At 37.4% G+C, this 72,089-nt stretch overlaps 1 protein-coding gene and 1 long non-coding RNA gene across 5 annotated transcripts; both read left to right on the top strand.

Annotated features, from left to right (window-relative positions):
• Positions 1-45,590: 45,590 nt before the first annotated feature.
• On the top strand, positions 45,591-53,141 carry pcdh18a (protocadherin 18a). 4 transcript variants are annotated; one of them, XM_067403247.1, is made up of 4 exons: positions 45,591-48,497; positions 48,778-48,833; positions 49,708-49,877; positions 51,814-53,141. In XM_067403247.1, exons 1-4 carry the CDS (start codon positions 46,008-46,010, stop codon positions 52,464-52,466), a joined length of 3,369 nt encoding a protein of 1,122 aa, XP_067259348.1. In that variant the 5' UTR covers positions 45,591-46,007; the 3' UTR covers positions 52,467-53,141. The 4 variants fall into 4 exon arrangements, with proteins under 4 accessions (XP_067259348.1, XP_067259347.1, XP_067259346.1 ...); XM_067403246.1 differs by having other exon boundaries at positions 51,811-53,141; XM_067403245.1 differs by having other exon boundaries at positions 48,745-48,833.
• Positions 53,142-56,171: 3,030 nt separating this feature from the next.
• On the top strand, positions 56,172-58,655 carry LOC137033017 (uncharacterized). Its single transcript, XR_010896790.1, has 3 exons — positions 56,172-56,280; positions 57,273-57,349; positions 58,430-58,655. It is a non-coding gene; the product is annotated as an uncharacterized lncRNA (long non-coding RNA).
• The last annotated feature ends 13,434 nt before the right edge of the window (positions 58,656-72,089 follow it).

Here is a 72,089-nt window from a genome sequence, read left to right as displayed (position 1 = left end):
ATTGTTCAAGTTCCCAATCACTGCTATTATTTGACTGACAGACGGCAGCGGTTGCAGTTAAAAATCATAATTTGCGTTCGACTGAAGAAAAAAAGTCATCTACATCTTGGATGCCCTGGGGGTAAGCAGATAAACATCAAATTTTCATTTTTGGGTGAACTATCCCTTTAAAGATCTGGGCCCTCATTTTTCAACAGTGCGTACGGACAGATTTGTGTGTAATGAGTGTGTAAGAACAGTTTCGCGCAAAGTGTGCAATTCACCAACTTGTACTTATACTTAGAAATGTTTGTAAATATAAGCACACCTCTGGGCATGCTTATGCAGAGAATCTAGTGGTAGAATAGCGACACTACACAATAAAAAACATTTAAGTGTGTCACAGTATGAATTAAGAAACCCACATACTGTATGTCCTGTATTTCCTTTAATTATAAAACACTCAATTTATAATTTGTCTACTTTTAAACATGATACGTAATTGGTGTCAAGCCCTATACAAGACAGCTGTGAAAAATGTTCGTTTCAGTGCCAATGGCTTATCTTGCATTATTGGAAGACTTGGCAAACAATGCGCTCCGCAGAGAGCGCGTTTTCCAAGATTGCTCTCTTTGCCATTACTGCGGTAAGGAAAAAACTCAATCATGTGATTTTTAAAGGGAAGTGTTGCCACCATATATGGCGTTTCCGAATGCTAATGACCGTGAACATGAAGCATGGTACTTACACACATGTGGGATTTATCAACAATAATTGCTTACTCATGTGCGTGAGAACTGCATGCGCACGTTTGATAAATACAGATTTTCTTGTACTTCTACTGATTCTAAATTTCATTCATAGGACAAAATATAGAAACTTTTCTACGCACTGTTGATAAATGAGGGCCCTGGGCTGTGCGTTTGATCTCCACTCAGAAGACCAGGGAACAAATGTCACTTTTTCAGGTTACTTCAGGGGTATTTGTCTCTGGAATACGCTTACTGTTTATTTGCAAATAAAAATATCTGCTAAAAATGTCTGATTTGTTGATCAATTTTTTGGGGACCAGACATTGGTAGCCACAGTCTTTTTTGATCAGTAAAAGCAGTACAATTGTGAATTTCTATTTTATTTATTTATTTATTTATTTTTTTTATTGTAATTTATTCTTGTGATGTCAAAGCAATTTTTTTAGCAGCCATTACTCAGAAATCATTCTAATATATTGATGTGCGGCTCAAGAAGCATTTCTTATTATTATCAATGTTGGAAACAGTTGTGCTGCTTAATATTTTCATGGAAACCGTGAGATATATATACTGTTGAACGATATATATATCTTATTTGAAAAATCCCTACTGTCACTTTTGAAAAATGTAATGCATCCTTGCCTAATAAAAGAAAAGAAAAAATGTGTTTCAGGCAAAAATAATGAAATAAATGTTCATTTACACACCCTCGTCAAGAAAGATTCAGTAGTAATGAGGATTTTGATTCATACTAATTTGAATTCACAGCGACTCTTTGGAATCTGTTCACTAAAAAATTAATTCACTGATTCGTTCAGTGACGTATAGGCAGGTTACTTTATATCACCAGAAGGTGGCGATGAGTGAGTATATACTATATTCAAATCCTCATTTTCTTACCTTGTGTTTTATGACTACTGTAATTGAATACTACAATATGCAAATCTGAACATTGCTATTGCTTGGTCATGATTTCTATATAGTATAGGGAAGTACATGTTTGGCGGCATGGAGTTTGTGTTTGAGTTATTAGTGAGTCATTGAATCATCACTCAACTGATTTAAAACTTTCTTTAAAATAAAGAAACGCAGAAGCTAGACCTATTATCCTTTATTCAAATTTGCATTAATAACAGAAATGATTACTGAAGAAAAATTGGATTATCTAAAACCAATAACATTTTTATTGTAATTTTTATTGTTTTTATGTATATTTTCCACTTTTTTAATTCAACAAATAATGGTAATTTTTGTATTTCTATGGGCCTTAAAGTGTTAATTCACCCAAAAATTATGTCATTAATTACTCACCCTCATGTTGTTACAAACCCATAAGACCTTCGCTCATCTTCGAAACTTGTGTTTTGAAGATGAACAAAAAAAGTTCTGTCATCATTTTCCATCCTCACTTGAAGATAACACAAAAGACATAGTCCAGTTTTTTGTTTAGTTTAGTTTAGTTTAGTTTTGTTTTGTTTTGTTTTGTTTTGTTTTGTTTTGTTTTGTTTTGTTTTGTTTTGTTTTGTTTTGTTTTGTTTTGTTTTGTTTTATTTTATTTTATTTTTGTTTTATTTTTGTTTTATTTTTTTGTTTTTTGTTTTGTTTTGTTTTGTTTTGTTTTTTGTCCATACAATGAAAATCCACAAATAAATGTGGTCCAATCTTGTTTTGGGCCCAAATGACTATCATTTGAGAGACAAAAACTGTTCCACAGAATAAAGTAAAGGCACATTCACAACAAGGATAACTATAAAGTGATAAATATATAGTTCTAACAATCATTCTAAATATAACAGAGTAGCAGAGTCCACACAACAATTATAACAATAACAGCACAGAGAAATGGTATCATTAGAATCACTTTCAGAATGATTTTTTTTCCAGCTGATGAATGGTCTCTGGTCTCATTAGCCAATCAGAATCTATTCTGCTTTGAAAAGCTCGAGCATTTAAAGCAGCAGAGGACAAAACTGCAAAACGTGCTTATAATAAACAGAATGATATCATCCACTGGTGTGCTAATAAGTTATAGTTATTCTTCTTGGTGTGAACGGGCCTTAAGTCGTACAGGTTTGGAACAACATGAGGGTGAGAAAATGTTTTTGGCTGAACTATTCCTTTAGACACCCCAGGTGAATAGGGTAAAAAAAAAACAAAAAAAAAACTAATAGATATCACCTTACTACCCCAGGTGATTGATTACATTAAAAATTGCAAACTTTTTTTGTATTACAAGTTTTGTAAAATGTAATGTTTAAATATGCAAATGAGGCGGTATCTAATTAAATATGCACTAATTTGCATAAATTTCTATAACAAAAATCTGAATATTGGATGACATCAGGTTCACAGTTCTCATTAAATTTTTTGGACATATTCAATTCAAAGGTTTTTTTACAGAGGAAATTTTGGATATCTCTTTTTATCACTCCATAAATCAGAAAATACTATCAATTATTATTGTATTATATATTTTCACAATTTTTTTAGGAATAAAATGTTGTATAAAATCGAGAAAAATTATATATCAACAAATCGCTCTGTAAAAAACCTTCACAATATAGATAGGAATAAAACTGTGAAGTTTGGTGTATGTAAGTTCTGCTGAAGTGGAGATTTCTGACTCAAAGCAGGAGAAAAAACGTATTTTGAGAAAACGCCCTTAAAGATATTTACTGTAATTGAAATCTATAGATGCAAATAGATAAAGTGCTATAAACTTTACACTTAAAAGTGTATTTTGGATGTTTTCTTTCCACCGGTCTGAAAGTCAAAAAGTGCAAAATCTCAAAATTGACAGATGCCTGAAAAAACAGTGTTTTTGCCTGTAGTGTCTCCTATTAATTCTAATGAGGTGGTCCGGGATCCACTTAGTCCCCCTAAATTTTGAACACTGGACTACTAACTAATCCATTAGAGCTCTAACCATGATATGCTATCCAGATTCTGATAGCTAGAGGCTAACCATAGGCAGAAATCACAATGAAACATACCTTCACACACAAATCTATCACTATCACCAGTTTTCCCAGTCCTCTCCCAATTCATACAACCCCTGTACCAGTGACAAACCCCCTCAAGATCTGTTAGCCTTCGCTACAGACATGTAGTTTCTAATGCTATCTGATGGGCAAAGTCAGCCATGCGTAGCACAAATCAAATTAGCATAATGGTTCTGGAGTGCTGAGATGCTATCTGTCCACGTTGGGTTAATGTTCCACTACGAAGAGTGGCCGAGGGTTCTGGATCAGAGTGCTGATGTCCGGGCAGAGTAATAGCCAGCAGATGTGAGGAACCATTTTGGAGAAAGAATGAGTGAACTGGGGGATAAATAAACAATGCTAATGCCTCACTTCCTGTCACCCACAAATGCTTTCTGGGAGAAATGGAGGGGGAGAATTTGAAGAACAGCATTTTCTTACCTAATCATGTCCACTTACTGCTGCAGCAGCACATTTCTGGAGCAGAGGGAAGCACCTATTGCACATTTTTCACTGAAAGTTACTCAAAGCCAATGAAAGGTACACACGATTTATGACAGAGACAGAAATTATTGATTGTTTGCTTTGAATAAACCTCAAACACAGGGAAATAAAATAAGTTTAAAGTCATCGGATTGAATTAAATTAGATCCTGCTAACATTTGCAATGGCACTGGAATTTTATCGATGGCTAGCAGACTTGCTTTACTTTGAAAAGAATATAATCCGTGTAGAAGAACGAACCAGGAAAATGACCGTTTTGCTTTCCGTATATCCCCTAAGGCCTAGTTATTTATTTTTAGATATATTTTTTGCTTTAGAGATTTAACATATCCTATATATTAATCTTACTCCTGCCTGGACTGGAAAAAGCATAAAGCATGCTCTGAAGTGTTCACGTCTATCCCACACACTCTGTTGCCGTTCAGATGCTTTATGTCCACATTTGACCTAAAGGTCTGGCGGAGAAAGAGAGTCCGTTTGCTTGAATATACTGCTCGCAGGAACATACAGCCTGGGAATAGATGCTATACTTTCTGTGTTATTTTCTTTTATGCTTTCGCTGTTTGTTCCTTTGCAGGCTAGCTCTCACTTTTGTTTACTCGTTCAATCACTCTTTCTTTTGTTCTTTCATTACTTTGCTCTTTCTTTGTTTATTTAAGGGTTAATTTACCCAAAAATGAAATTTCTGTCATTAATTACTCACCCTCATGTCATTCCAAACCCAGACCTTTGTTCATCTATGAACACAAATTAAGATATTTTTTTTCTGAACCACACATCAATTAATCAAGGTATTAAAGACAAGTGATGAGAATAGTTTTTGTGCGCAAAAACACAACAAAAATAACAACTTTATTCAACAATTTCTTCTCTCCCCTGTCAGTCTCCTACGCTACTGATGTAGTGCAGTGCTTCGCTTCCATGTTTATGTCTGAACGCTGGCTCAGTATTGGCCGATGCTGACGCATACGTGTGATGCTGATGCAGGAGCTTACCAATAGACCTTTTTCACACTTCCATGTTTTTGGCTTCCAGAATGATCCACGCCAGGTAAAAGTTTTTCCGGTTACAGTGATAGATAGCCTCGATCAGAACCAGCTCGGGAATCAAAGTCGTTTTACGAATTAAATGTCATGAAACTGTTTGAACGTTCTTGGTGAATTATTGGTGAGACTACAGAGCTCTCATTAAGAGCTAAATTTAATTAATAATTCGAAGTGATGGTGGTTAAACTGGTCATATTCTTTGTGTCTGTTTTGGCACGGCTGTGCATTATTAAAGAAAGTGCCTGCGTCTAAACGTGCACACTATCCATCCTAAATCGTAGTCTATGTGACATTAATAATATTTAGTACTATTTAGATGAACAGGATATGCACATTGGGATGTATAGAGTATTTTTAGCGACGTGCTGGGGAAATGATTGGCAGCTCCCTTATCACGCAAGCCTGATCCTCTGATTCATAAAACAGGATCGCTCGCACCCTGGATGTTTCTGGATATATATAAACACTTCAGTCATCTCTCACTCATATTTTCCTGTCATCATCATCATAAAGTGTGTATTATGCACAGTATTATTGTGCTGTTGCAACATTAATGCAAAGACTGATAGTTGTGTACAGTGTGGTGTTGGAAATTAATTATGTCTTGCTAGTTTAATCATTTTAATCGATCAGGATATAACATATGCTTGTAATGCCATATGAGATTAATACATGCTATATATTTTTAAAACGTATTAAACTCACGTCAATATTGTGTATCTCACGACTTTATATCCCCTATTGAAGTATATATTGGGAGTTAATTTTTTTATGAATAAATTATATAAATAATGTGCATCGTATGTGATATGATCGGGAGAATTACTGAATGAGTAGCTGCGTAGCCTATACTGACTATAAAAGCACCTGCCGTAAATTCGAGCAACGGTTTGAGTGGCCATATAAGCTACAAACAAGTAGAAAATAATTTATTTGTAGATTATACAACAGCAACTTGGAAAACAGACAAAACAGAAAAGGTAAGAAGTGATATTTGAGAAAAGAGCCTGTCAATCTAATAGCCGTAGACGCATAGCGGAACTAACTTTACCCCGCGTCACGTGATTTCCGATTCTTGTGAAAAAGGTCTATTAGTCGCTGTTCTGACATAGAACAAGGAAGCACTGTGTTCACTACGTCAACAGCATAAAGGAATGATTGGAGAGAAGAAATTGTTGAATAAAGTAATTATTTTTGTTTTGTTTTTGCACACAAAAAGTATTCTTGTTGCTTCATAACATTAAAGGGTTAGTTCACCCAAAAATGAAAATTCTGTCATTTATTTCTTGCCCTCATGCCGTTCCACATCCGTAACACCTTCGTTAATCTTCGGAACACAAATTAAGATATTTTAGTTGAAATCCGATGGTTCCGTGAGGCCTGCATAGGGACCAATGATATTTCCTCTCTCAAGATCCATAAAGGTACTAAAAACATATTTAAATCAGCTCATGTGAGTACAGTGGTTCAATATTAATATTATAAAGTGATGAGAATATTTTTGGTCCACCAAAAATCACAAAATAACGACTTATTTAGTGATGGCCGATTTCAAAACACTGCTTCAGGAAGCTTCAGAGCATTATAAATCAGTGCATCGAATCATGATTCGGATCGCGTGTCAAACAACAAAACTGCTGAAATCACTAGACTTTGGCCCGAACAGCAGATTCGATACACTGATTCATTATGCTCCGATGCTTCCTGAAGCAGTGTTTTGAAATCGGCCATCACTGTATAAGTGATATGTCATTTTGTGGTTTATTTGGCGCACCAAAAATATTCTCGTCGCTTTATAATATTAATATTGAACCACTGCTCACATGAACTGATTTAAATGTGTTTTTAGTACCTTTATGGATCTTGAGTCCTCACGGAGCCATCAGATTTTAACTAAAATATCTTAATTTGTGTTCCGAAGATTAACAAAGGTCTTATGGGTGTCGAACGGCATGAGGGTAAGGAATAAATGACAGAATTTTCATTTTTGGGTGAACTAACCCTTTAAAACCCTGTAACCCTGTAAAAAATGACCGTGAACAGTAAAAGGCTGTAAAAATGCTGCGGTGAAAAACTGTCAATTGGTTTACAGAAAGTTTCCGTACTATATACGGTGAATAACTGTAATAGATCTAACGGTACATTTAATGTAATTTTACGGTAAAATACCGTAAAATTCACCGTTTTTAGAAGTGAAAAATAACAATTCATTGTAAAATTTACAGTGAAAAAACGTAAATTGACATTCCCACAATTCCCTGCGTGACACTTCACATTTGATATATTTTTGTTGAAATAACTCTGTTCTTAGTTTTTCTCATTTTTTTCTAATCAGTTATGTACATTAGGGTTTTATGTTACATCTAATGTTGTTAAATTAATGTTTATTGCATTTTTAAAATTCCATGCATGTTACCGTGATGGTGTTTAGTGTGTGTGTGAATGACAGTGTGTGCACCTTATGTATATTAGTGTTGTTCCTCTCAGCTTGTGGAAAAGCTGCTTGTGATGAACTTTGATTCATCGTGTGACTCTTATCACCACTGTGTTTGGTGACTGTCAGTGTATTATAAAGGAACAAAACAGATATTAGTACTTCATTAGGTTGGTAAATTAACATTATATCAGTTAATGAAATGCGTTATTTTACCGTAAATTTAACAGATTTTTTTTAACGTTGCTACTGTATTTTTTACGGTAAAATTCTGGTAACCACAGCTGCTGTTTTTTTACCGTAAATTTTACTGGGATTTTTTTTACAGTGTAGTCACATGGACTATTTTAACGATGTCTTTAATACCTTTCTGGACCTCAAAAGGTGCAATGACGTTGCTGCCTATGTGTGGATCAGAAACCCTCAAATTTCATCAAAAATATCTTAATTTATGTTCTGAAGATGAACAAAGGTTTTGCGGGTGCGGAACAACATGAGGGTGAGTATTTAATGACAGAAATTTCATTTTTGGGTTAACTGACTTTTTAAATCTTTCTTTTTTGCTTCCATACATTTGGTAGCTTTCTTTTTTCTTTTCTTTCGTTCACTGTTTACATTCTTTTTGTTCTTTTTTGTTAATCAATTAACTCTTTCTATATCTTTGTTCATTATCTCTTCTTCTAGGAAGAGTATAGTGAATATAGATGATTTGTGTATAATTTTATAATTTATCACCTTGTTCTTTTTGTTTGTGCACTGGCTCTTCTTTCATCTGTTTTTATTAACTTTATAAACTTCTTAACTTTTTTTGTTCTGTCTTTCTTCCATTTTTACTTTCTATCTTTTTAACTTGCTCATTTACTTGCTCTTTCCTTCAATTGTTTCTTACTTTTGTTTGTGAATTTGTTTGCTTTTTCTTCCATTTGTTCACTTGCTCTTTGTTTCATTCTCTTTCAGTGAGTAGAGATCATTTTTGTCTATACATAATTTTATCACCTCTGTGAATAAAGTTAGGAAACAGTTAAATAAGTAATATTAAGGAATGTTAAATGTATGTGTCAAATGTTTCATAGTTTCTTCATGCCATTTGTAGTTTACCGCAATAGTTAAACCACAACCTCAATTCATCATAATGTGTAAAGTCTATTATGAAAATCGTTTTTCTGCTGTTCTTTTATTTTTGGGTCCAAAAGAGGGTCCAGAGAGTTGCCGATTCAGTGGGGACACATATGAAGGTCGCACAGGTTTTGGTGGTGATAGATTGGATTAATCTAGCCTCTGGCACAGAATGATGAAAACACACACACACACACACACACACACTGTAGCCCACACAGTGAAATGCAGGCACAAAGACACACACGCACGTGATAAACAGCCCTGGAGTTGGTGACTTGATGAAATTGGGGAAGTGTCATTTTTAAGAGAGAGGCCATTAATAATAAACATGGGAAATTCTTGGCTGATGCATTCAAACCTCCCTCTCTTGCTCTCACATCTCTCTCTCTCTCTCTCAGTCCTCCACAGCCTGTCATACAGATTTATTTCCATATTTCTATTCATATGTGGGCCATTATAACCATTTTTGTGTTTAGTTTTAGGCTGTTGTCACACTTGATTTGATTGCTTGGTCTGAACTCTAGTTTAATTCCACCACCCAAATGAATCAACATGATTTGATGCCAGCTTCACTGTTTTTTCCCCTTCTTCTTTTATTGTTTTATTTTAGTCGCTTTAGCTTTACATGCACACTATTAGGACATTTACACTGAGTGTGTTTTTGATTTCCACTGTGTTTTTGCTTATCATTTTTTTTTCAATTTCAATTATTTTCTATGTAAACATGATGGCTGCATTTGACTGTTTTAAAAAATGCATCTCTAGACCTTTTAAAAAAATGCATCTCTAGACCTTGCGTTTTTTTTTTCCTATTCCACTGTGCAAATACGTTCTGTGTGAATAGCTCCTTACTATGGAAGCTTGTTTCCGCCACTAAATAAAACATAAAAAATGTGTAATTGTGACTTTTTATCTGACAATTTTTTCATCCCGCAATTCTGAATTCACTTTTTTTTTTTTCTCAGAATTGCGAGATATAAAGTGAGAATTGTGAGAGATAAACTTGCAATTCTGAGAAAAAAGTCAGTCTTTTTTCCCTCAGAACTGGACTGGATAACTCACCTTTGTGAGTTTATATCCCTCAATTTTGAGAAAAGAAGTCAGAATTGCGAGTTTACAGTATATCTTGCAATTGCGAGGAAAAACGCCAGAATTGAGTTATATAATATATAACTCGCAATTGTGAGTCCATAACTTGCAATTCTGACTTTATTTCTCTCAATTGTGAGTTTATATCTTGCAATTCTGAGAAAAGAAGTCAGAATTGTGAAATAAAAAGTCACAGTTACCTTTTATTTTTTATTTATTGCTTTCCAGAGGCATTTCAGAAGAAAAGTCATGCATTTTACTATAATAATTGTGATCAGGAACATGGAAAGATTTTCTAATTAGGATTTAGGATGAATACTGCAGACTGTACCACTTTACCCCAGACCACCTTTCCTTGTGTACAAATGCAGAAAACTGCTTTCACACCAACCAGGTCTGCAACAAAAGCTTTAAAAATTTATTTGTTCCTTCTCACATCTGTATATTGCATCACACCTACAGAGTCAAATAGAGGCTTGAAGAACTTTTTCTGGTCTTGACGTGACATAAAGAAGTCAATTCTCTTGCATCATGCAACAAAACAAGGATTTGAGTGAAAACTATTGTGAAAAGGCTACCTTTCTTTACATGTAAGTGTTTTGATCCCACACTGGCACACCTCAGTTTGGCAGTGAAGGGTTGCCCAGACAGGCAGGCAGGCAGCGAGGAAGAGGATTTCTGCCATCTGTGTGAGACATCAAAGGAAGTGTGTTAGCTGAATTTACAGGAGACGGTGAGAAAGAGAGAGAGAAAGGCAGAGAAAAAGCTGCCTATGGGGTTAAGGAGGCATCTCTACTGGTTTCTGACTCTTTCATTTTCCTCCATTTCACTCTTTGTCAGTGTTTACGTATATCCTTTTGACGTCTGTGTGTTTCCAGCACAAGTTGTCTTTCAGTTTTCCCCCAAATGAGGCAGAAGACTATGACAGCTCTGCCTTTCCTCTATCACCGCTAACACCTCTAACATCTTTTACTAGAGGTGTCTTTTTTCCTTTGACTTTTCAATGTACCTGTCGTCCCTTTTTCTCGCATTCGCTCTTTTTTCTCGGCTGGACTGTCAGTCGTTCTCTCACTATCACACATTCACAGACAACTATTTTCTCTGCTCTCTGCTAAAACATTTGCCTCTCTCTCTCACTTTCTAGCTCTCTCTGTCTTTTTGTTTTTTTTCTCTCTCTCTCGAGTCCAAACAAATATGTTTGTCTCTGTTTTACTCGTCTAGTCAAGCCGAAGCTTGTTTGTCTCATGGTAAACTCAGACAGAGGCCCCGTCTGCAACTGGTATTACTGTAACATGTAACACATTCAGTGGTGTGACCTAGTGTAAATGATATAAAGGTGACCTATTATGCCCCTTTTTATAAGATGTAAGTCTCAGGTGTCCCTGGAATGTGTTTGTGAAGTTTCAGCTCAAAATACTTCATGGATTTTTTATTATACCATGTTTTAACTGCTTATTTTTGGATGGGAGAAGAAAAATTTGTTGATTTGGTGTGTGTACCTTTAAATGCAAATGAGCTCATGCTCCCCGCCCCCAAGCTTGTGATTCCAATACACTGAGGCATAAACAATACAAGCAAATATAACTCTCAGCATGGATCATTACAAACTGTTTGTGATGCAACATATCAGGTCATGTAGGTATGGCATGTATTTTGTGGATGTTTGCTAACATTCGATTCTGAATTAGTTTGATAACGTGCTTCACATTTAGAAAGACAATTTGCAAACATCACGAAATATATATGAAATTGGATCATGAACAGTTGGTATCAATCCATCTTTGAGAATCAACTTCTGTGCAAATCCTGTGTTTTACTGACCCATGTCTGCAAAGCAGTCTGGTCTAAAATGACTTGCACATGGTATATGAATTTATACACATTCCTTTCATTAATAAAATTACACCACTGCGTCCTTAGTGGCTCAGATGCCAGGAGTTTATGGAGAATATGTTTACTGTTGTAGCCTTTAATAGATCATAGCTGAGACATATCACGAGCTCAGGGACTGTCGTTCTTGTTTTGCTCCGACCCAAATCACCTTCCTTCACGTAGCTTTAGTAATCCTGAAGATATTCAAGTGTGTTTGATCTGGGTTGTAGCTAAACTGTGCAGGACAGCTGTACTACAGGACCAGTGTTACTGTTGTCGCTTGCGAAAACAATGGCGGCGCCGCGGGTGGAAACATACAGATTTAGGGGGTGGTAATTATGGTATTATAATAAGAGCCCCTTCCTACATCACAAGCGGAGCGAAATCTTAACGGATCTTTTGTTTTTTTTTCTTTTGTTTTTTCACATGCTTGCAGAGAAAGTTCAACCCAGTGGTTCCCAAACTTTTTAGCTTGGAGTACCCCCTGAAGGGATTACCCCTCTCTTCCACTTAGACTGCAGTCACACCTTTACCATTAAGGGACAATATTTGCTCCCTAAATTGATTTTCCGGTGCATTTTTTTTTACCTTTCTGAATAACTTTATAAAATAAATACTGTTTTAAATAAAAAAAATGTTTAAATAGAGAAATATGCAATGATGGTAACACTAAGTAAAACTTTTAAATATTAAACTAAAACCGCCAGTAGGTGGCAGCCATTACCAATTAAGTCATTAAATTATGAGAAAAAAAGTCGTTAAATTAATTTTTACGAATTTGTTCTTGTTATTTAATGACTTTTTTCTTGTAATTTAATGACTTTATTCTCAACATTTTATCTCGACTTTTTTCTCGTAATTTAACGAGTTTTTTTCTCGTAATTTAACAAGTTTATTCTCAACATTTTATCTCGACTTTTTTCTCGTAATTTAACGAGTTTTTTTCTCGTAATTTAACAAGTTTATTCTCAACATTTTATCTCGACTTTTTTCTCGTAATTTAACGAGTTTATTCGCTACATTTTATCTCGACATTTTTCTCTAAATTTAACGATTTTTTTCTCGTAATTTAACGAGTTTAATCTCGAGATGGTTTTATTTTTTTATTATTGCTTGGCCCTAATCATCTTCCATACATTAACGAAGCAAGTGGCTGTGAATGAATCATTGACTCTTACGATCCATTCAAAGCCGCAGAATTGTTCACGAAATACAGACGTGTGTTGTAGTTCTGCTGTGGTTTTTGTTAGAAATATTATTTCATTAGAGTAAATACTGACAGTACTGTGTTTAAAATGTATGTTTTGTTTTTTGACCCGTTGTATAATAATGTCACGTTCGCAGTCATGTGGATATTTGGGAACAAGTGTGTTCTTGCTCGTTATTATCATTAAATACAAGAACTCACACAAGCTATGTTTTTGTATCGAGAAAGTTTGAGTCTTAAATCTAAATTAATCCATTATCTGTGTCTATATTTGTTCTTCATGCGAGTAAGTGTCGAGAACGGCAGTAATTTAGCGCGATTTAAATCAGCAGACTGCACGCAATCTATCATATGCATGCTTCCTTTGTGGATACAGTCATTTTTAACTGCAAATGATGAGGTAATTTGATTAAATGTGCTGGATTTATGACATTTTGGCAGTTAGAAATACATTCTCGATTTTAATATTATTTTAAGGTAGAATTAAATGAACTACTCAGCATTTTGTTCGCGTACCCCCTTTTGTCATCTCACGTACCCCAGTTTGGGAACCACTGTTTTAACCAAAACAAAGTTACTGGGTTGTCCTTTTTCATGTTTTCTGGTTCGGTTGGTGCAACGGGGACCTGATTATATAGCACATAAACACGGGAAAAAGTCAGATTTTCATGATGTTTTCCCTTTAAAACATTTGCAATATACTATTATGTGCTCTTGATATGTTGTGTTGTGGTGCTCATGTGGAAAATTAGGGTTTGATTCCAGCCTTCCATTGTAGCATTTGCCATCAGGGGTTAATGGGACCTTGCTAACCTCTTCAAGTAAATCTCTCTCACTTAATTACTTTTGTGTACTTTTACAACTGCATTCTTACTTGACTTTTTGAGTGTAGACTTTATTAGTACAGCTTCTTGCTTGGGGAATTATTAAAATACTCCAAAAATGTGTTTATCTTGAACACTGCAGCGTTTCTTTAATGGAACATATTTATGTTTTCAGTTTGACAGCAGACCATGTATTTGATTTGGCTGAATAACTAATTTATGAATTTGCCGTTTTGTTTTGTTAGGTCGCTCACGCGCTCTGGCAGATGACAGATCGCTCTCTCTCTCTCTCTTTCTCTTGGGTGGAGATGTTTTTTCAGTTAATGTCCAACGATTATGACTTATGTTTTGTAGAAATATGACTTCTCTGCAGGATGTGCTGTCAAGTTTTGAATGTGAAACAAAAGTTTGCAAACATAAGTTATGTTTGGCCCACCTTTGGTATTCTTATACTTTGTGTTTTTTTTCTCTGCTGCTCATTTTCTCTAATGATGATGAAGTGTTTTCCTAATTTTTCTTTGCTGGCTTTCTACTAGTCATCTGTCCCATGCAGCGTCTTCACTGGGCGTACCTCCTTCCAGCAGAATGCATGATGTCAACCTGACTTTTCTCATAAAACTCCCCTCACGTTTCTGGCAAAAGTGGACCACCGCAAATTCAATTAGTTTTACATTACAGAGATGCATTCTCCTTACTAAAGAAATCCAGATATTGCACCAAAATATCAAAACATGCTGAAGATTGATATCACGCTCTAACAACTTTGATTACTGCTGACATTTATGTCCATAAAATGAATGGCTCCATCATGACCCCATTAAGGCAGATGCTTTTTTTCGTACCCAGAACAAAAAGATATCCTCAAAAAAATATACATTAAACTTTAAAACAATAAAGTGAAGTAAACTGCTTGAGCCAGCATACTAGGGAATGCTTATTTGGGCTCCGTAATGCACTGCAGGGACCCGTACGGGAACCATGCTTTCAAGTTCTCATTGTGATGCATGCCTGCATTCAATAATATATTTAGGGAATGGAAAGGAAAGTCGAGGTGACACATTTCCCCCCTACTGAGGCTGGACCTGGATCAACATCTGGGATTACATAAATGTTTCTGCTAAATAGCCCCACACACACTTGTCTGTGTCAACGTTTGTCCTAAAGTGAGTCATTTACATCACTATGTGGACAATTTGATGCTGACAAGTAGTACACATAACCCAAACAGGTCACCGGTAGAATGCATCAGCATAACAGACTCATTTTCATTTCACAGTTTGTGTAAATTGACACACAAAGGTCATGGGACTTCCTGAATGGGATCCATCCCATCACCCACTCAAAAACAACATCCTTTCATACCCAAAAACTGAGTGAAAATGCACACATGTTTTTTGTTACTCTGATCACAGTCATAGCAGCTATATTTAGTAAAGTTAGAATTTCCCAGCATTCTTTGAGATGGAGGGAGAAAGGGGGGTGAATTAAAAATAACTACTAAAAGACCATTTGTTGTTAGAGGGCAGAACATTTCTAGAAGTTCAAAATGCTGAATTTTGGAAGAGTGGTCCTTTTTAATGACTATTTTTGTAAGGGTTTTGCATTTTATCTGTAAATGTCAGGCAAGGACAGGGAGCAAAAGCAGTTAACACTGCACTATTGCTGCTGCCGAAATAGTTTTGTCTCTGAACCCCTGACAGTTCATTTGCACCCCAGAAAAGAGCAACTTATTTTAGCATGGCAGAGCGGTGAAACATATCGCACTCTCCTTTTTCAAATCTATTTTTGGCTGCTGCCCCAAATCGCACACGCAAATCCAAACCATCATTCATAGATCCGAACAGGCCACCAGTTGGTATAAATCACCCCTTGAAAAGTTGGTATGACCCATCAGTGAACCTAATAAAGAACCTCCAGCTTAGCATTCCGGACCTCATCATCCAACTGTCCCGTCCGAACAAAAGGGGTTGGGAGGGGCGACCAATATTTCATTCCTGCACTGGTCCTTTCAGCTACAGCAGATTTAGATTGAGTCCATTGGGAGGGGATTGCTGAGCCATAAGGGTCCCGGAGTGATGGAGTGGAAGTTTAGTGTGAGGGTATTCCATTCAGACAAAGGCCTACAGGCGCCCCATTTGTCCATTGGTCCCTTTTAATGAGACCTCCCTGACAACCCCAACAATGGCCCAGGCCTCTTCTCACTGCCAGGCATGGTCATTATTTTGATATGCATTCAGAGAAAGAACCTGAAAAGTGTTGACGCTGAGAGGGACTTGAGGGAGTTGAAGTGTGTTTTGGTCTGCAAACATAAAAAAAATAAGGATTTTTTTCATCTTCTGAGATAAAGTGTTGTGTCAGCCGTTAGAAGGATGGAAGTATCGCTTCACAATGAAAATGCACATGAGACAGAGTTTATTGTTGGTTATTTTTAAGGCATCAGTATTATTAAAATGGTTGTGCACCATTCAGAATTTAATTTAAAAATACCTTTTATACCTTTGAATTTAATATACAGTATACACTACCATTCAAAGGTTTGGGGGGTTGTTAAGATTGTTTTTAGATGTTTTTAAAATAGCAAGGCTGAATTTTTTTATTTTTATTTTTAGAAAATACAGTAAACATAATAATATAGTGAATTATTATTACAATTTAAAATAAATGGACTTAAATGAGATGAAACAGCTGAATTTTCAGCATCATTACCCCAATCTTCAGTGTCACATGATCCTTCAGAAATCATTTTAATATGTAGACTTGGGCTGCGTTCCAGTTCGGCTTTTAAATGCCCTTCCCTCGCTAACTTCCCTCGGTCTCGTTGACTCGGATGTACGTCATTGCTAACGTTGCACGAGTGCCCACTTCTGGCGGAACCTTTGTATGGGCTGAACTGGAACGTCCTAAGCCCTTGATCACTTGGATTCCGCAATGGAGCCGATTTATTATTTATTTTTTCCCCTTGCAAAATTGTTTAATACAGCATTCTATATGTATATATGTGTGTTTTAAATGTTTAAAAAATAATTAATATATCATAGAGTTGTTTGTGGTGGGGTAAATTAAACGCGATATGCGGTGACGTCACAATCGTGTTGCATTGTGGGTTATGGAGCTGCCTGAAGTGTACATATGAAGTAGACTCGCTCCCTCGGTCAAAATCGAGGGAGCGAGGGTCTGTCCATATAAACTTCCCTCGTCCACTTCACGAAGTGGAACGCACTTCAAAATGGCGGCAGGGATTCCCCCGAGGGGAAGTGTTTAGGGAAGTTCACGAGTGCGTGTCTAAAACCGAACTGGAATGCAGCCTTGGTGTTCAAGAAACATTTCTTATTACAACCAATGTTGAAAACAGTTGTGCTGCTTAATATTTTTGTGGAAATTGTGATACTTTTTTTAGAATTTGATGTTGAAGCAATTATTTGCAATATAAATATTTTGTAAAATTATAAATATCACTTTGACCAATTTAATGTATCCTTGCTGAAATTATTAATTTCTTAAAAAAATAAATAAATAAATAAATAAAAAAAATATATATATATAAATATATATATATATATATATATATATATATATATATATATATATATATATATATATATATATATATATATATAAATCTTATCGATCCCAAACTTTTGAGAGGTAGTGTATTATTAATTTTGCCCAACGCTGGTAACTAGTCACTCACCATTTGTACTAGAGAATCAATTTCATATTTTTTGCCTGGCAATAATTTATTAGACTTAAATTAAAGAAAGGACCTGTGCCATATCTACACCAGAATATAATAGAGACTTTTTGACTTGGGCAAAGAACATTCTATTCAAAGATTTACATTCTATTCAGAAAATCTATCACTCATGCACCCTTCTTCAGAAAATGTAAAAGTTTTATTAGAATGGAAAGAAAATAGTACATTATTTACTTTGGGTAGGCTGAGATATTTAAAAAAAAAAAAACTCCTAAGAACATCAGACCTGTAGACTAGACCTAGTAGTTATGTGCACATGGAATGTTGTGCTGTTGAGCTTGTGAGAAATTTGGGTTCCAGCCTTAGAAATCCTTCAATACATACAGTTTGTGGGAAAAACCGAAAAGAGCTCTAAGGCAAAGAAAAGTTCTGCAATAAACTAAATCTTCAGATTAGCCATTTGACTCTAAAAAGGGATATAAATTCATTTGAGATGCAAAAGAAAGCTTTACAAGGGGAATGAGAGAGAGAATGTATATGTTTGGACAATAGGCTGTGTGTATGTGTTTTAAGAGAGTCCATCTGTAGAGTGAATGTTTGCAGGGGTAATGATGTGTGTATGAATGGGGAGCTCCTTTACCCAAACCCCTCACCAAATGTTGTTCTCCCTCTAGTGCTGTAGCACATTCATACCCAACATCATCATTCGAAAGAGAGTGGGAGGGATACGACTGAAAGGGTGTTGGCAATAGTGTGTCAGTCAAGTACCGTGAAAACAGATGTGTTTTAGAGCTGGACAGAGGAGAAAAAAAAGGGTTTGACCACTGAATACGATCATTGTTTGGCCTTGCTCTCTCATAGAAAGCTGCTTAGCAATCATTGCAATCCGAGAACAGGGCGCTTATTGCATAGAAACACGCAGTATATTCTTATTCTTATTAACATTAGTACGGTTTGCTATTTGCGGCCACCTAGCAATCAGCCAGAACACCCTAGCAACACCTTACTAAACACACAACAATGTACCATGAATCAGAACACCTTCAGCAGTAAGGTTTTTTCTGTTTATATATATATATATATATATATATATATATATATATATATATATATATATATATATATATATATATATATATATATATATATATATATATATATATATATATATATAATACATACATACATACATACATACATACATACATACATACATACATACATACATACATACATATAGTCAAGGTCACTCAAGGTGACGTGATATAGACCATCCTTATCTTTGAGTTCTGGCCTTGACAACCACCATGGGGAGGTTTGCACAGGCAAGCTCCACTCATATTTCCTTCAGTAAATCTAGTTTCATATTATTGTTGTAAAAGCATAGATTGTTTTAATGATTGCTTTGAAGAACAGAGGCATCTCATATCTTATGCAACATTCTGAAACAAGTCATCACATGCACATGCATACAAAACCTCATCCATCAGAGCGGTGGAGATGTTTCGTTTCTGAGTTGGAGCCAAAAGCATGTGAACCCGGCTGCTCAATCTCAGTCTAGATACACGCATACATGCATACAAACTCCCTCCTGTCAGGACGGTGGATAATTAGCTGGTGCTTTCTGGCAGGGGGTGGAGTCCACCGAGGAGAAAGACCTGCTAAACTCTTTTGTCCCTTTTTTGTGATGTCATATGGGGCCCCTCCCCCGGCGCTCCTTTATGACACAGCCACAGGTTCCTTTTCACCCCGCTTGTCCTCATGCATTCATGGCCATCATTCAGCAGGCCCCCCGCTTTTGTGCTGGGGTGAAACACCCATTAACCACCCCGATCCACTCACACTCACCATATGGCTCCATCGAAAGACCCCCACTAAGAGCGAGGAAGACAGAGAGAAGAATAGAGAGTAATGAAAAAGATCTAAAGCTTCAGCAGCACATGAAATAGATTTTATTTCTGGCTCTTACAACTCACAAAATGGGGGAGAGAGAAGGAAGGGAGAATTGAAGCTTGAATTTTTAGCATACTGATCAAACTCCCTAATGAGCTGCTCAAATATTTCAAACAATCGGTTTGGAATTCTTATTTAAAATGCATAATGTGATTAAAATGGTGCAAAAAAAAAAAAAAAAAAAGTGAAATTTGCAAAAATATTGTAAAATCTAGTTGTCTTTTGTGATTTCATTAGATATCATCTCTTTGGAATGTGTGCCAGTATTTTCTACACTCAACAAGGAACATAACAAGAGCTGTAGTGCCTTATACATGAAGAAATTACTCTTTTGAACTGGTTCTTTTTGATCCAGTCACTTGAAAAAAATCACTTAATTCACTTGGCTGCATTTAAAGGCACAGTATGTAAGTTCCGCCATTAGAGATCGCTTATACACAACAATAACAAAGACGTATTTTGATGATGCCATGAATGAACGTGGGATCATGGAAGTTGTTGTCTTCACCTCCACATCCAACTGGACAGAAATCATGTTCATGGATGAGAGAAAGCATTAAAGTTTTATTAACGTTACTGTGATATGAAGCAGGGTGGGGCACAGAGCCGTGGGAGCAGAACGAGACCGGTGGAGCGAATGCTAATGAGAGACACCTGCGTGACAAGTCGGTCTCGAGTCCCATGGAAGAGCTCTGGAGCTTTTATTATGCTTATCAAGAGTAACGAGGATATGACGTCATCGACAGACAATGACATGGCCGTTACACTGGTTAAAATTGCTCATTTTTCTGGATTTGGAATTATTTAGGATAATGTAAGTACACAAGTCAACAAAATATATAGCATTGTCTAGTGGTTTTATATATTGTGCCTTATCCACTATTTTTTATGCCCTTCCCTTGCTAAATTTCCTTCATTTCGTTCACTCAGATGTACAACATTGCTTACGTTACACGAGTACCCACTACTGCCAGAACCCTTGCAATGGGTTTAAATGGAACGCTCTAAGCTCTTGATCACTTGTAATCTGCTATGGAGCCATGCTGTTTTATCAGTATAACTCTTCTAAACTGCTTAATTAACCTAAATTACAGGAGTAAAATACTTTTCCCCCCATCATTTAAATTGTGTAAGGTGTGTGTTGCTGTTGTAACGTCACAATTGGGTTGCATTGTTGACTATGGAACTGCATGAAGTGTACATATGAATAGACTCGCTCCCTCTGTCAAAATTGAGGGGTTGAGGGTCTGTCCAAATAAACTTCCCTCGACCACTTGACAAAGTTGAACACACTTCAAAATGGTGGTGAGGATTCCCCGAGGGGAAGTGCTTAGGGAAGTCTAAAAGTGGAGTTAAAAACAGCCCATGTGAGTTAATAGTTTGAATCAGACTGATTTAGTCATTCAGAGACTTTACTAAGTTCACAACTCGCTCCCCCACTAAATCACGGGTCATTTTACTGTTTTGTTTGATTTTTAAATAACTTATTCCTGCACTCTAAAAAATGCTGGGTTAAAAACAACCAAAGTTGGGTTGAAAATGGACAAACCCAGCAATTGGGTTGTTTTAACCCAGCGGTAGGGTTAAATGTTTGCCCAACCTGCTGGGTAGTTTTATTTAACTCAACTATTGTTTAAAAATTACTGTATTGCTTAATTAAAATGAACCCAAAGTATGTTGGAAATGAACATTTATTAATGTTCAATGAATAATTATTAAACAATAAACATTTATTAAATTGCTTATTAATAAATTTATATTAATATACTATTAAACTATTAAATTTATATTAATAAAATATTAAAGCTTATTAATAAACATTCACCTTTTGTCTATTATTGTTGTCTCTAATTGCATCTGGTTTTTAATTTCCCAACTATTTTGGGTTCATTTTAAGCTAGCCATATAGTAATTTTTAAATAATAGTTGGTTTAAATAAAACGACCCAGCAGGTTGGGCAAACATTTAACAACTCAATCGCTGGGTTTGTCCATTTTCAACCCAACTTGGGTTGTTTTTAACCCAGCATTTTTTTAGAGTTTGTTATTTAGCATATGAGGTCCAATTGTAAGATTGAATCATCTTATAATCATCAATTTTCATTCATATTATTTTTTTATTAAATATTTATTTTAAAACTAGCTAGTTATTTTTTTTTTGCAACTTTTTCTAATTCTACCTTATTAAGGCTATCTTTTTGGTGATATCCAAGCTAAAGATGCCGGTCTGTGTTTCCCATTATAATGTACACATCCTTGATTTTTATAAATATGGAAATATCATGACTGGTTTTTACAGCATCATTTTGTTTATGCCCATGTGTATGCTCTAAGCCAAATTAGTAAGAAACACATACACACTATTAACCCCAGAGTTGATTTCTCAAGGTGATGTGATAGTGATGTTGCCGTTTCATACAACATACATTTGTGCTTTTTTGCATTGCTGGGCATCTGACTGCATTTGACAGATAGTTGGAGTTTGTGCTCACCCTAAGGGTGTGAAACCTGTGCATCGAGCCCCAACAGGTCATTCACACACCGGAGGGCAAAAAGACACGCAGCCCTACATGACTACCCATCCTGACCCATTTCCATCAGCTCTCATCAGATCAAACAGCACCGTGCTACAACTCTCCATATATTCCTTCCTCTCTATGTCTGTATGATCCCTTATTTCTGGCTCAGCCGATGGCAGTGAATTGAGAGGTGAGAAAAGATTTAATCGCTCAAAGAATGTTGTGCCCCCTCCATTGTTATTTTGTGTTTCTCTCAAAAGTGTAAAGTCTGAACACGGTGCGGCAAAACAAAAGTGTGGTTAATGAGGGTGCTAAACGCAACACACATGTAGCTATTGCAGCAGTCTCCTGACAGCGCCACAGATGAAAGCAAGAGGAAGTAGCTGTGAGACAGCACAGAGAGAGAAAGAGAGAAGAGATGGAAAACACAGAGATCAAACCCTGCTGATGAGATCTGTGTGATGTTGAGGAAAAAAAACAAAAAAAAAACATGGTTCAATAAATTTAGGTAGAACAACATATTTAGGTAAAGCAATGCTTCCGTTTATCTCAGTTTAGCAGAAGGATTGGTACATGGCTGGCTATTAACTTCTTAGTGTTTTTACCTTTTAATTGTCATAACTGAGACTAAAGGTTTTCTCCTTGAGCTTTAACTATATGAATATTTTATACTGTCTAGCTAAAACAAGCGTTTACCTGATCTGTAGGAATATTTGTTAAAGCGTTTGTTTGGATGTCAAAGAGATGATGCCAGATATATGCAATATAGCTCAAAGGTTAGTGGACCGTGGTGAGGCCTGATCTCTAGATGCAGAGAAACTCAATATTCAACAGACAACTACTGTCAAGTGTGTGATCATCTCATTTTATCTCACTAACAGATTTAAAATGAGATGTAGATTTAGATATTTCTAATTCAATCTAATTTTCAAATTTCCTTGAGTCAAAGTCAATTCCCTGTGGATGGATGGATGGATGGATGGATGGATGGATGGATGGATGGATGGATGGATGTTGGGTGGGGTGAGTGAGTGGATAGATAGATAGATAGATAGATAGATAGATAGATAGATAGATAGATAGATAGATAGATAGATAGATAGATAGATAGATAGATAGATAGATAGATAGATAGATGGATGGATGGATGTTGGGTGGAGTGAGTGAGTACATAGATAGATAGATAGATGGATAGATAGATGGATGTTGGGTGGAGTGAGTGAGTAGATAGATAGATAGATATGTTGGGTGGGGTGGGTGAGTGAGTAGATAGATAGATAGATAGATAGATAGATAGATAGATAGATAGATAGATGGATGGATGGATGGATGGATGGATGGATGGATAGATAGATAGATAGATAGATAGATAGATAGATAGATAGATAGATAGATAGATAGATAGATAGATAGATAGATAGATAGATAGATAGATAGATAGATAGATAGATAGATAGATATGGATGGATGGATGGATGGATGGATGGATGGATGGATGGATGGATGGATGGATGGATAGATAGATATGTTTGGTGGGGTGAGTGAGTGGGTGGATAGATAGATAGATAGATAGATAGATAGATAGATAGATAGATAGATAGATAGATAGATAGATAGATAGATAGATAGATAGATGGATAGATGGATAGATGGATGGATGGATAGATAGATATGTTTGGTGGGGTGAGTGAGTGGGTGGATAGATAGATAGATAGATAGATAGATAGATAGATAGATAGATAGATAGATAGATAGATAGATAGATAGATAGATAGATAGATAGATAGATAGATAGATAGATAGATAGATAGATAGATAGATAGATAGATAGATAGTAGCTTCTTATTTTGTTCTCAGAAACACAAGCAAATGATGTAATTAGGGGGCAAAAGAATTAACAGCAACCTGAGCTCACCCTGTCACAGCATTAACACTCCACCACGAGAACAGCTTATTTCTGTTCTTAAGGACTAATTTGCAACTTCGATTTTCCACAAGTTGGGTGAAAAAATACCGGGTCACAGTGCCCTTCTAGATGTGAAAATTGACTGTCTGTTTCACAGCATCTTTTTTTCTCTTTTTCTCCCCCCTCAGTCACTTTTCATAGTTAATGGAGTATTCATCGCAGCAGGTTTAATTTCACTCTTTCTTTTCTATTTCGCTTTAATTAACGGTGGGTTCCTCTAATCACTCTCTCTCTCTCAGCACTCCAACAAGCTAGACTGAAAGATCTTTACCCCCCACAGAGGAGGAGAAAAAAAATGAGAGGGAAAAAGCTGCTATTATCTGTCTTTGTCCCTCTCCTCTCTCCTTTCTCCACTCAGACCTGTGAAAGGATTTTGTTTGTGTAACATGTTCCAAAGCCTGGAGGTCATCAAACACACTGACACTGAGGAGATGTGACCCTTGCACTGCAGCAGACACATGGTGTCTAATCATGTTTAATGTTTAGCACTCATTATTTTATATATTTGGTTTTCCTGGGATAATGTAACATTCTATCTGGTGTTTTGCCTATCTGTCTACAATCCATTTTCTACAGTCCATTTTAATAAATGAATAAATAAACAAATATATACTGTATATATTCTTAAATAATCAGAAGGAGGCTCTATGTAGAAAGGGAAATGTATATACCGTAATGGCCAAAAGTGATGTACGACATAGGAAAATTGAATTCTTTGCACTTTATTCAAACTTTTTATTAAATATTAATTACATTTTTTGAATGCATGTTGTGAAGTTGTGTCTAAAGTGTAAAACTAATGTACGCATTTCATTTGTAGCATTTGTCATGATGCAATGAAACACAGAATTGTGCGGACTTCATTTTTAACCAACTGGTCATACCAAGCTTGCACTCATTTTACCCAGCCTATAATTCTATAAATTACTATGTGGCAGATATGCTATAATATTAGATGTTATTTTTTGAGTTTTAGTGAAAATGGCCAGCTGGAAGGAGTCGTCCATTGCAACCACGAGGATATTGTTAAAATGGCAAAATCTGGTCAGTCGGTTTGGATAGTGTGAATGGTCACAATGTCCACAGTATTATTTCAAAGCACAGTGAGACTAGTGAGCATTTTGACAGAAGGATGAAAATTACCTGAATGTGGGACCACCTCAAAACAGCTTCTAGAGACCTGGATGAGACGTGCAATTGTGAAGAACCTCCAAATTCATCTTGAACTCTAAGCCAACAGCTATAAGAGGCTGCATTGGGAGGTTGTGTACCAGTAAAGAAAAAAATTTATTAGTTTTATCAACTGCAAAAAAAAAAAAAAAAAAAAAAAACCTTGCGTTTGCCAAACAGAAGGACTGGAGTGTGAAAGATTGGAGCACTGTTCTGCAGTCTGACAAGTCAAAATTTAACAACCTTGCATTGGATGGTGTCAGGTATGTACATAGGAAATGACTGGAGTTTTTTAATACCAGATGCATGCATGGATGCATTTACATAATGGCATTGGGGATGCATGTCTGCAGCAGGTGTTGGAAGGATGTACAAAGTTGCTGGCACTTAGAAAATGGACCAATACTTGGGAATCCTGCTGACCACAATGTAGAGATTAAATGTGTATTTTCCAACAATATAACAATCCCAAACACACCATGACCACACCCATTGACCACCATAGTATTTTTTTCCTACTATGGTAGTCAATGAGGGGCGAGATCTGCTTGGTTACAAACGTTCTTCCAAATATCTTCTTTTGTGTTCAGCAGAACAAAGAAATTTATTCAGGTTTGGAACAACTTGAGGGGGAGTAAATATTGACAGAATTTTAATTTTTGTCCCTTTAAAGCCATTGAAAACCTTTGGGAAATTATAATCCTGAACTGTGTGATAAGTCATGCAGGTCTTCCAATGAAGCTCAGCTTTGGGAAGAACTTGATTGGAAAGAAGTTGAGCATGACACATGCAAAGTTTAGTGAGTCAATACCCAAATGGCTGCTGTAATCAAAAACAAGAGAGAACCAGCAAAATTACTTATTACATTGCAGTCAATGTACCCTGTTGAAAAAAAAAATGCTGGTTAGTTATGTTTTGAAGCATGGAAGCTGGTTTGAGCTGGTTTATGCTGGTCCTTAGCTGGTCATGGGTTGGTTTAAACTGTTCAAGTGCTGGTCCTGAGCTAGAGCTAGTTGCTTAAGACCAGCTTAGGACCAGCTCATGACCAGCTAAGAACCAGCATAAACTAGCTCAAACCAGCTGTTTTTTCAATAGGGTATGCTTTATTTTCTGTGAGCTTTTTGTTTTTCTATGCTTTTTGTGCATAGTACTGTAAAACACATATTCAATGATCTGCTGGAGATTGCCTTTCTTACCAAATAATTTTGTCATTTTAACCAAGTTTAGTGTATTCTTCTGATGTATATCATACTCCTCATATCATTATTATTTAATTAAAGCTAAAGTGTTATTAAAAGCAGATATCCCCTCCAGTTATCACTTTTGGCCACTACTGTTTTCAGTTTAACAGTAATAAAATAACTATATAATCTTGCAACTTTATATCTTACAGTAAGACTTTCTTGCAATTGAATGCAGTTTTGAGAGTGCTGAAGTAAGCATGTCCGCGCCAGTGCTAACAGTAGTTCACTTCTGCCCCGATTCATCAGCAGCTGTTAGACAACAGTGATGCTAATACTATCAGTCTGCTAACATCTGCTAGCATGTGTGTTTCAGTGAAACTACAATAGAGACTACAAGCTCTATCATAGCCCAACACCTCCATATGTTATCTCTGTGAAACATCTTCAGGTAGAGAGAGTTCAGCCATGCCTGTGATGGAAGCGCTATCAGGTGCTAACATCTGGCCATGCTAGCTGCCATTCATCAATCAGTAAGGCAGTGTGGGCAAATAGGGCAGGAGAACGTGGGAGGAGGTGGAGATAACAAAATGGAGTCTTATCGCCTGTATCTTATCAGCTCTAGCCCTGTGTGTTCCAGACTGATTGGAAACGTACAGTTGAGAAATGGTGATAGTGGAACTATGTGAACAAGAGCTGGAAGAGGGGATATTAATGCTATTAAGGCCTTCAGAAACAGAATCTAATGTTAAATGCCAATAATTTGACCATAATGTGATTATGGGCTATCATGGGAATGAATCCATCAAAATTCATGAGACAATGCAGTTAGACACCAAACTGCATTTTTGGCTATTTTTTTTCTTAGCGTTGTAAGAATTGAAAATATCCAAAGATATTTTAAAATGAACAAAGACATTTGCTTTACTGTTTCACACCCCTCTCTCTTGCCACGGGCCATTTGGGAGGCACAAAGGTGATAGTGATCAAGGTCTGTAGGCCAAGATGTTTGTACATCGGGGGTCTACAAATGGTCACACCTTTAGTACAGTGGGGGAAAGTTTTAATCTTCTCATTGGTCAGTTTGAATGTCTCACATTTGAGTTTCAGTCACATGGTCAAGGAAGGGATAAAAGAAGATTTTAACTGTTGCTCTGGTCTTTTTTCTATGCTCTTCTTCCTTGGATCTCGGGCACTCCCTTGCTCTCTCTCTCTCTCTCTCTCTCTCTCTCTCTCTCTCTATTTCTCTTTCTCTCTCTCAGGTAACTTTTTTCATACATGTTGTGTACGATTAATGGTATATGATTTTATCATCTCATACATCTATTTTGTAATTATTTTAAGTGTAACCATAATCAGATATTGTCATTAAACCCTTTCAATTACAATTGATGTGCTAACTAGTTCTGATTTAGTAACATTAATGTGCTCCCTATTGCAATACAATATTGTCACACTATAGCAACGCTCTCCCACATATTTTGCTATTATAACTGCGCTTATTTCCGTCGTTGGTATAAGTTGCAGTGGGTGGTAATAGACAAGAAATGTACAGTTTTCTAACATCTTACTGATAAAGTTTCTTTAGTCGCTCGGCAAACCTTACAGTCTGAACCGCTGTAGGAGTTCCACCCTTACAGATGGTGCCGAAACCCGGGATCCCTTGCAGTGAGTTTTCTGAAATCTACTTTGATCGGTCATCAGAATGAGGACATTTTTTCACAGTTGAGCTTGTGAATGGATTAAAGCTGACCTTCTCACCAAGGAATGGGTAAGTCTGTTTTAATTGTTTAATGGTATGATATTCAGATCTCCTCAGGGATGGAAGGGAAAATTTCTGAAAAGAGTGACGTATTATTTGCTTTATGGAGCAAAAAAGTTGAGCCTATCTTTAATGGGAAATACATACCAAAAAATCTCAATTCAGATGATGACATTCTTGCATATTGGGACATAATTGGTAAACATCATAAGAAATCAAAACATGGTGAAATAATTGAGGCTTTAAACTACATGCGTTATAAACGGCTACATGAGTTAACAACATTTCTATTTTCAAGTATAGACGCTAAATGTAAAGAAGTGCATTCTAAAAATGCAGAGGTACAAAAGTGTGAGGCAAAGATTCAGGATCTTCAGTCACAGCTGGATAATTTACTAGCTGAGCAGTTAGCTCTGACTGAAAAGTGTAAAACACAAAGAGACCATTGCAGATCTCAAGGCTAAGCTAAATGCTCAAAAGTTTTCCAAAACGCTTAACAGCGATGGGGCTAAAAAGCATGTTCACTTCTTAGATGAGGTGAATTGCTCTAATGAATCTGGAATGTTTTGTTCAGAGGCCACTGCTCAAGAAAGTTTGCCTATTTCAGTTCTTAAGGTGATGCAGCACCGTAATAGCGCAGAGTCATGTACCAGAACGCATGGTGTTCAAGCATTTGAGAGTCATGGAAATCCTCAAACTCCAGGAGAACACAGCAAACAACCCGGTGGCAAAGAGAACAGGTTTTGCAGTTCCTGTCAGAAAATAGGCCATACAGAGGACAAATGCTGGTCACTGGGTAGGGGTAGACCTCCTCCTTATTTTCAGAAAAATAGGAAACCACATTCTAAGAGCAAATATCAGTGCTCATTTGCAGGAAAAACTCTAAGTGAGTTAACTGCATTGTTCATGCAAGGCCTCCAACTTTTAACTTCACTTGCTAGTGGATTAGCAGCCCAATAGCGATCATCCCTTTTGTATTTTCAAATCTATAATTGTGCTAAACACATTGTGCGCATAGAACACATTAAAGTTGTTTGTGATACTATATGTACACATAGACTAGCTGAGTTTATTCTTTAAAACACATGGTTGCTTTACTGTAAGTGTTGGATTAAACACTTAGGTTAAGGTTGTAGATGTTATTCATTCTAGGCCATGTATCTTGTGTTAATTGGAATAATAAGTGTAGTACTGAAATTGTGTAGCAATTTCAAGTTGCACGTGCACTATGTTGAATTTATTTGCCTCCTAAATGGAAAACTCAGCTATTTTCCATATAGCTAGAGTAAAACCATGTACAGGAGCATAGAATTGCCATGTGGCTACAATGTGATTCACAGTTGCATTAACCATGAAAATGCTTTCCTCACAACAGGATTCAGTAACTCTGAACTTTGCACTTTATCATGCTCTCTAACAAAAACATTGGTGTTGAAGGTTTTTGAGCCGGATCAAACCTCATGCTCACATTCTCATGCTGGCTCCCTGTTATAACAGGACCAAATTTGCATCACAATTGTAAAACTCCCTCACCTTTGTTTGGAGCATGATTGAATTTACACATAGCCACAGCTAAATGCAGCCACATAGATTTGATCTTCACACAAAGTCAAATCTACATCTACATATGTCTCACAAAATGTTTGCATATAATGTTTTTGTTTTTAAGTCTTTAAGTCTAGACTGCACTATAACTGTGAATTTCATCCAGTTGTTGTTGTTGTTGTTTTTTTTACTTTGGATTTAATAAATCACTTAGTTATTTGTCTCACCAAATTAAATATTAAAATGTTAGTATTTCTCATTCTACCTAAGCACAAAAGGTATATTATCATAAATGCATTTGAAACAATTCTGAAGCATATTTCATTTGTTTCTTTGTATTTTGTCCATTTGGCTTGTAACAATGTTTTTGGACATTTATTCAATTGAATCTCTGTATTGGTTACACTGAATAATTTGTTAATACTCTTCATGAAATGGGGTGTTTTAAACCAACATTTGTTGTTTTGTTATTATGCAATTTATTTCAATGTTTCCAGAAACAATGTAAGAGCTTGTAAGATCTTCTTTTATTCTCACCTTGACCACTTTATCAAGTACATCAATTTAAGGGCATATTGCCAGAGACAAATTTAATCTGACCACATCAAACCTCTGACCAATGAAAACTGCCATATGTATGCTTTTGCTGTTTGTTGTGCTATATGTTGTTTTAAATCACAGGATCCCTGCTGCCAAAGTTCAAATCCTGTGTCTTGTCTCAAAGGAGGGACAACTGAGTTCTACCATTATCAGTGCCTGGTTCTTGTGGAGATGTTAAGTGTTCGATGGATGATTTGCATATCTATGAATGGTGCAACACCATTTGATGGACCTTCTCATGCAGGACTGAAAGAAAAACAAAGACTGAAGACTGACCGACTGCTATTGCAACAAGTCTGGACAAGAAGTCTGAAGTTGACATCTACACACAACAGAAAGCATGTCTTCATGGATTGTGCCACCTTTTGACACATGAGTGTGGCCAACGGTGCCAAGGAGGGACTGTAAGAATTGAAAATATCCAAAGATATTTTAAAATGAACAAAGACATTTGCTTTACTGTTTCACACCCCTCTCTCTTGCCACGGGCCATTTGGGAGGCACAAAGGTGATAGTGATCAAGGTCTGTAGGCCAAGATGTTTGTACATCGGGGGTCTACAAATGGTCACACCTTTAGTACAGTGGGGGAAAGTTTTAATCTTCTCATTGGTCAGTTTGAATGTCTCACATTTGAGTTTCAGTCACATGGTCAAGGAAGGGATAAAAGAAGATTTTAACTGTTGCTCTGGTCTTTTTTCTATGCTCTTCTTCCTTGGATCTCGGGCACTCCCTTGCTCTCTCTCTCTCTCTCTCTCTCTCTCTCTCTCTATTTCTCTTTCTCTCTCTCAGGTAACTTTTTTCATACATGTTGTGTACGATTAATGGTATATGATTTTATCATCTCATACATCTATTTTGTAATTATTTTAAGTGTAACCATAATCAGATATTGTCATTAAACCCTTTCAATTACAATTGATGTGCTAACTAGTTCTGATTTAGTAACATTAATGTGCTCCCTATTGCAATACAATATTGTCACACTATAGCAACGCTCTCCCACATATTTTGCTATTATAACTGCGCTTATTTCCGTCGTTGGTATAAGTTGCAGTGGGTGGTAATAGACAAGAAATGTACAGTTTTCTAACATCTTACTGATAAAGTTTCTTTAGTCGCTCGGCAAACCTTACAGTCTGAACCGCTGTAGGAGTTCCACCCTTACAGCGTTCTCTAAACTGTGAGTGCAATTGTCACAACTGTTGTATGGGACATCACAATTCTGTTGCATGTCTACAAAATGTAAGTCACCCAAAACATTTAGTTTATGCTTTAAAACCTGTTTGTGTCGATAAATTGGCCAATGCTACTAAAATGAAAAGATATTTTGTCATTACGTGAGCCATGATGGTGAAAGCCCAAGTCCTCATCCTTTTGAAGTCCATGCAAAGTGGATTCACAGAGCTGAAAACAGCAACTTCTCAACAAGTCAACAACACAAACCAACCAGGCCTTAGCTAAAACTACAGTGTTTGAAGGTGGATCAAAGTAGACATTGTTTGTGGGCAGCCAATGAAGAGCAAAGGCTAGCATTCAAATTTGTTACAGACTTTATTTACTAGTCAAAATAAAATACTGTAGTATATATGCATACACATTTTTGCCAATTTAGCAGACATCACAAATGTTCCATGTCATATTTATGGAATATATTTGTCTGACAGATTTTAATAATTGAATGGATCATTTTGCATGTGATGGCTCACACGATGAAAGAATGCTTAGAAGTTGTGAAGAGTAGCACAGTTTCACTGAGAATCAACTCATCCATTTGAATAATAATAATAATACATTTTATTTATAATGCGCTTTTCTAAAACCCAAATCGCTACAAATAAAAACAAATAAAATACAGAAATACAAAAATAATGCAATATAAAGAAACCATAAATCATAAAAAATAATCATTACAGTACAACACAATTGAATACTAATCATGACAATCTATATAAGCAATTTTAAAAAGATGAGTTTTAACAGCTTCTTGAAACTGGTTAATGTGGAGCATCTCTGACAATGAGAGAAAGTGTATTCCATAACCTGGGAGGTGCGACAGAGAAAGCTCTCTCCCCCTTAGGGATGTGAATCCACTGACCGAAGGGATTGAGAAGGTGTGTACAGGGTGACTAAGTCACAGATAGAAGAAGGGGCTATTCTATGCATAGCTTTGTATGTTAGTGTTAGAGTTTTAAGAACAATATGCGACTGAACAGGAAGCCAATGCAAACTATAAAGCACTCCTGTGATGTGCTGATGTGATGAAGTATATGTAAGAATACATGCTGCTGAATTATGGATATACTGCAGCATATTGATTGATTTAGCAGGTAAACCAACAAATAGTGGATTACAAAAGTCAATCCTGGAAGTTACAAATGCATGAATAAGCCTTTCAGCATTAGGCAATGTTTCTGAGATGATGGAATGCAGATTTTGCAATACTCTTAATATGTGAGTCTAGTGTCATATGACACCAAGTGAACAGAGCTTGAGCAGATGGAAAAATATGACACTATCATCCACAGTCAAGTTAAAAATGCTACCTTTGTGAATAGCCACTGTTGTGCCAATAAGTAGAACCTTTGTCTTAGAACAATTCAGTTTTAAAAAAAATGATGGTGCATCCACGTTTCCTGCACACACTCTGAAAGAATTGTAGAGGTGACAGTAGGATCAGACTTGGAGCTGTTGTAAATTTGGGTATCATCAGCATAAAAGTGATACCCCAAACCATATTTCCTAATGATTGCCCCAAAGCAGGGGTAGGGAAGTTCAGTCCTAGAGAGTTTAGCTCCAACCCTGAAAAAAAAAACATTCAGCTGCCTATAGCCTTAGTAATCCTGAAGAGCTTGATTAGCTTGCGTTTGATTAAGGTTGGAGCTAAACTCAGCAGGACAGTGGCTCTCTAGAACCGAACTTGCCTACCCCTGCCCCAAAAGAACCATATAAACCCTAAACAATATGGGACCCAGGACAGATCCCTGAGGAACACCACTGGGAACAATCAGTGAGGTAAGATTTAAACAAATTAAGCACAGTACCAGTGATACCAAGCCATCTCTCCAGCCTATTTAGCAGGATAGAATGGCACACTGTGTCAAATGCTGCACTGAGATCTAACAAGACCAAGATGGTAGAGGCTCCAGAGTCAGCTGAGACAAGCAGGTCATTCATAACTCGAACCAAGGCTTTCTCTGTACTGTGTCCCTTTCTAAACCCAGACAGAAAAGGTTCGAAAAGCTTGTTGGAAGACAAGTGTGAGTGGAGTTGTGCCACAACAACAAGTCCCAAAACCTTAGCAAGAAAGGGTAGATTTGAGATAGGTCTGTAATTGAATAGGTCAAGCTTATCACATCCAGGCTTTTTAAGAACTGGTGTAATAACTGCAACTTTTAGGGTTTTTGGAGCAATACCATTAGTAAGGGAGGTGTTCACAATGTTCAGAATGAGGGGACTAACTGAAGAGAGACACTCCTTAAGAACAGATGTTGGTATTGAGTCAAGAGTACATGGAGTTGTATTCATTGCCATCACTAATTTCAAAATACAATCAATAATGTTAAAGCTGGAGAATGCAGTTTCAGGGAAACTAAGTAGATAGGTCTCAGGAACTGCTTAGACGTGGCCCCTCATATTTAAGTTTATAAAGTCATTTGGCTGGTGCCAAGTCTCTCAGATACAAAACAAATCCAGAGCATTGTTCAATATGATATCATAGAGTACAGCAGTCTTATTGTTCGATGAACGAACATTTAGATGTGCAAATTAAGCAGTTTCGAGTCACATGTTCTGAGGAGTCAGTTGTGGATAATGCAAGTTTCCATGGCAAACACCACATAGAGAACGCTTTTGTGTTTCTAAGTCCATAGACTGAGAACATAAAACTTTAATGCCAGTCCGAGTAGTATGAACATTCCGCCGCGACCCTCTTTGTAAATATTTCGGCCGACATAGAAGCCGTCATGATTGCAAGATCTTTTGAACACAGACATCAGGAAGAAAGTGATGTTCCAATGAGAGAAGTTCAGAAAAAAAGAGTACCTTATCATGATGAAATCCAACTGTTGAAGGACTTGCTCATCACAAAGCCCATACAGAGTTAAAATAATGATGACAATGGATAACAGGGAAATCCACATGATAGGAACAGTAATGTCCAAATTGAGTTACTTAATTTAGAATTCAGACACGTTGTTGTCACACAGCAGAACAGATAGCCCTCACACAGGCGGCAGCGTTCTCAGACGTCAGGATCAGCAATCCCACGGTGCTGAACCTGGACGAACCACAGTGACACACCGAAAGACTCACAGTAGAACTCCAGTATCAATAAAGCAGTGTAAAACACCAATTAATAATTAAAAAGATGGACGGAGAAGCGGCAGCCAACATTCTCTCCACCGGAAGTACCAACTGCAAGTTGATCTTATTGTTTTGAGGGATCATTCAAAGAACTGAACCAAAGCAATTTAGAAAAATTGAAAGTGTTTGAAAATAGGACATTTGGTCTACTTGGTCAAAAGGTGTGCTAAACATATTTCATACAGTGCTGAGTTGCCTCTTTAGCCTGACGTGGTCATACTCAATTCTAGTCAGAATATGAGTCTGATACTGCTCCATTGGGCTTTGATTATGGGGGCGTATTTCAACCGATCCAGGAAAGACCTCAATTGGATAGACCTACAACCAATCAGAGCTAGAGTAAGTGACGTATGTTGAGCGACGCATAGTTGTCAACAGAACTCTTCTTAGCGACCATCGGGGCCAGCTGATAAATCAAACTTTTGCCGAATCCCGTAGGAAGGACGGCAAAGACATCTTTCCCATCGACAAATGCCTTGATCGCGGTCCTCTGTTCCTCTTTTAAAATTAATACGCTGTCGATATCTTCTATAACGGACGCGATGGCGGAATCTACACATGTCAGTTCTTCAACAGCCATCATTGTTGTAAACTAATTGACCTTTTGCAAAGACTCGTCCCCCTTAGTTACTGTTGCTTTGTCTGACAAGCCGTGGCGCTGTCATGCCACACAGAGTGGAAAATACATCGCGGAGCAAAGAAGAAACTGACAACACATTGACAGACGAGACAGAGCAGGTTATTTATGATATTAAACAAAGTCCCAGCTTTCAAACTGTGTAGTTATTAAAAAATTCAAACAATAAAAACCGTTTTGTGGCTCTTTAATGTGTCATGACCATTATCGTGACATATTGCTGTAGCGCCTCAGCTCAAGAGGCTCGTGAACCGATCATCTCTTCCTACTAGTCCATTTATAGCATCAAATAAACATGAATGAACATGAGAATGAATGTTGTTTCAAACGCAGAAAGACGTCAATATGCACAATTTTTCAAGTTTAACTCCACCGATGTTAATCTTCTAACTCCTGACTGCTTTGTTGGACAAAATGGCGGATGCGGCGTTCTGATTGCTTAGATCGCTTGTCAATCAAACTCCCCAAGCGCTCTTTGATGACGTGGGTGGTTACGTAACCGCAGATAGCCTGTCCATCATCGATTAAAGCCCGCCCTGGCAATTTGATTGGCTCGGCCTTCTGGAAGCCGAGCATAATTACTCCAAAATGGATCGAGTCCAGACCGAACTTCCTGTCCAAAAAATGTTGTGGGCGGGGTTCGGGCTGGCACCCAGGCTATTGCCTCTTGATGTCTTATATAAAATCTGTGTTTTAAAGCAAAATAGTTATTTGTGCCATTAATATTGTAGCTACACAGTTATTTTGCCTCCAGTATTACCTAATACTAACAATATTCCTTTCCTTTGCCTTTCAGGTTTACTGGTCCTCATATGTGTGAAAGGTTTGTTTGAGACTTCTTGTTTTCTTCCTTGCCGTGTTTTGTTTTCATCCCCTTTGTTATTCGACATCTAGCATGCCAATCTCAATGGAGCAGAAGGGGGCTCTGATCACTGTTCTCTTTTCACCATGGATAACGAGATGAGGAGAGATCCATATACCACCCCAGAAGAAGAGACACAAAAGAGGGAGAGCTTGTTTTAATAGATCAAAGATGCATGTTTCCCAAAATTGTTGCCTTTGGATCGGGTTTGGCAGTAGGCTCATAGCAATTCAGAATAAAACGTTTAGTTGGACCTGATGTAAGAGCCGTGATTCAAGTGAAGCCCCTTCAGTCGCTGCAGATCCTCACATAGGCTGCTGTGGTCTCACATGCATGTTTTCTGGCTGCTTAAGATTTGTTTATGTTCCTCTGCCAAGCATTTTGATGTAAATGATGCACATTTCAACGCTTGCCATTTTTATCCACATCTGCATTGGATATGCTGACATTTGGATGCAGTTTTTCCAATAGAACTATCACTGAGGCACATATGATTGCATGTAATTAAAATTAAAAATGATCAGTGTTTTCATAGGCCACACATTCAGTTTGTTTACTTTCATAGCTTTTAAGGATCGTTGTAGTTTATACACAGTGAAATACTGTTTGATATTCTCAAAACGTTAATGAGGTCATGTTAGATGCAGGTTGCCTATAATGTAACTTTTGTTTATAAGAAATATTAGGCGTCGAGATTGTTTTCTGTGGGTCACAGTAATATTATTTTGGTGATGATTTTGTTTTCATAATATATTGAAATTTCTTGTACACAGTATTTCAGCAAAGCGTATTTGACCCTCGGGTCATGTTTACTGTATGATGCACATTTAAAAAGAGACTCATTATGCAGTTGTGTTTTAATGCCTCAGGTGATTATCTGTTTAGTTTGTTGGTATTGGAAAGAAAGAACATCCTGCTAATGAATAAGAACTGTGCCAAGCATATCTCAACCAATCAACTGCTGATTCAAACTAAGATTTCTACAAATTACACATCAAGCTAAATAATGGAATTATTTTCTACATCTGGAGGAATGGGTTATTAGTGAGGGAGAATCATTTAAACAGTATATTAAAGAACTGTATCTATGGCTGGCTCAAATCCCATAGAGTCAATATTAAATTATCTTAGCTCATTTTATTTTCAAATTTGTGAGAATTCCTAGTGAAACAAGACACAAACATGTAGGATAGGGCTTGATTGTATCCACTGGGATTTGATCATTAATATGACATGCAGTTGTAGGGAAGGGGTTGAAATATAATGTGTGTGGTATCAATGGAAAAATAATATAATTTTTAAAACAAATTTTTATTTATTTATTTATTTTTATTCATTAGTTGTAATAATGCGCATTGATGTATTGCTCACTGTAAGACAAAGAACGCTTTTTTAAAGTGCCCCTATTATGCTTTTTAAAGGTTTCTAATGTTGTTTTGGAGGTCTCCAACAATAGGTTTACATGCATCCAAGATAACAATAAAATAACTTTAATTTTCTCACATCACCTCTTTTCTTACAGTTTCTGAAACAGCTCGATAAAGAATTCAGTCTCCCTAAACCCCTCCTTTCCAAGAGCCTACTCTGCTCTGATTGGTCAGATGGCCCAGTCTGTTGTGATTGGTTCAATACTTACAGCACATCTTGGAAACGAAATCTCTGGTGGCTTCTTTAGCATTTGTATATGCAGTGATATGAACAGTAATGATGGTGTGGGTTCACCGATTTGAGCCCAAGTCCTTATCCTTTTGAAGTGCATGCAAAGTGGATTCGCAGCGCTGAAAACAGCATCTTCTCAACAAGTCAACAACACAAACCAACTCTTCCAGGCCTTAGCTACAACTACAGTGTTTGAGGGTGGATCAAAGTAGACATTGTTCATGAGCAGCCAATGAAGAGCAAATGCTAGCATTCAAATTTGTTACAAACTTAGGTAGGATTTAACGGGAAGTGAGACTGGAATTGCTGACTCTTCGGCAGCTCAGAATCAATTCTTTCTTTTGGGAGACAACTTTATTTCTTGTGCACTTTGGTCTTTAAAACTTTGCAGGCCTTTTACATTCACAAACAGTTATTAGACACTGCATGAAAGGTAATACGAAAAAGCATAATAGATGTACTTTAACTTTGTCTAATCCACCATATTTTGCTTGGCTGCAGTGCAAAGAAAAAGTTGTAGCAACTTGTATTGTAATGCCATGGGAGTCGGCTAAATAAATGAGCAAGAAATCTGTATGTGATAATCCTAATATGGCTATTGCCCACTTGCTTTTCAACCAATCAGTTACAACTAATACTTCATTAATATTCATGAGCCAGGGTGTTCTTGGCTCTGTTTACACCTGGTATTAAGATGCGTTTTGGTCGATTGGATCACAAATGTATGATGCTAAATACAGGTGTAAACAGGGTCTAAAACGTTTTGAGCTTGTCCACTTTCAACCACTTCCAGAGGTAGTCGAAAACGCATTTGACCGGATTGCTTTCGTAGCATAGACGTTCATGTGGTCAAATGTGTTGGGACAGCCACATAAGACCTAACGCATAAACATTATGGGAAGCGCGCTAGCCAGACAGTATTTAAACTTTGTCGGCTGAAGACCCAAGTTTGGTTTGAAGATGAAAAACGTACCAAGTACAGTGTTCTCTCACCATTCCTGATTTCTATCACACTCACAGCGTTCAGCCTGGTCTTGTGGCTATCAGAGCAGAAACAAAAGCTGCTGCTCTCCGTTTGTATTTCCGTCCTCTCCAGTCGTGTTCATATGTAAATTGTGTGAGCTTATTCTGTCCATTAGATCAAAAAAAAAAAAAAAACATACATTTACCCACCCATAGACCATCCCATCAGAAAAATCAGGACAGAAGTGGTCGAAAGTGGACAAAAGAGACCAGGTGGAAACGGCAATGCGTCTCCCTCTTCCACTTGTGATCCAATCGACCAAAACACATCTTAATACCAGGTGTAAACAGGGCCCTTTAGTGAACTTGATTTAGACCTCAAGATATTACAAAATATTGAAGAGACACTACTTCTATCCGTTGTTTTAATTCACATCAAATTAAATATGCTGTCTACCCAGACTCCCACTGTACTGTCCTACACCCACACTGTACAGCCCACACATGGACAAGATCTAAAAACAGAAACATGTGCAGCAGCTGGATGATAAAGTCTCTGTCTCTTGTCCAAGCCACCTAGGGACCCCTAAACCAAATTTACCCATAGGAGCCCCACTTCTCCGCTGCCGAGCTGCTCTCCATTCCTTTACCCACAGCCGTAAATCTGGCCTCTAACTAACTTCGGAATACACAGACCGCCTGATACATGTAACCCATGAACCTTTGCTCACACGGGAAACACAGAAGAGTTAGGGCCCCCACTGTTTAACTACCTCTGCTAGAACGCCTTCGGCTAGCATGTGCTGTAGTTTCAAAACTCACGTTTTTGGCCGCTCACGTCTCCCCGGTGGAATAAAGGCAGTAATGTAAAACAGACCGTCACCAGAAATTACAAACCTAAAAGAACTGTGGTTCATTTGTTTAAAAGACTGTTAAAGGCAGAACATTTTTCCAATCATGTAACATGACAGTCTGCTGAGACCTAAAGCCTTATAAAGGCCTCGGCTGCCATTAACACAACTGTAAAAGATGTATTACTTTATATATTGACACAGTCCTGAGAAAACAGCTTTATTTGGAGGCGTTTTATACATGCTGTGGGCTAACTAGGGGATTGCCGACTGAAATGTGCGTCAAGGAAGCATAAAACAATTAAGAATACGTTTTCTAAATAAAACACTGTTTTCCTCTACTTAGCTCATCTGCTTGCCAAGCTCTGGCACTGACCCATTTACAACTGCTGCTGCACATGTTGGCACTAATACCATCTGCATCTGATACCTTCATTAAAACATTACTGCAACAACTCCATCAACGTGTATCCCATTTATGGTTGTCTGATTTGTTTCCATGGTGATCAATGCTCCAAAAATGAGCTGTCCGTCATTAAGAATGGAGTCCAGTCAGGGAACTGAAGCATCATGTTCATCATTAATCACACATATTTTTTTAATATACTTATTTATTCAAAAAATGTTTAATTCTGTCAATATTTATTCACCCGTATGTCGTTTCCAAACTTGCAATATTTTTTTTCTTCCGCAGTATATTTAGAAGATTATTTTTAAAATCTCTAAAACAGCATTGACTTTCACTGTATAGAAAAAAAAAAACTGATATATTTCAAAATGTCTTTGTGTTCCACAGATGAAAGAAAATAATACAGGTTTGAGTAAAAGACGAAAATATGTCTTTTATGATGCTAATGTGTGTGTGTGTATTAGAGAATAAGCTATAATCTTTATGACCATCTTTCATTTCTCTTTCCCTCCCTCCTTCCCATTCTCTCACTCGTCAGAAGGAGCCACCTCAGCAGACATCAGTGTCAGTGTGATTTGTCCTGGGTGACGGTGCTTGAACTTGGGCTGAGAGGTTGGTATTACTCATTGCCAGTGTGTGTGGATGGCTTTAGGGAGGTACACGACATTGACTCTGTTTTTAAAAAAAAATTTTAATTAAGAGTAACCTATTTCTGCAAGAACAGAGAAAAGAAATCCTTACTTTGACTAAATCCTAAAGGATACTAATAGGATACTAATACATTATTTGGGGGGTAGTTGTGGTACAACAGCCTGTCACTGGGTTAGTACCTTCAAAAGATACACCTTTGTACCTTATCTACCCCAAAGGCATATAAGACCCTAATCTAAAGTGTAACCAAGGGCTGTAGAATATGCCCATGCAGCATAAGGCATTAATATGTGCTTTATAAGTACTAATGAACAGCCAATATCCTAGTAATATGCATGCTAATAAGGAACTAGTGAGAACTGGACCATAAACTAAAGTGTTACACATATTAGAGTACATATTAGTTCCTCAGGGTATGCTTTTAGGGTTTTTTTCCCAGTGACAAGATGTAGGCCCAGAAAAAATAGATATTGAACACATGGTTCCCAGTAGGACTATTATGATTACCAATGCAATAAAATGTCCATTTATCATTTTTATGTAGTAACTGCAAAAAAAAAAAAAAAAAAAAAGCTTTTTTTTATATATATAAATTTATATAATACATAAAACATTTAAAATATGATAAAATTGAACATCAAAAAAAAAAAAAAAAAAAAAAGAATTAAAATGATTCCTTAGTGCCTGATATAATTTAATTTTCTTTGTAGCAGCGGAAGATTGTTCAAGTGGGGTTTTGATAAAGATTTCACAGTAGGCTATCCAACAGAGCAAAAATCCTGTGGGAATTTCAGTTTATACAGATATTCCCATTAGAACCTACTTTAGCTCTTATTCCAAATGATGATAGATTTTCAGCAGGAATCCGTATCACACTCCTTAGGAACTATGTGCCCAAGGCTTTTCATTCATACAATATGCAAACTTTGATTTCAGTCAAATATTAATGGACAGTATTAAGCTCTCTCTGCACTGTAAGCATAAACTCTCACTAGCAACATTAGCAACACAGTGTATAGCTGAGGGTGGCCCTCGAGTGCAGCTGTCGTATCATTTCCACAAATTAGCCTGTACATACACTAACTTGTGGTTTTATAGCAGGGCTAGATTACCATAGTGGGCTACTGTTAAAGGAAAGCAATAAATTTGTCGTCCTCACCGCGACACGAAGCTCAATATGGTGCTCTTAAGAACGAACACTACATGCATCACGCGAGCAAACAGGCTCTTGAGTCTTGTTATCCCGCTCAACGACTCATAAAGCAGTAAAAGTACCGTTCCAACCGGGGGGAGAGGACTAAGTTTGCTCTTTGGCCCGGTATGAATAACAATGTGCATTGTCAGAGACCTTTGTGACCGGGGTCTATTGAGAAAGCGAGACGCAGCCCGCCTTGAAAGAGAAAGCGCTAATCGAATGAGGGATAATAAGACAGACGAGGCGACAGATGCTCGCGTGCCTTTACAACGGCAGCGCGCGCTCGTTCACGCGCATTCCAGCGACACCAAAAGCAAAGTTCGCGCTCGAGTTTGGAAGCCAACCTCATTTGGGCTGCGTTCCACCTGCTGCGGCCATTGTTTGGTTGGGAAAGGACAGAATATCAATGACAAAAGTTGAATTCGTGGCTTGGTTTTATGGCACATGGAGGGATGCGACTCTGTCAGGGAGATTGAGACGCAGTGGTCCCGTATGGTGTCGTAAAGTTGTACTGGCACCAAACATACAGATGTTTTTTGCTCGTTGACTTGTTCATTATGTCATTTGAGCCTTTTATTTTTTTGAAAGTTAAAATAGACATTAGAAATATGTGTCATAGTTGCACCTGCCTCACAAGTTTGCTTTCAACTTGAATATTTGTTTTATTATCGCATTGTTCGCGAGTTTAAATTGGTAATGTCAGATGAGAGACTTTTTTTTCTTTCTTTTTTTTAAGCCAAACCGTGTCTAAGTGCATTAGCCTGCATGCATCTGTTTTTACTTATCGCACTTCTTTTAGACTGTGTGATTTTTCATGCAACACTGCGGGCATTCCAGAACCCCCGAAATTCAGCAAAGACTTTGACGTCTTTGTTCAGGCAATGTGATTAGAGCAGAGGTAATTGCATTAAGGCTTCGGAGCCAAAGAGAGCGCTCGGCCGTATCAAACCTGGTTAAAATCGCCCTGCTAAAATTGGCCGGGCGAATTGCAGACGATTCGCAAACACGGTGTCTTATGAAAAGAATAAACTAAACAAAAGAAAGTGGCGGGGTCAAACGTGCGCCTTCTGGTTTTCCCCGTAATCACTTTCCCAAACAGTCGCTCGAATACCCCAGTGTCTCAGTATGGGCCCTCTTGGTTTGTTAAAGCACATGGAACTCCAGGCTTGGGAAAAGAGGAGCAGCATTTGTGTCAAATCTGTCGCCAAAGGGCTTTTTATTAATCCAAGCCCAACTTCTGTGCGTTTGATATGGTTGGCTACATTTCCACGGGTTAAAATATCACCATGGGAATTTGAGCGAGAGTCAGGAAATAGGCCATTTAATGTATTTTATTCATCCGTTTGCCCGTGAGCGTGATAGAGCAATTGAATTGTCCCCGTTTTTACACTTTCAAACTGAACTAATTTTCCTCTATAGTTTAGACTCAGAGAAGGCTTTCTCTCAAAGAGTAACCGTGACCCAAGCACAAATGCAAAGTGACCCAGTCCAGACGACCCGGTCCAGACTGTGCACATTCTTCTTAAGCGCTTACATGGATGTTATGTTAATACATTTCGCTGGAATCACACCAAAAGACGTGTAAAACCATATTATTCACGTGCGCAGAGCTGTTTGTGCGCGTGAGTTTTTTGTACTCATTCATCGGAACAAGTGATTCGACACACGGCTTAAACTTAAATCTATATGGCAGATGACAAGTCAGTAGCGCGTGAGAATACTTGAACCCCAAACGGAAAGCGGGTGACACTAAAAGGATTTAAGAAATATACTTAAGCAGTTTTTCTAAACATTTTCGACAGCTGATGTAAAGATTTGTCTAGTCCCCCAAAATGAAAGAATGCCTGTGCTGTTTTAACCATATACACCCTGAAAACTGCTGGGCTCAAAACAACCCAAGTTGGGTTGAAAATGGACACACTCAGCGATTGGGATGTTTTAACCCAGCGGTTGGGTATGTTTGACCAACCTGCTGGGTAGTTTTATTTAACTCAACTATTGTTTAAATATTACTGTATTGCTTGCTTAAAATGAACCCAAAATAGTAAATAAACAATAAACATTTATTATAAATTTATAATAAATGTTTACATTTTGATTATTATTGTTGCCTCTAGTAATTATGTGTCTGATTTTTAATTTCCAACCTATTTTGGGTTCATTTTAAGCAGCCATATTGTAACTTTTAAACAACAGTTTGGTTATAATAAAACATTTAACCCAACCACTGGGTTAAAACAACCCAATCGCAAAGTTTGTCCATTTTCAACACAACTTGGATTGTTTTTAACCCAGCATTTTTTTTTTTTACAGTGGACTACTATATATATATATATATATATATATATATATATATATATATATATATATATATATATATATATAATAAAACAGATTATTGGAGTACATTTTACAAGGGAATTCTATTTCAGTTTTTCTACTTTAAAAATTTCCTGTTTACTACAGAGTGTTAGCTACTTTCCATTTTTTTCTATCTTTTTTTTTTTTCTTTTTTTTCATGAAATGGAATCAGATGTGCACCATTCCCATGAGGTGAATGTAGAAGTTGTAAGATTTAAGCCTACTTGTGATAAATAAAAAATAACTGAGGTAAAAAAGTAGAATTTCATGTCTGTATTGATCATGTTGATGGATGTTAAAGAACTGGTATCTGAATCAGGAGGGTGTCTTGTTGATATACATAACATCCATGGAATCCACACAAGCTTTTTATCTATAGCCTTATATGTTAAATTCAAACTTTTGTGGCTGACCATATGGTGAGGATTGCAACACTTTCCAGCATACTTCTATTGGACGTGCATTGGACATGATCATGAGGCTAACACAAACGCTGTTATGTTTTTTCGAATCCTATATGTTTCAAATCTGTTTTATAGTTCTATAAATTTCTAAATTTTTAACTGCACTATCGAATTTCTAGTTTTGTATTAAATGATATATATTTTTTTAAATAAATGATTACTTTTTTTGACGAAATGATGAAGAAACTACAGAAATGTACATGGAGTGAAAGGTGGAACTGGACCCCATGAGCACAACAGCCCTTTATATGTCAGAGCAACAGACTACCCTCTGTGCATAATAATTAATGTTGATGTTTTCATTTGGTGTTACAATCCGATTAGTGGTTCTTATAAGATTGCCACACTGGCAGAATCCTCTGAAGAACGTTTAGAAAACTTTTTGAAAATATCTCATATACCATTAGTATTTTTGGAGTTCTTGAAGGAACATATGAGTTCCACCTTGTAAGTTCCTCTCATTTTCCTGAGAGGGTTCCTGAGATCACCTCCAGGGGGGTGATCTCAGGAACCCTAAATGGTATCTTTTCATTTTTACAACAGCAATCTTCTTCTTTTATAGCAGAAAAAAAAAAAAAAAAAACATGGGATTGTTATATTTACATCAAGTTCTTACAGATGTTTAAACAAAATGGCTCTCACATTTAGATTCATAAACGAGGTCATGAATCATCTTTAAAGAAAAGATGAGCATCTTTTATGTAGCTCCACACATTCACCAAACAAACATTCTTCGAAGCTTAATCAAGATAGAGGTATAAGTTAATAAATTGTATTGACATTCATCTAGAGGGAAAGTTCAGCTCGAGTTATTCTTAAATTCTGCTCTCTCATCCTTTGTTGAAGCGCGTTCAGGAGAGGGAGAGAGAGGGGGGAGAGAGAGACCCTAAAGGGCGGAGTTATCCACTTCCTTTCTCCCCTTCATTTAATTGGGATCTATAGTGGCTCTGTGTTGAATGGTCAGTCGCAGAGAGAAGGGGCAGCCCTTGATTTAGGAGAAGCGTTTTGTCTGAAGCCGTGGCTCTAAAGGAGGCTTTGCTATTTTGGGTTAGTCAGTCAAAGAGTGTCTTCAGACAGCGGGAGACAGATACACGCGCACACAGGCTCTCCAGACGGAGGTTGCGCTTCCAGTCTCTTGATACGCGCAACAGATTTCTCCTTAGTGACAGAGGGATATGCGCTTTTGGTTTTAATGCCATTGCTTGTTTTATACTCCTGCACTCTGCTTATTTTTCAAGACCCATTTTTGACGTCGGAACCTTTTGAGAAGAACCCTTTCTTTCGCATTTGGGGATGTTTTTGAGACCATAACAACGCATGTAAAGGACTGAGCCAACACAACAAAGGAAGCGACAATCATTCTGACAGTTTATTTCTGTGCCTGTCGGAACCCAACATGGATACCAGCAAGGTCACAGTGTTCTGTGTCACTTTACTCAAACTTGCTCTGCTCGTTTCATTGGCACGACACGTCTCGGCTAAAACTCTGAAATACCAAGTTTACGAAGAGCAGAAGGTGGGGACAGTAATCGCCAGACTTCGAGAAGATGTCGCTGATGTTCTGTCCAAACTTCCGAGCTCGATTCCGTTACGATTTAGAGCTATGCAGCGAGGCAGCGCGACTCTTCTCTCCGTGCGCGAACAGGATGGAGAGATCAGCATCAGGACCAAAATAGACCGCGAGAAACTGTGCGAGAAGAATCTTAACTGCACTATCGAATTTGACGTCCTCACCCTCCCAACGGAGCACCTACAGTTGTTCCATATCGAAGTGGAGATTTTGGACATTAACGACAATGCGCCACAATTCGCGCGTCCCGTCATTCCCATAGAGATCTCCGAAACCGCCGTCGTGGGGACGCGCATTCCCCTTGACAGCGCCACCGATCCAGACGTCGGGGAGAACTCTCTAAACACGTACTCTCTGACCCCATCTGACTTCTTTATGATTGATATTCTAACTAGAACCGATGGCGCCAAGTACGCGGAGCTCGTTGTGCTTAAAGAGCTGGACAGAGAGGTGCGAGCGAGCTATGAACTCCAGCTCACCGCCTCAGACAGGGGCGTTCCCCCAAAATTTGGAACAACGCTCCTGAAAATCAGCATAGCTGACTCGAACGACAACAATCCAGTATTTGAGAAGCCATCTTATGTGATCAATTTGCTTGAAAATTCCCCTTTAGGCAGTTTGCTTATTGATCTGAATGCTACTGACCCAGATGAAGGAACCAATGGGAAAATAGTATATTCTTTTAGCAGTCATGTGTCACCTAAAATTTTAGAGACCTTTAAAATTAATTCTGATAATGGTCATTTGACACTGATGAGGAAAGTTGACTTTGAAAGCACAAATTCGTATGACATAGATGTTCAAGCTCAAGACATGGGGCCCAACTCAATGCCAGCACACTGTAAAGTCATAATCAAAGTGGTAGACGTGAATGACAACAAACCTGACATTAGTATCAATTTGATGTCCACTGGGAACGATGAGATAGCTTATATATCAGAGACGGCTCCTGTAGATTCGTTTGTTGCTCTGGTGAGAGTAGATGACCTGGACTCTGGGTTGAATGGAGAGGTGGAGTGCCGTCTCCACGGTCAGGGTCATTTCAGGCTGCAGAAGACTTATGAGAAGAACTACATGATTGTTACAAATGTCACTCTGGACCGAGAGAAGAGGTCAGAGTTCAGCTTGACTGTTATAGCCGAAGATAAAGGCTCTCCAAGTTTATCTACCATCAAACACTTCACTGTGCAGGTCCAGGATGAGAACGACAACGCGCCGAGGTTTGAGAAGAGCAGGTATGAGATTTCCAAGGCAGAAAACAACTCGCCAGGAGCTTATCTGTCATCTGTGAAGGCCTCAGATCCAGACCTGGGGCCAAATGGACAAGTGAGCTACTCAATACTTGAAAGTATGATCCATGGGAGCTCCATCTCCACTTACGTCACCATTGACCCCTCTAACGGAGACATTTATGCCCTGCGTACTTTTGATCGCGAAGACGCAAGTCAGATCTCCTTCTTAGTCCAGGCCCGGGATTCTGGAAGTCCTCCACTGCGTAGTAACGTGACTGTTGTGTTGAATGTCTTGGATGAGAATGACAACAGACCGGTCATCATGATGCCTCAACTGTGGAACCACACAGCAGATGTCCCGGTATCCAAATACGCAGAGGTCGGGGACGTTGTAACTGTCGTCCGTGCGATAGACCGTGATGCCGGCTCCAACGGTGACCTTTCGTGTTTCGTCGTAGGAGGCAACGAGGCAGGTTACTTCACTATGGATGCTAAAACGTGCGAAATTCGGACCAATGTCAGCATGCAGGACATTCCACAGGATCACGTGGAGCTGAACATCCTAGTACAGGACCATGGTGCCCAACCCTTAAGTGCCAGAGCCCTACTGAGACTTTCGCTTTATGAAAACATTGAGAACCACATGAACCCCCATCTAACAGGTGGAGGAACTGGAGACGGCCCTCTAGACGTGTCGATGATCATCATCATCTCCCTTGGGGCAATCTGCGCTGTTCTGCTCCTCATCATGGTGGCCTTTGCCCTTCGCTGCTCACGTGAAAAGAAGGACACTCGCTCATACAACTGCAGGGTGGCTGAGTCAACTTACCAACAGCACCCTAAAAAACCCTCACGGCAGATCCATAAGGGTGACATCACCCTGATGCCCACTGGAAATGGGACCCTTCCAATCCGGGCGCACCATCGCTCGCCAACCTCCTCGCCCGGACCGGAACGGGCCCACATGGGCAGCCGGCAGAGCCAACACAGCCGCCATTCGCTAAACAGCTTGGTCACTATTTCCTCCAATCACATCCCTGAGAACTTCGCCCTGGAACTTACACATGCCACGCCCCCTGTGGAGGTAAAAGCAAGCCTTTGAATGCCAATTTAAACAGTGTAATTGATGCTAATCTTCATAAAGAAGTTGTGAAATCTCTGTCCATCTGTTTATACTCATCTTTTCATTCACCTGTGTACACATAACATTCACGTCATCGTGTGTTGTTCTCTAATACTTTTCATTTGTTCATTCATGTGTGTGCGTGTGTGAACGAGTGTCGTGTTCCATCAGTATTTATTTTTATTTATGTCATCTGTTTTTGCTATAGCAAGTCTCACAGCTCCTCTCAATACTCCATCAGGGTCAGTATCAGCCGCGGCCCAGCTTCAGAGGGAACAAATACTCTCGCAGCTACAGGTAAACTTACAAACAAACAAACAAATACTACGCTCCAAGCTCAAACTCCTTATATGGACATGATGTGCTCTAAATAGTATGGTAGAGTAGATGGGTAGTGATGCTCAACCTGTTGTGTGCTGCTGGTTCGATCGGATTGGATGATAGGTATTCTAAAATGTTTGTGGTAGAATAGGACAGAACTTCCCTGTTGCCGTGGTCACCCACGTTCGCAGATCCTGATTGGACTGCTCCTCACATGAGGTCATAGCTTGCTTTCTGTGCCTTTTTTCTTTCCTCTCATCTGCGTTTTGTTCTTGGATCATGTCATTTTATCTCATGCATATTGTTGAAACCATTGTTCCATACAATGATGCATTTATAATGTCACATTGATGTTTTAAAAACACTAGCTTTAGATAGTTTTACTTTTTTTTTTTTTTTTTGTCCTGCACGCCTCTGCTGATGTGAATCAAAATATTTAAGGGACATTTTTTGGGTGTGAGATAAATGCATGGTGCTAAAGAGACATCAATGAATAGATCTGTTTATATGATGGTTAAATAAAGATTACAGTCTGCACAAGCTCAAATGATGGGTGGGGCATGTGCTTGCCTGCTTTGCATATGCATGATCATAGATTGTATGCAATGCATAAAGATGCATTTGGGAATCTTTAAGTTTAATATTTTAGATTAATTCATACAATTAAACATATAACGTCATTCTGAATGTGTTACATGTTTGATTTCTCTTTCAAATCACCTTTTAGTAGAGGGAGGGGGGAATTGAGTTTTGAGATTTAATTAGAATTTTGCATACAGTATATATTTTATACTGTATACTCCAGAGCATCATGATCAACCTGTAACTGTTTGTGTGAATGTGTGTGCAGGTACGCCCTCCAGGACATGGATAAGTTCAGTCTGAAAGATAGTGGGCGTGGCGACAGTGATGCGGGCGACAGCGACTGCGAGATGGGCCGCGATTCGCCCATCGACCGGTTGCTAGGCGACGGCTTCGGAGACCTCTTCCACAGCGATGGACACCACCGTCTCCACCCAGGTGAGAAATTAAGTCACTCGTGTGGTTTCACACCTTTTTATCACCTTGAATTATGACATTCATCAGCTTGATTATATCGAGCACATTGCATTTATGATGCAGTTTAACACCCAGTCTACAGTGACTTATTTTTATTACTTTGTGAACAGGTGCAGGTATAAATTAAATGACCTGCGCTGCGCTTTTATACTCAATATGCAGGAGAAAATTAAGGGAAAAGCCTTTGAATTATGTGGTTCTTGGTTGAAATCATGTTATTTTTGCAACTACTACCTTTTGCAGTGTCAATCTGTTTTATCGGTAGCTTAAGACAGTGTATGTGCATGTGCGTGTGTGGAGGCGTGGACTGAAGTGTTATTTCCCTGTATTCATTCTCTTCTCTGAGTGACAGCCCTATGCTTTCAAAATCTGAACTGAGGAAAATTCACCGTAATTGCTTTCACAATGCAGTTAAAACCCCCCTTCCACACACACACTCTCTTTTCTCTCCCCGGAGGGCTGCTATTTCAGCCCTGCTCTTCCTCTTTTATAGAGAGAAAGAAGCAACCTGTGTGCATCGATTAGAATTTCACCCTTTCCTCACCAAAGCAGTTTAATGTAATTTTCTCTCAGTTGCGTTTTTCTCCATCCCAATTCTAGTTTGTCCTCTCCATTTTCTTCTCCTTGCTGCTTTGTCTCTAATATTCAAATTCAGTCATATCTGATTTGGGTGAGGCGGCATTGCCAAAGTAATGAATAATAATCCAGCTTAACAAAGGATGTCAGCCTCCACAAGAGAAACTGGAATGGAAGAATGACAAACTCTCAATCTCCTCTGCTTCCCAAGCTCCTTCCCCAACCCACACGCCCACCTCCGAAATCCTTTCTCTAACTTCCTAACCTTATCATTCCTCTTCATTTTCCCATTCTCTTTCATCCCTTTGTTTTCTTCACTTTCCTTTCTATAATTTTTCACATGCCCAGAGGAAATTTCATTGCTCAGATGTTGCTCTTTCATAGCTCAGGAGATTTATTTTCATTTAAGTACAGTATGAACTTAGTCTCACCCCTTATTTACACTGCACACGTCTGCGGCCCGTTACAGCTCCGACGCGGCCACCGGAGTCGATCGCGACCACTCTAGTCAATGCTTGTGTTTACACCAGCCGCACCGCAGCACGTTCCAGAAGCATCCCAAAAGCAGCTCACTGCGCCGCTTCGCTAAAGATAGGTGCCAAGTCTATTTTTGATGGACGCCGAGTCCAAGCCGCGCCATTCAAATACAAAATAAAGTCAAAATAAACACCCTGTGTAGACTCCCGATTATATTTCACATCACTTGGAGGCCAGAAATTGAGATTCAAGAGATTCAAAGTTGAAAAACGTGAAAATCTTTTATCCTTGTCCTTCATAACTGGACATTTAAATGTATTAACTTTGTCTGTAGGCTTCAGCAAAACTACATGTCAACTTATTCTACTAACCCAAACCCTAACATAACCCTGACCTAACAGTCTTCTAATAGTCTATTGACACTCTAATGAGAGTTGACATGTCGTTGCAAAGTTACTTATAGTTAGAAGAATGTCTAAAGTGGATCATCGAAATAAAGTGCAACTGAATACGTATAAAAGTGACAGTTTTAGGCCTGGTTTCACAGACAGGGCTTAGATTAAGCCAGGATTAGGCCTTAGCTCAATTAGGCCATTTAAGTAGCTTTTATAAATGTGCCTTAAAACCTTACTGGTGTTCATCTTGGGACAAAACAATGTCACTGGCTTATTTTAAGATATGTCAGTGCAAGTTGCTTTCAGTTAAAACAGCTCAAACATACATTCTAGTCTGGGTCGCTTTAGCCTTGTCTGTGAAACCGGGGGATAATGTTTAAAATCCAAGTTTGATTGATTTTGCTTCTAAAAACCCACTGAGAAATGTCTCTCTGTCTTTCTCTCAGCAGTCATGAGATTGTGTACGGAGGAGTGCCGTGTGTTGGGTCACTCTGACCAGTGCTGGATGCCATCTCAGGCGTCCTCGGATTACCGTGTGAACATGTACATCCCTGGAGAAGAGAGCCGGCCTCAGGTCCTCGAAGAGGACCAGCAGTCAGTCGACTCAGCTAAGAAGAGCTTTTCTACCTTCGGAAAGGACAACGATGAGGAATGCGGCAGCTCACTGCTGTCAGAAATGAACAACGTCTTCCAACGTCTCTTGCCGACTTCTTATGCTGAGGTCAAAGAGCTCGAAGAATGTGCCGGTCCGCCCCCTTCCTTCATTGGCATGGAGAACAGAAAGGGCTTCCTGCCGGGTAAAGTGTCTACCGGTCCTTCTTACCCACAGGGTGTTGCCGTGTGGGCGGCCAATACTCACTTTCAGAATCCCGGTGGTGCCGTGACTAGCGGACATGGCTCAACCAATCACGCGGCATCGCAGGCGCATTTAAAATGGCTGCCGGCGATGGAGGAGATTCCAGAGAACTACGAAGAGGACGACTTGGAGAGCGTGCTCAGCCAGCGGCAGGGAAAACGCAATGACACGAGACACGAAGTTGTCGACGCTAGCGAACTGGTTGCCGAAATTAACAAATTGCTTCAGGACGTACGCCAGAGCTAAGCAACAATCTGTTAAAGAACATTTCCCTATCTCATTCTTTTTCGTTCGCTCTATTTTCATAGAGTGAACTAATCATTTAAAGGACGAGAAAGGGAGAGAGTTCTGCGCTGTAGCCTTGATTGAGTCGCATGTGGAAGCTTTTCGGTTAATATTGTTTACTTGGTATGACTTTTTGGTCTTTTTGTACAAAAGTGAACACAATGTGATTGTAAACACCTTTTATGTTTTTTTTACACCGTATTTATATATGTGTATATATGTGTTTGTACAGAAAGCAATTCAAATGTCTATTTTTATACAGTATTTCACTGCATGTACCTAAAATTAAACCAAGATTTGTTTGTATATTTGAAAATGAATGCGTGTGTGTTTGTGTGTGTGTGTGTGTGTGTGTGTGTGTGTGTGTGTGTGTGTGTGTGTGTGTGTGTGTGTGTGTGTGTGTGTGTGTGTGTGTGTGTGTAAGAATGTTTTAATCGATACAGATTTCACAGTGTACACAAACTATTGTTGGTGGTCCGATTCTCTGTTATCATTATTGTTAACACCAAAATACTTTGACCAGAATGGTTCTCTTTCCATGGTTTATCCATGAGTGACTGTGAAATGTTTCTTGGGACCTTATAAGAATTTATCTCTTTGTCAGCAGACCTTTCTGTTACGATTTTACAATAATGTTGCATTAAAAAACTTGGAAATATCTCTTTTACGCTGTCTGTTTTTCCTTCATTATTTATCCTGTAGTAAATCTATTGGTCTTAGATGTAATTATGTTTACCCTTTGGCAAATCCGTATTCGTAAGCTTTCATTATGAAATCATCTTTTACTGTTAGCCTTGGAACTTGTTGGAAATGAACCAGACAGAATCGATTAACTCCCTAAAGAATCTAGCCAGTGCAACAAACATGAATCTCTTTTCACGTACCTCCGCCACTGTTGCTTTCACTTAGAGCTCCCCCTTTTGAGCAGAGCAGGTATTGCAGTAAAAAAAAAAAAAAAAAAATGTTTCATGGCATGTCCAACAGGAGGAGTGCTAATCAAATCCTGTTTGTCCATAAAAATCTGATCAAGTACATAAAATACATGTTTGATCTAGAAACATTTTGTGTCAAGCCTCATTTAGTTGTCTTTGCAAACCCAGAAAGTTTGTAATTCTGCCCTAGTTACCCAGCTATAACTCCTAGTAATTAGCTATAGCCCTGAGTAATTAGCTCATAAAAAGATTATGGCTTTACATAAAACACAACATGCCCCCTAAATGTTGTTATCAGTGGTGTGTGATTAGCTCATATACACGTATTATATGACATGGGCCGCTGGATCTTTCATACATGATCAATATATAATATGCTAATGTATGCATGTGTGTGGGTTTATGTATGATCTATGTATTCATGTTTTTATATATGTGTGTGCTTGTGTTTTGAGTGTATGTGTGGTTAACACCTGTCGGTGTGTATAATTTAACAGCAGGCAGCTGTTCAGGATTAGTAATCTGGAGTGCAGCCAGTCGATGTGATGCAGTGTGGAATCATCTACGCTAGCCTGACCAAAGCATAGAGTGGCCATTATCCACACACACACAGACACACACACACACATACACTCGCTCAACATTGATTTTACTTTATTATTCTTTGCAGCAAGTGGGGAGCAGGCTCTATTCTCACACAATCACCTCTATATATGTTAGTGTAATTGTATGGTGTAAATGTTTGGCACTCTGGACTTTGAATACAGAAATCTCACATGGTGGAAACTGCTTTGACTGTACGACCTTGAACTTGAGTTTTTATTCCTCATACCTTTGACCATAAACCATGCTTTAAACGTGATGATTGTAAGTGCAGGGCAGTTAACCTCAACATGCTCCTCCCAATTAGTAAATTGCTTTGCATAAAAGTGTCGGCAGCACCGACAATAACTAATCATCGGGAATGAATACTGCAGCAAGTGAGCACCACCCTATTCATTTAAGCTAAGTTGGGTTCCTGTATGCAGCGGGGGTGTTAATTCACCTCAGGGTCAGATTAATTCGCTTGCTCTCTGCTGAGGGTCACCTGTGGTGTGAGGTTTTCTTGCTAAGTAAGGTAAAGCTAATGACAGAATTGTACTGTACTGTCATTTAAGCCATGATGACTGTATATAAAAGTTCTTTCAATTGTAATAATATTTCACAATATTACTGTTTTTACTGTATTTTTGATCAAATAAATGCAGCCTTGGTGAGCAAGAGACTTCTTTCAAAAACATAAAAAAAATCTTAGTGGGCCCAACACTGAACCATGAAGCACCCCAGTATGTCAAAGGCAACAGCCAGGTCTACTTTTCCCACCTTACTTCCTACCTCTTGGGTTTCTTTGCGGTCTCATTATTACACAACAGATAAAGATATTGTGGATTCAGTCAATGTGAATGATTTTGTTTTTGGAATGATGTCCAGACAGCTGCCATAAACCATAGCCAATACTTTCACACCATTGCTTAATTAAATCAACAAGTAAATTCTGTAGTCATGTCACGTTTTTATTAATTAACACTTCAAGTGTGGGGAATACAAATTTATAGGGTGTGAGTGTATATTTGTTTTTATGTCTGTGGGTGTTGGGTATCTGTGTTCTGTTAACACCCTTCAGTTTCTCATATTCACACAATGGAGAAGATGTAGGGAAATGGTGAAGTGTGTTGCATCTCAGTTGTTTACATTGCAGTCCTTTTATTTTTAATATTTGGCATGTTTGCATGCTGCTGCACATCCATTTGTGTGTAACAAGCAGAGTGTACGCGCATTATGCACCCGCCTATAGGTGCATATTACTAACGCGCCCTTCAAACAACAACAACAACAACAAAATACTGCGCAAATTGATGTTTTCAATAGTACATATATATATATATTTTTTTTTTTCTACATGAAAATGCCAAATGTTTCAATTTTCCATTGTGGTACAATGTTGCCTCAAGGCAACAAACTTATAAAAAAAAAAATAAAAAAAAATAATAAAATATATATGTTTATTGATACTGTTAAAGTGTCCAATTTTAAGCAGGAAAAACAACACAAATCATTTTTTCCTCATCAATATCATAATGCGTACTATATTAGGATTTGTTATGTGGGGAGGCTCTGTGGTTTCAGGCTTTCGAGGAGTGCACATGTGTATGCAAAGCCTATAAAATCTTATCAATTGTCAAACTGTAAAAAAATAAGTAGTCAGAGCCCTCTGCTATGAACACTAAAATGCAGATCAAAATCATTCTAGATGCTGGCAGTGTGCAAAGCTACATCTGATAATAATAAAATCTTCTAAAGGAGAGCACATCAATACAAAATACAGGGTTCGACATTAAGCATTGTCATGTGCTTGTCCTTTGGACAAGTAAATTGGTCACTTGTCTGAGCAAAAAAGTTGCTTGTCTGGAAAAAAAATGGATTTTTTTTTTTTTTTTGGTGTACATATAATTTATTCTGAAGCTATATTTTTGAATATACACTCTAAAAACTCCTGGGTTATTTCTTTAACCCATTTTCTGGGTTATTTGTGTTGGGTTAAAATTATGGGTTATTTTTTCAGAGAGTAACCTTTTTCTGGGTTATAGGGCTAATATTTTGACCCAATTCCTGGGTTGTTTAGGTTTCTGGGTTATTTTTCAAAGAGTAACCCATGTTCTGGGTTAACGCCCCTCCCCCCGCCCCCCGCTGTTGTTCTGGAATTTTCTCACAACAGTCGTTTGAAACAACCGTCACTTGAACTTGAACGCACTCGATCCGTTTTGGCCTGGGCTTCTTCGGTGCAACTTCGTCGCGTATTCAAGGTAAGGCAAGTATTTTCAGTGTCAATGTAACGTAAACTTTTCTGTGTCCATGTCCCCATTGCTAGTTTAGCACCATTTGTTGAAAAAATGACCATGGCTTACCGTGGTAATTCTGTGGTGAGCATGTAGCCGCCTGCGGATATCGCGACAACATCTAACTAGTTTAAAGTCCGTGTAAAGTCAAAATAAATATGTGTTTTAAGTTTGTCAGACTAAATAAGAAAGTGTTATTAACCACCAAAGCCAAATTTGACGTAACGTAATAATACGATAAGTACAGTGCAGCTAGTGGCGACTTCATGCCGCGTTAAGGGGGTCGAACACCGGACGAGAAGCGCCGCGCTGAGCCGCGTCTAGGACAACTCGAGGTATCGTGTACTTTCTCAGTTTATGGCCAGCAATATTGTTATGTTTTAGGACATTGTGGAATTAAGATAATGTCAGTACTATGTTATGATTGTACTGTATAATTAAATACGTTGCTGAGTCTGCAGTCTGAACACTTTACCTCAGAGCGTCCGTTAACTGAATGAATTGAGAATATCACCTGAAAATCCAATAACATAAGCAATTTTTATTCATGCAGCTGATTACTGTAAATTAATGTAAAATTAACTTTATATTGCAGCACATGGTGAAGTCAGTATATACATTAACGACGATTTGAGACAAATAAGTGTAAATTTAATATAAATCTATGTACATGGCGCGCTGTGGCGCTGCAGGATTTTGAACAAGGTCCTGAACCGTTGCTGGGCGCCGCCGGTGTGTGTACACTCATAGAGAATAATGTGTTTGAATTTTAAATACGCATCTCTTCCGGTGTGCGACCCCCTTTAGCCGTGGCTAGAGCGACGAGGCTACATAATAGTTATGTTAACCAGCTGCGCTGTGCTTATCATATTATACAGTGCTCTACGGGCTTAAGTAGTGAGAGTTAATGAAGTGTGTTAAGTGTTCAAATTGTTGCTAACCTTTATTGTTTTCTCCAGGTCATTTTAAATGGACAGCTTTGTTGCTGATAAGCTAACTGAGTGGCGGATGTCTGAGCTGATAGAGAATTTTAGAGGTGAGCGTTTTACTCTTTTAAGGGATAGTTCACCCAAAAATGAAAATTTGATGTTTATCTGCTTACCCCCAGGGCATCCAAGATGTAGGTGACTTTGTTTCTTCAGTCGAACACAAATGATGATTTTTAACTCCAACGGTTGCCGTCTGTCAGTCTTATAATGCGAGTGAATGGTAACACAATTTATAAGAGTCAAAAAATATGCTTAGACAAATCCAAACTGAACCCTGCGGCGCGTGAAGACACATTAATGTCCTAAGACACGAAACAATCGGTTTGTGCGAGAAACCTAAGTGATTGCTAAATGCAATAGAAGTAAAAAAATTATATAAATAATTTTCTGTTTCTCGCACAAACGTGTCTTAGGACATCAATTTGTCGTCACGAGCCGCAGGGTTTAATTTGGATTTATTTTTGGGTTATTTTTTGACTCTTATAAATTGTGTTACCATTCATTCGCATTATAAGACTGACAGACGACAATGGTTGGAGTTAAAAATCATAATTTGTGTTCTACTGAAGAAACAAAGTCACCTACATCTTGGATGCCCTGGGGGTAAGCAGATAAACATCAAATTTTCATTTTTGGGTGAACTATCCCTTTAACTGCCCTCATATCATCTCTCTATACCTAAATATTTTTCTTTAATATGGCTTAAATGTGTCAGTGCAAGATTTTGTGACAGTCACAACTTCTTCGACAGTGGGGAATGCATCTCTATAATAACCCTTATAGTTAAAAGATACTTGTGCCTTGTCTTTAAGCTGTTATGCATAATAATGGGCCAGATATTCACCTTTGCATTAATGTCATTATTACACTTGTTAATGAAAGAAAAGATGTACAGTATAGACTGTCATTCACACAAAATGGGTAATGCTGCAAAAGAACCACATTAGTTAACTAGCAAATTGGGCCACGTTTTTTTTTTTTTTTAACAAAAAAAAAAAACAACAACAACATCATTCCCTTAAAAGTGATTATTTGTTAGCTTGATAATCAAAGAGTGTCTGGTGAGTGGTTCACAATTGTCTCGACTTATTAACAATACTCATGTTGTCTTGTTTTCTGTCTTTCAGGTGAAGACAGAGATGAGGAGGCATTTCTTCTCTTAGATGAGGACACTATCAAAAATCTTGTCCCTCAAGTTCAATCCAGTTATTGAATGTTGTCAAAAGAGAATGAGTTGTTTATTTTTCTATTTTTTCTAATGTCTGATGTTATTACAGTGTGACCTAAAATAAATAGGTCCAAGTGTGTAGAGTTTAATTTAATTTAATGCAATAAAAATGTAAAAGTGCTTGAAGTGTGTAAGTGCCTGAAGTTTTATTTTCTGAAATGAGGCATACTGGCATAGTAACCCAAGTTAGGTTATTTTTGACCTTTGACCTTTGATTAAAAAGGGACCTACTAATTTCTGGGTTATTTTAACCCAGATATTGGGGTTGTTCTTTTGACCCAGAAGTTGGGTTATATTAACTACAATTTTGGGTTATTTTAACCTAAAATTTGGGTTAGGTATTTAACCCAGAAGTTGGGTCAAAAAGAATAACCCATTTTTCTGGGTTGAAATAACCCAGAAATTAGTTGGTCCCTTTTTAACCCAGGATTTGGGTCAAAAATAACCCATTATGGGTTATTTTTGACCCAGGAGTTTTTAGTGTGTACAAATAAGAAATGTTGGGGAAATTTAAACGTGAAAATTAACCGCCAGTAGGTGGCGGCAAGTGACTGTCCTAGTCATTCATTCAAACGATTAATTCAAACAGCTGATTCATTCGAGAATGAGGCAGGTGTTTCGGAATGGGCCATTGAATCTTTGAATCAACTGATTCGTTCAAAATGCTGAATCATTCAGTAACAATACGCAGCTGAATGTCACTGTGAGAGCGTTATGGTTCTGCCGTGATCTTTGTTTGGAACTATTTTCGCTGCTGAAATAGAACAAAAACAGTCAGTTATGCATCTAAAATGTAAGTAACTTTATTAACTTATATTGAATTTACTCAATTAACTTATTATTGAATGTATAAAAGTAGTGTCACATTTTCAATCGTGATTCCAATAACGCGGAAAACAGCACTCTTGGTCGTGTGATGTTAAGTAACTGTATCATATGTTATATAAAAAAACTCCACATTTTGAATTTTTACAGCAGCATGTTTTCTTTGTGCTGCACTCAAAGAGTTTGTTTCGATTTCTCCTCGAGAGGCTGCACGAGCCTTAACAGTGCAACCTTGTTACTGTCAGCACATTATACATTATATATTATTATTATCCATTATCAATCGGCACTTACACTAAATGTAATAGAATCTTGCTTGCGTTTTGGTTGATTTCCTAGCTATTTTTGTTATTGATGTTTTAATCAGGACAAGTAAAACTCTCTATCTCTTGTTATGCCTTAGAGAATTGGTTCTCAAACCTGTCCTGGAGTACCACCAGCCCTGCACATTTTGTATGTATCCTATCACATTCATCTTTCACACATGGTTCAAATCATGAGCTCATTAGTAGAGACTGTAAGACCTGAAATGGGTGTGTCAGATATAGGGAGACATACAAAATGTGCAGGGCTGATGGTACGCCTTGACAGGTTTGAAAACTATTGCTGTAGAACACATTTTCATTGTGCAAGATCCTGTATGCAATAATGCAAGAAAATTTGATTTCAGATGTGGCTTCTAATTGTGGTTATATGGATAACTTATCAGTGATTGATTCACTCTATTAATACACACTTAGGATGTACAAACCCGATTCCAAAAAAGTTGGGACACTGTACAAATTGTGAATAAAAAAAGACTGCAATAATTTACAAATCTCATAAACTTATATTTTATTCACTTTAGAATACAGATAACATATCAAATGCTGAAAGTGAGACATTTTGAAATGCCATGCCAAATATTGGCTCATTTTGGATTTCATGAGACCTACACATTCCAAAAAAGTTGGGACAGGTAGCAAAAAGAGGCCGGAAAAGTTAAATGTACATATAAGGAACAGCTGGAGGACCAATTTGCAACTTATTAGGTCAATTGGCAACGTGATTGGGTATAAAAAGAGCCTCTCAGAGTGGCAGTGTCTCTCAGAAGTCAAGATGGCCAGAGGATCACCAATTCCCCCAATGCTGCGGCAAAAAATAGTGGAGCAATATCAGAAAGGAGTTTCTCAGAGAAAAATTGCAAAGGGTTTGAAGTTTTCATCATCTACAGTGCATAATATCATCCAAAGATTCAGAGAATCTGGAACAATCTCTGTGCGTAAGGGTCAAGGCCGGAAAACCATACTGGATGCCCGTGATCTTCGGGCCCTTAGACGGCACTGCATCACATACAGGAATGCTACTGTAATGGAAATCACAACATGGGCTCAGGAATACTTCCAGAAAACATTGTCGGTGAACACAATCCACCGTGCCATTCACCGTTGCTGGCTGAAACTCTATAGGTAAAAAAACAAGCCATATCTAAACATGATCCAGAAGCGCAGGCGTTTTCTCTGGGCCAAGGCTCATTTAAAATGGACTGTGGCAAAGTGGAAAACTGTTCTGTGGTCAGATGAATCAAAATTTGAAGTTCTTTTTGGAAAACTGGCATGCCATGTCAGTATGTCGGACTAAAGAGTACAAGGACAACCCAAGTTGTTATCAGCGCTCAGTTCAGAAGTCTGCATCTCTGATGGTATGGGGTTGCATGAGTGAGTGTCGCATGGGCAGCTTACACATCTGGAAAGGCACCATCAATGCTGAAAGGTATATCCAAGTTCTAGAACAACATATGCTCCCATCCAGACGTCGTCTCTTTCAGGGAAGACCTTGCATTTTCCAACAGGACAATGCCAGGCCACATCAATTACAACATCATGGCTGCGTAGAAGAAGGATCCGGGTACTGAAATGGCCAGCCTGCATTCCAGATCCTTTACCCATAGAAAACATTTGGCACATCATAAAGAGGAAGATGCGACAAAGAAGACCTAAGGCAGTTGAGCAACTAGAAGCCTGTATTAGACAAGAATGTGACAACATTCCTATTCCTAAACTTGAGCAACTTGTCTCCTCAGTCCCCAGACATTTGCAGACTGTTATAAAAAGAAGAGGGGATGCCACACAGTGGTAAACATGGCCTTGTCCCAACTTTTTTGAGATGTGTTGATGCCATGAAATTTAAAATCAACTTATTTTTCCCTTACAATGATACATGTTCTCAGTTTAAACAATTGATATGTCATCTATGTTGTATTCTGAATAAAATATTGAAATTTGAAACTCCCACATCATTGCATTCTGTTTTTATTCACAATTTGTACAGTGTCCCAACTTTTTTGGAATCGGGTTTGTATGTTGTGTAACCCACTGATTTTGTGTCTTGGTTACACAAAGTCAGACATAAAAAGTAATTTTAAATTAAAATAGAACCGTCAATATTATTAAATTTCACACCTTTATCGCCTGTTGTCTGAGTACAATCAGTATTTATCATGGCAAGCCTATGCAAAACTATTCAAAATATCAAATCAAACAGCATTATTTTGAATTAATACCAAAAAGTGTCACCATCCTACCAAACTTAAGAATGTCAAAGATGCCGCATCTCTGTAAATGCCACAAGCAGCCATTAGCACACATTAATGTAGCCCTACAACTAGCTTACACAGGTAGCATATGTATTATTCATGCACATTACTGCAGGTAAAATTGTTGCTAGATAAAATTACATTGGTCTGTGAGAAACCGTGATCTCTCTGCAAGAATCAGTATTCATAACCTGAGACAATTCCACAATTCAGCGAGAAAGACAGAGGGAAAAAAACTGTGACAGAAAGAGAGAGAGGTCACATGTTGTGAATCTTGAATTGGTGCTATTAATGTTTGGTAATTTGCTTCATGGGCATGCATAAAAGAGATTAACGCCACATTACCGAATCATATTTACTGAAGCACTATTTGCATAATGGAGTGTGTAATGGAATTTTTACGTGCACTATAATTTCATAAACTTCAGAAACAGTAAGTATTTGTGCTTTTCTTCAGCGTTGGTTTACAGTCAGATGTTGTTATAGTCATAGACTGAGTGTTCACAATTCAATAGGATGTAAATAGTTGCTTTAACAAAAATTCAATACAGATTCGATTCTTCACTAAATGACGTGATGCATCACAAAATCTGGGCTTTGGTTAGAATTGAGTTCGATTTTATTTGTTTGTGTTGGTATGATGCATACATATTTTCAAAAGTGTGCAGCTTGTATTGTATTGTATTAGTTATAATTTAGGTGAGGATTATTAGTGGGGCTTTCTAAGGGAAAGCCTTAGCAACAACAGCTCAGAACACCTCATAGCAACACCTTGGCAAGCACCCACAATACTAGATTAGATTTGGATCCGTATATATTTACACCCTTTTCCAAAAGTTTGTGGAAAAAGGATAAAAAAAAAAAAAAAAAAAACGTTCACTAATACAAATACATTCATTACTGGCCAAAAGTTTGGAATAAACAGAATGTTTCTGAAAGAAGTTTTCAATGCTCACCAATGCTGCAGTCATTTAATCAAAAATAATCCTTCAGAAATCATTCTAATGTGCTGATTTGGTCCTCAAGAAACAGCAAAAACTTTTCTACATTGATAATAACAATATCTGTAAATCTTCTATATTAATATTATAAAGCAACAGGAATGCTTTTTGTGTGTCAAAGAAAAGCAAAATAACGACTTTTCAACAATATTTATATGGGCTGATTTCAAAACACTGCTTTAGAGCTTTACGAATCGAATCAGTGAATCGGAGCGCCAAAGTCACATGATTTCAGCAGTTTAGCCGTTTGATAGGAGATCCGAATCACTAATTCGAAACAAAAGATTCATAAAGCTCAGAAGCTTCATGAAGCAGTGTTTTGAAATCGGCCCATATAGATATTGTTGAAAATTATTATTCTTATTATTTTTTTTTTTGGTGCACGAAAAGTATTCTTATTGCTTTATAATATTAAGATTATGGACCTGGAGAGTTTCAATGGCTTTGCTCTCAATAGAGGCCTCACTGAGCAATCAGATTTCATCAAAAATATCTTAATCTGTGTTCCGAAGATGAATAAAGGTCTTACAGGTGTAGAACGACATGAGGGTGAGTAATAAATGACATTATTTTCATTTTTTTTTGGGTGAACTAACCCTGTAATGATTGAGCACCAATAATAATTGATAATAATTGAGTACATTCAGTGATATTACAATGATTTTTGAAGGCACTGAAGCCCAGAGTAATGGCTGCTGAAAATTTAGCTTTGCCATCACAGGAATAAATTACATTTCAAAATATTAAAACAAAAAACAGTTCTTTTAAAGTTAACATTGGCTTCTTATGTTATGTCACCTTTCAGTCATTCAATAAAAAATAAAAAAAATAAAATAAAAATAAAGTTAAAAGAAACGGAAGTTGTGATAGACTTTTCTTCCCTACTGTGATGCATAACAGAGTAAAAATTACTTATTGAATAAGAAAAAATGTAAAGGCTTGATTTGTCCATCGGAATTGATTGGATTGTTGTGGTTTGCTATTGCTGTGTTATGAGTAACCACAATCAGCAAAAAAGAACACACCTGAACTTTTAATGAGAATTCCCTTCTTTTTCAGAGAGGAGGTATTTGTCATCATATCTGGCTAATGAATTGACTTTATCCTTTTCTTTTCTCTGTCGTGTTTGATGAATTCACTATGGAAATTACCACGGAGGCCTACGGGGGGCCCGTAGAGGATAACACACAGTACATATTAGGGAGGAAAAATGTCTCCCTGTGCTGACTGGAACTAGGGAAATGAGTTCTCATATCAAAACACTCCACACATACATGGCCTCCCTAGAGATGGTGTGAGAACAGAGCCAGACAGGGATAGTGAGAGGATGGAAGCAAAAACAGGGACAGTGAGAGGCCGACAGAGGCCCTGTTTACACCTGGTATTAACATCTGTCTTGGTGTCAGCCAAAATAGATTGCTGTTTACACCTAGTTTTAACATGTGTCTCGATGCATCAACTTGTAATTGGATTTCAAGGAAGGCCAGTTGTCCTTTCCTTTTTTGTTCAAGTTGGGTAAAAAAGACAATGTGACAAAGTTTTGTAATCAATATGACATTATGAAATAATATTCTTAACAAAACAAATAATAAAAATAATAATTAATGTAATTAATTAATTAAATCATGTAATTTACAGTTTTTTAAAATAATAAAATAACAAATATTATAGATTATTCTGTCCATACATATTTTGTCTATTGTGTATGTTATAATTATACTACGGGGCTGTTGAGTGCTTCATTCTGATTGGTTAACAAATGTTTCAAGGTTTTTTTCTTTTTTTGAAATGCAAAGCTAAAGTAGCTCCAGATAGGTCTTGACCGCTTTATAGTTTTATATCACTTCGCCTAATCATTTCATACATTAAAAGGTTCTTACAAACCTACAATAACAAAAGAACCAAAACCCACAAATACTTTGACTAAGAAATACGAACATGCTCCTGCACATACTTATTTTGCTTCTCTTAACCAATCATTTTCTAGGACTAGTATACTGAGCCAATCAGAATTTAGCTATTATTAAAGCAATAAGCCCCAAGAAGCCGTGGTTTACAGTGAATTTATAACAGCTAAGGGGCATTGTTGGGCACGACGCCGCGGAGTGGAGGAACCCCCTCAGCTGTTAATGTAAACCACAGCTTCACGGGGCTTATTGCTTTTATAATACCACACAATACAAATATTAAAGTAAAAAAATATGTATCAATGCAACTTTCATGAAGTAAAATCATTTCTTTCGCTGGAAAAAAAATAATCACTCGATATCTCTTTCACAATACTCTTCTACTCTTCTACAGTAAGCTTCAATGAACAAAATCAAGAGAGAACAATATGTTTACTTTGCTAAGAGTAGTTTCTAGCCGTTTTGACTTTTATTAATTCTCAGGATATTAATTCAGGAATTAATCAGGAATTGCATTTCCACTAGTAACAATGGCAATTTTTGATATCAGGAATTACATTTCCACATGAAAGTAAAAATGGCAAATTTTGATATCAGGAATTACATTTCCACTAGTAAAAACTAAATTCTTGATATCTGTGATTGTATTTTCACTAGTGAAATGTCTCAATGCCATTCAAATTCAATTATTGATTTCTTACTAGTTGAAATTCCAATTTCAAATTGGAAATACAAAACTCATATTTTTTATATCATACTACTAGTAAATATCATGTTACTAGTAAAAATGTGAATTTTTGATACCAAGAATTAATTTGGCACTAGTAAAAAAAATCACTTCTTGATATCAACAACTGAATTGCTACTAGTAAAAATGTTCATTTTTGATATCTGAAAATGTATTTCTGATATCAATATAATTTCAGATATCTTAAATGGCTTTCTTACTAGTAATCACATTCATGATATCAGAAACTAACATTGTCACTAGTGACAATCAAATTATTGATATAGCAATTCAACTGTTGATATCAAGAATAGATATTTGCACTTGTAACAGAGTAATTAATGATATCAAAAATTATGATTTTTACTAGCAAACATTGTATTTCTGATATGTGAAATTGGAATTTCAACTATTAAGAAAACAATTCTTGATATCAACAATTGAATTTGAATGGCAGCATATGGTGACATTTCACTAGTGAAAATACAATTACAGATATCAAGAATTGAAATTGTTGATATCAAGAATTAACATTGTTACTAGTGGAAATGTAATTCCTGATATCAAGAATTTAATTTTTGATATAAAGAATTCATATCCTGAGAATGAATAAAAGTCAAAAACGGCTTGCCATAGTATGAGCGATAGTATGCAATGCGGTCAGCTGTATGTTTTTAGAAATTTTACAACGGCTTCGATATTCGAACGCGGCTCAACCAATCAGAATCAAGGGCCGGAACGTCTTGCTTCAGCCAGCAAACAACCCATACTTATTTTAGATAACGACTGAGTAACAATAACATGATCGACATTTACTCAGCTCTCACTAGAGTTGCATTTAACTCCCTGGCAGTTCCAGAAAAAAATCATTCAGAGTTCGAGGTCTAAGCGACGTCCATGTTTCGCTATAGCACATTAAAAACGAAGGTAAGAATACCTTTATGTGCTTATACACACAAGTAAGAAAATATTTGTGAATGAGACCCAGCGAGGGCAGAGGATGGTGTTTCTGAGTATGAATTTATTAACCTGTCAGCACACCTGGGTCACCCAAAGCCTGTATAAGGAAGGCAGTAAACTCTCAAGAACTTGTTTTAAGGAAACTACTCTATTTCGCTGATGATCCCATTGATGCAGCATACTACTATAACACTAGAAGTAATCAATTTCAATATCTATTATTATTTCAAAATCAATAATGAAAAAAGAGAGAAGAAACAGTTGTTTGGATACACTTAAATTAAAATGGAAATATGTTAATCAGCTTCTTTCTTTCTTTCTTTCTTTCTTTCTTTCTTTCTTTCTTTCTTTCTTTCTTTCTTTCTTTCTTTCTTTCTTTCTTTCTTTCTTTCTTTCTTTCTTTCTTTCTTTCTTTCTTTCTTTCTTTCTAACTTTCCAACTTTCCAATCACTAGCTATCAATCAGTGGCAGATGGGACCTATGACTGATGGAGGCCATAGTTTGTTTGCTGTCACCAGCAGATGGCGCTCTGTCAATGCCACATGGGAGCTTTGGCTCTGCTTTCTTATGCAAAACTGTCTCAGTTCCCTCTGGGTCTTTGTGAAGAAGGGGTTGTGTCTTGTATCTGCTTGTACAGAGCTCAGTCAGACTCGTATTTTATATGCATGTCAGTTTTTTTTCTCTCGTTTATATCAATCTGTTATTAAACTAGACATCTTTCTCTGATTAATTTTTACTCTGCAGAGTCTGTCGTTTTTTTCTTTCTTTAAAGAACCCGGCTGTTTTGTAGGTTTAAAGAACAGATAGGCTATATAGATAAATTAATGTTTTTTCTGTTCCTTTTTTTTCAGCACATAGAAATTAAATTTGTGCTTTAAGTCTCCTGTCTCTGTCTAGGCTGCAATCTGTCATTCATTTGACAAAAAAACAACATGTCTCACATCAGATTGTAAAGGTTAAACGGTGCAATATATGCTGTATTTATGGGAGATTTAGGCTAGTGGTCACAGAGGGGACATTTTCACAAGGGCTATGTCTCAGTACCTGGTCATGAACAAATGTCTAGTTACAGAAAGATAGATTACATTTATATATCATATTTATTAAGTTGTTTTAAATAGGAATCAGTTGTAATGATATTTTGCCATATTACAGTTTTTTTTTTTTTTTTTGACTGTACTTTTGTTGAAAAATTAATGCAGGCAAAATTTTGCATGGCTTTGTGTGTGTGTGTGCGTAGAGTTCCAGTTTCAGGAACCATTGAAAGGTTCTCGTTCAGGTACCTGATCCGTGAAGCAGTGCATTATTTGTCTGATGGATGAGTAACCTGACCGTGCTGCTGTCAGCTCTGACATTTGTTTGTCTGGACTATTACAGACGTGTTTGTGATTGATAACTAAGTGTGTGCTCTCGAGCAGACCTATGAGTGTTTGATAGCTGTTGTTTGTGTGCACATACTTGATCGTGTATGTTTTCGCACACACTTCACAGTCCTTATTCACCCTGCAGCCTTGTGTCTGCTATCCAGATGGACTCATTACTATGATTTCTCCACAGCTGTAAGGTGCTTGCTCTACTTTTGTGTAAAAAAGACAATTGAGCATAAACAGAAATGGTACATTTGTGCTCTTTGTGTGTCAGGCCAGGCGTGTGCAGATCAGAGGAAGGTGCTGATGGAGAATTGCCATATAATCGACCCTGAGATGACAGTGGCAGGATGGGTGTGTGTTACTGTCAGGTAAGGCACACTCAGTTGTATGGAGCTTAATTTATTTTTAGTTCTGAAAGTAACTGGTAGGCTTGAGCAGAAAAAGTGTTGAAACAGGTTCAGGAGGTCTTCAGAGATGAGAAACTTGGACAATTTTCAGCTTCTTGCAGTAATTCAAAACATAATGTGTAGCCAAAAGAAGGGCTGTTGAAAAATGTTTGGACCCTATCCTGGTTGGTGAACATCACAATAGAGAATATAAACCGATAAAATCGGTTCTTGATAATGGAACAATTATTTATACATGATGCCCTTTGGTGTGTTTATAGGATTTGTGTGCGTTTGTGTTTGACTTCTGCATAGGGCTGCATGACTTGGGGAGAAAAACATCTAATTGTGATTTTTTTTTTTTTTTTTTTTTTTTTCCTGGTTAAAATTGTGATTTAAAATGCTATTTTTATTTGATAAAATCTTTTATTATTTTAAATGATAAAGAACACCAGCTTTGTTGTGCCTGATTGTGGCTGCACATTGTGGCCCAAAATGTTGTGCTTGTATATCAATATGAATAATAATAATAATAATAATAATTAAAAAACGGTTAGTTCCTGTCCTTGATTCTGATTGGTCAATAGCTGTGTTTTATTCATGATAATATTTATTTAGAAAGAAGAATTATTATTATTCATATTTTTACCCAAAATATGGTGGTGTGAAGTGTGAACATTATTGAGCACTATCATACTGGAAGCCGGAGGGCGCCCTCATGCAGAAAGTCCAAATATGCATCATAGAAGTTATGACATTTCTGTAAATCCCTAATATGGACCATCCCTAATAAAGGCATCTAGCTATTGCTGTAGCTGAATAAAATGAAGATAGAAATGCTTGGACTGATAAAACATGTAAGCAATAAACACGACTGCGATGATATATGGTATATTCTTCAATAAATCTCTGGTTTTTACATAACATCAATTACAGTATATAATACTACAAAATTATGTATCGTCTTAGTATATTACTATAATCTCATAGGCTTGAATTGAAGGAAGTACCTGAAACCCCTGGGCCGTAAGCAAAGTAAACTAGTGATGTCCTAAGCAGTGTTGGGGGTAACACATTACAAGTAACATATGAGTTATGTAATCAGACTACTTTCTTTCAAGTAACTAGTAAAAGTAACACATTACTTTTAAAGGATTAGTTCACTTTCAAATGACATTTTCCTGATAATTTACTCACCCCCATGTCATCCAAGATGTCCATGTCCTTCTCTCTTCAGTCAAAAAGAAATTAAGGTTTTTGATGAAAACAATCCAGGATTTTTCTCCATATAGTGGACTTCAGTGGCTTCCAAATGGTTGAAGGTCAAAATGTCAGTTTCATTGCAGCTTCAAAGCATTCTACACGATCCCAGACGAGGAATAAGGGTCTTATTTAGAGAAACATCGCTCATTTAAAAAAAAAATAAAATAAATAAAATTAAATTATATACGTTTTAACCATAAATGCTCATCTTGAACTGGCTCTCTTCTTCTTCTTCTCTATTAGAATTCCGGCAGTGTAGATGCTGCTAAGTGTATTACTGCCCTCCACAGGTCAAAGTTTGAACCAATTGTTATATACTTGCACTAGCAAAAATCCTGGAATATTTTCATCAAAAACCTTAATTTCTTTTTGACTGAAGAGAGAAGGACATGAACATCTTGGATGACATGGGGGTGAGTAAATTATCAGGAAATTTTATTTGAAAGTGAACTAATCCTTTAAATTTACATCTGATGCATCTTATTCTTCTGCGATCCAGAATGGCAGCACAGCTGAAAGATTTGTTTGAGCTGCACCCTCTACTGTACAGCCGTGAATTTGAATTTCCTTCAGCGTGAGACTTATTCATTTCACATTAGTTGCCAAAAATATAACTTTTTTTTTGTTATTAAACAAGCAAACAAGCAAGCCCAGCCCAGGTGAGGTGATATAATGCAAATTTAACAATGCATTACTTTTCATAAAAAGTAACAAAGTAACGTAATTATTTATTTTTTTAGGGAATAACACAATATTGTAATGCATTACTTTTAAAAGTAACTTTGCCCAGCACTCGTCCTAAGAACCACATAGCAACGCACAAACAACTAGGGCTGCACGATATATCGCACGAGATTGTCACGCGCATTTTGTCAGTAAAGCCGGTTCCCTGATTACCGCGAAATCGCCATCACCTGATTTCAAATGGAGCGGCATTTAATAGACAGAACCGTAGATCAAGCCACGCAATATCGCGTGATGAATCAGGGAACTAGCTTTACTGACGAAATGCGCGTGACAATCTCATGCGATATATCGTGCAGCCCTACAAACAACCACAGAGAACATGCTAGCTGTGAGCTTTGCACAAGCATACAACAACATTTTGGGCTATGTTTAAAAAAACAAAAAACAAAGCCATAATGTTGTGAGAATCATATTTTATGCAATCATTGAGGTCAAAGTAATAATATTTTGAGAATAATTTATCAAAAATTATGAACTTTTCATATTTGTTTTTACAAGACTAAAGTTGTAAAATTATGAAAATAAAGTTTAATGAAAAGTAATATCAAAGTGACATCTTTGTTCTTGAAATCTTATTTTATTTCTTTTTAACATAACACTAAGACCGTTGTACAGATAAGCACCTCTCACTTTTTGTTCAGAAAATGTCGAACTCTAGTTACAGTATCAAACAGTGAAAACTATCCTGAGTATGCATATTCTGTCTTGGAGGTTTTCAGCAGGGGGTCTATGGTGGTACAGCAGGGGTCTGCCAATTATTTTTTTGATCTCTAATTTTTTATTTGAAAATGAAAATATGCTCTACATGAAAATACAGCATTAGTTAAACTTCAATAAAAGCTGCAGTTAAAAAGCTAAATTTCTGTTAAATGTTTCATTGTCCGTCCCACGTTCAAATGGATGACATAATAAATGTACATCAATATTGAAAAGTTAGCATTGTTAGCATCATATGTAGGCTAATGTTTACTCATGAATTGTGTGATACTATACGCTATATGTTATAGGCCTGACTAAACTCCAGTTTGTAACAGAGTCCTTGCGTAGACTCTATCCTCCAAGGATTCTTGGCCTTGAAGACCCCTTTTCTAGCTGATGCTTCAGTTTTGAAGCACAAAATGCCCTTTTTGAGTCACTTAAAAATAAACAGAGGTGACCTTGTTTGACCTTTCACCTCAATGTTGACCTATTCCTTATCCTTGTGTTTATACGCTGGTGCCTAACATTAACGATCCTCTGCTTCTGGATGATTCGTCTTGCTTTCACCAAATGAAATCGTCTCTTTCCCTCTTGTCTCCTGTATCCCTTTCCTCTCTCTCTTTCCTGGCTGCATTCCTACAGTGGGTCTCATCTGTCTGTTCTTCCAAAAATCAATGTCTGTCAAAGGTGCAGCTTGTGTTCAGAGTAGGAAAAGACAAGAGGAAGGGAAAAATGCCAGACAATAAAAACAAAAGAAAGCAAAACATTATATTAGCTTTAGTGTCTGTGAGTCTCTGTTTCCCTCGCTTTTCTGGCTCCCTCGTAACCTGAGGGAATGTTCTGCCAAGAACTGAACGATGAGAACAATTCTGTTTGCACTTTCTCTGCCTCTTTCTCTCTCTCTCTCTCTATCAAGTCTTTTTCATCCTCTCCATTCATTTCATTGTCTATCCGGTACCCTCTCAGCCCGATTTATGATTATTCTGTCCTTTTAGAGGGATAGTGGAAATTTTGTCATCCTTTACTCCCCCTCATGCCCTTCCAAAACTGTATCACTACTTCTGTGCAACTCAAAATATTTTTTGAAATAATGTGCTAG

The sequence above is a fragment of the Chanodichthys erythropterus genome, chromosome 12, assembly GCF_024489055.1.
Source record: "Chanodichthys erythropterus isolate Z2021 chromosome 12, ASM2448905v1, whole genome shotgun sequence".
Classification (NCBI taxonomy): domain Eukaryota; kingdom Metazoa; phylum Chordata; class Actinopteri; order Cypriniformes; family Xenocyprididae; genus Chanodichthys; species Chanodichthys erythropterus.
This window is presented reverse-complemented; position numbering and strand designations above follow the sequence as displayed.

Excerpts from the sequence above, each read along its gene's own strand:
- pcdh18a (XM_067403244.1), top strand. The coding sequence starts at position 46,008 with ATGGATACCAGCAAGGTCACAGTGTTCTGTGTCACTTTACTCAAACTT. Across the intron at positions 48,498-48,744 it reads ATGCCACGCCCCCTGTGGAG|CAAGTCTCACAGCTCCTCTC; the intron begins GTAAAAGCAAGC and ends TTTTTGCTATAG. Across the intron at positions 48,834-49,707 it reads AAATACTCTCGCAGCTACAG|GTACGCCCTCCAGGACATGG; the intron begins GTAAACTTACAA and ends ATGTGTGTGCAG.